The sequence below is a fragment of the Rhinolophus ferrumequinum genome, chromosome 12 (genome assembly GCF_004115265.2).
Source record: "Rhinolophus ferrumequinum isolate MPI-CBG mRhiFer1 chromosome 12, mRhiFer1_v1.p, whole genome shotgun sequence".
Classification (NCBI taxonomy): domain Eukaryota; kingdom Metazoa; phylum Chordata; class Mammalia; order Chiroptera; family Rhinolophidae; genus Rhinolophus; species Rhinolophus ferrumequinum.
In genome coordinates, this window is record NC_046295.1 from 72855799 (window position 1) to 72927887 (window position 72089).

The following is a 72089-nucleotide window of genomic DNA, read 5'->3' on the forward strand; positions in this document are numbered from 1 at the left end:
ACTCCATTGTATAAATGTACCACAGTTTCTTAATCCAGTCATCTACCGATGGGCATTTTGGTTGTTTCCATGTCTTAGCTATTGTGTATAGTGCTGCAATAAACATAGGAGTGCATAGAGATTTTTGAATTGAAGTTCTGGATTTCTCCGGATAGATACCTAGGAGTGGAATTACTGGATCATAAGGTAGTTCCATTTTCAGAATTTTGAGATACCTCCATACTGTTTTCCATAGCGGCTGCACCAGTCTGCAATCCCACCAACAGTGCACAAGCGTTCCCTTTTCTCCACATCTGCGCCAGCACTTGTTGTTTGTTGATTTATTGATGATAGCCATTCTGACTGGGGTGAGGTGGTATCTCATTGTGGTTTTTATTTGCATTTCTCTGATGGTTAGCGAGGTTGAGCATTTCTTCATATGTCTGTTTGCCATCTGTATGTCCTTTTCAGAAAAATGTCTCTTCAAGTCCTCTGCCCATTTTTTAATTGGATCGTTTGTTTTTTTGGAGTTGGGTTGAGTAAGTTTTCCATAGATTTGTGATATTAATCCCTTATCAGATATATCATTGGCAAATATCTTTTCCCATTCAGTAGGATCCCTTCTTGTTTTATTGATGGTTTCCTTTGCTGTGAAAAAACTTTTTAGTTTGATATAATCCCACATGTTTATTCTTTCTCTTAGTTCCCTCGCGCGAGGGTGTATATCAGTAAAAATCTTACTCCGGGTAATGTCTGAGAAGTTTCTTCCTATATTTTCTTCTAGGTATTTTATGGTTTCAGACCTTACATTTAAGTCTTTAAGCCATTTTGAATTTATTTTTGTATATGGTGTAAGGAGGTGGTCCAACTTCATTTTTTTGCATGTGTCTGTCCAGGTTTCCCAGCACCATTTATTGAATAGACTGTCATTACTCCATCGTACATTCTTGCTTCCATTGTCGTAGATTAAATGGCCATATAGGCGTGGATTTATTTCTGGACTCTCTATTCTGTTCCATTGATCTATGTGTCTGTTTTTATGCCAGTACCATGCTGTTTTGATTACTGTAGCCTTGTAGTATAATTTGAAGTCAGGTATTGTTATACCTCCCACTTTGTTCTTATTTCTCAAGATTGCCTTTGCTATTCAGGGTCTTTTATGGTCCCATATAAATTTTAGGATTATATGTTCTATTTCTGTGAAAAACGACGTTGGCAGTTTGATAGGAATTGCATTGAATATGCATATTGCCTTAGGCAGTATGGACATTTTAACTATATTAATTCTTCCTATCCATGAACATGATATGTGTTTCCATCTATTTATATCTTCCTTCATTCCTTTCATCAGTGTCTTATAATTTTCTGAGTATAGATCTTTTACTTCTTTGGTTAAATTTATTCCCAGGTATTTTATAGTCTTTGGAGCGATTGTAAATGGGATTGTTTTTTTAATTTCTCCTTCTGATGTTTTATTATTGGTATATACAAATGCAACTGATTTCTGAATATTAATTTTGTATCCTGCCACTTTACTAAATTCATCTATCAGCTCTAATAGCTTCTTGGTGGAGTCTTTAGGGTTCTCTATATATAGTATCATATCATCTGCATACAATGATAACTTTACTTCCTCCTTACCAATCTGGATGCCTTTTATTTCTTTTTCTTGTCTGATTGCTGTGGCAAGAACTTCCAGAACTATGTTGAATAGAAGCGGAGATAATGGGCATCCTTGCCTTGTTCCTGATCTTAGGGGGAATGGTTTTAGCTTTTCCCCATTGAGTATGATGTTAGCTGTGGGTTTGTCATATATGGCCTTTATTATGTTGAGATATGATCCCTCTATTCCCACTTTCTTAAGGGTTTTTATCATAAATGGCTGTTGGATTTTATCAAATGCTTTTTCTGCATCTATTGATATGATCATGTGATTTTTATTTTTCATTTTGTTAATGTGGTGTATCACATTAATAGATTTGCGGATGTTGAACCACCCCTGCATACCAGGGATGAATCCCACTTGATCGTGGTGAATGATCTTTTTAATGTATTGCTGAATTCTGTTTGCTAATATTTTGTTGAGGATTTTTGCATCTATGTTCATTAAAGATATCGGCCTGTAGTTTTCTTTTTTTGTGGTGTCTTCGTCTAATTTTGGGATCAGGGTGATAGTGGCTTCGTAAAAAGTGTTTGGGAGTCTTCCCTCCTTCTGGATTTTTTGGAAGAGCTTGAGGAGAATTGGTGATAATTCTTTTTTGAACGCTTTGTAAAATTCACCTGTAAAGCCATCTGGTCCAGGGCTTTTGTTTGTTGGGAGACTGTTGATTACTGATTCAATTTCCGTGGTGGTAATCAGTCTATTCAGGTTTTCTGTTTCTTCTTGAGTTAGCCTTGGAAGGTTGTACGCCTCTAGAAAATTGTCCATTTCTTCCAAATTGTCAAATTTGTTGGCATATAGTTGCTCATAGTAACTTCTTAAAACTCTTTGTATTTCTGCAGTGTCCGTTGTCACTTCTCCTCTTTCGTTTCTGATTTTATTAATTTGGGTCCTCTCTCTCTTTTTTTTAATGAGTCTGGCTAAAGGTTTGTCGATTTTGTTTATCTTCTCTAAGAACCAACTCTTGGATTCATTGATCTTTTGTATTGTTTTTCTGGTTTCTATTTCATTTATTTCTGCTCTGATCTTTATTATCTCCTTCCTTGTGTTCCCTTTGGGCTTATTTTGCTGTTCTTTTTCCAAATCCCTTAAATGTGAAGATAAACTGTTGATTAGTGATGTTTCTTGTTTCTTTAGGTAGGCCTGCAAAGCTATGAATTTCCCTCTTAGGACTGCTTTCGCGGCATCCCATAGATTTTGGGTCGTCGTGTTTTCATTTTCATTTATCTCGAAATATCTTTTGATTTCTTCCTTGATCTCCTGCTTCACCCATTCATTATTTAGTAATAAGTTATTCAGCCTCCATGAATTGGTGTGTCTTCCCGTTTTTTTCCTGTAGTTCATTTCTAATTTCATAGCATTGTGATCAGAGAAGACAATTGGTATGATTTCAATTTTCTTAAATTTATCAAGACTTGTTTTGTGGCCTAACATATGATCTATCTTGGAAAATGTTCCATGTGCGCTTGAGAAGAAGGTGTATTTTGCAGCATTGGGGTGAAATGTTCTGAAAATATCGATTAAATCCAAGTGGTCCAATGTATCATTTAAGGCTGTTGTTTCCATATTGATTTTCTGTCTGGAAGACCTGTCCCTTGTGGTCAGAGGTGTGTTGAAGTCCCCGACTATAATAGTGTTACTGTTGATCTCTGCCTTTATGTCAGTCAGTACCTGTTTTATATATTTAGGTGCTCCTATGTTGGGTGCATAGATGTTTACTAGGGTTATGTCCTCTTGTCGGATCGATCCCTTTATTATTATATAGTGCCCATCTTTATCTTTTAGTATGTTCTTCATTTTAAAGTCTATTTTGTCAGAAATAAGTATTGCAACTCCAGCTTTTTTCTCGTTTCCATTTGCATGAAATATCTTACTCCAACCCTTCACTTTCAGCCTGTGTGTGTCTTTTGTTCTGAGGTGAGTCTCTTGTATACAGCATATACAAGGGTCTTGCTGTCTTATCCAGTCAGCCACCCTATGTCTTTTGATTGGAGCATTTAATCCATTTACATTTAAAGTGATTATTGATAGGTACATAGTTATTGCCATTTTTAAATTTGTAGTTAGGTTGTTTTGATCTTTCTTCTATTTACAGAAGTCCTTTTAGTATTTCTTGCAATGCTGGCTTGGTGGTAATAAATTCCTTTAGCTTATTTTTTTCTGGAAAGCTCTTTATCTCTCCATCAACTTTAAATGATAGCCTTGCTGGATAAAGCAATCTAGGTTGTAGGCCTTTGTTTTCCATCACTTTAAGTATCTCCTGCCACTCCCTCCTGGCCTTCAATGTTTCTGTAGAAAAATCATTTGATAGCCTTATGGGAGTTCCCTGGTATGTAACCCTCCGTCTTTCTCTTGCTGCTTTTAGGATTCTCTCTTTGTCTTTAAGCTTTGCCATTTTAACTATAATGTGTCTTGGTGTGGACCTGTTTGGGTTAATCCTGGTTGGAACTCTCTGCACTTCCTGGACTTGTATGTTGGTTTCCTTCATCAGGTTGGGGAAGTTTTCAGACATTATTACTTCAAATATGTTCTCAATCCCTTGCTTGCTCTCTTCACCTTCTGGTATTCCTATGATGCGCATGTTGTTGCGCTTGATGTTATCCCAGAGGTCTCTTAGGCCATCTTCATTGTTTTTTATTCTTTTTTCTTTTTGTTGTTCCGTTTGGGTGATCTCTGCTACCTTGTCTTCTAAGTCGCTGATTCGATCCTCTGCTTCATCTAGCCTGCTGATAATTCCTTCAAGTGAGTTCTTAATTTCGGTAATTGTGTTCTTTAGTTCCAACTGGTTTTTCGTTATGATTTCTACATCCTTCTTTATGTTTTCTCTAAGCTCGTTTGTTATGATTTCTACATCCTTCTTTATGTCTTCTCTAAGCTCCTTAAACATTCTTATCACCAGTGTTCTGAACTCTGTCTCTGAGAGGTTGGTTACGTCTGCTTCATTTGGTTCCAGTTGTGGAAGCTTCTTCTGTTCTTTTATTTGGGACGTGTATCTTTGTTTCCCCATTCTGGCTGACTGTGTTTATTTTGATATATTAGGTAGATCCCCTAGAGTTCTTAGTTCTTGCTAGGTTATCTTATGTAGTATGTGTCCTTTATATTTGACTCGCACCACGTCGTCCTCCTCTGCGTGTGCTCCAAAGGTGAGTCTTGTGTTGTGTACACTGTCCCGTTCAAGAAGATCTTTAATTGCTTCCCGCTAATGAGCAGGTGGGGTCAACTCCTGGGCTGACCTGCCGTGAGACTTGGCTCTGCCCCCCGCAGGCACTCTGCTGCGTGAGGGTTGACCACCCCAATGTGATTTGGCCTCTATGGGCTCCAGAGCCTGCCGAGAACCCCCTCTAGGTGTGTGACCTGCAGGTCAAACCCGGCTGCACTCCGATTTGGTCTGGAGTTGGCCCCCAGATATGCCGAGTCCCGTGCCACCCAAGCTGGGCCCCGGCAGGGAAGTCCCAGAACAAGGCAAATCACCAAGCACAGCAGCAACGACAACAGCAAAGAGAAAAAAAAAAAAAAACAGCCGATAACCCCCGCTCGACACAGGCAAAGATATCAAAGATACAAGACAAAGCAAAACAAAACCAAGCAAAGCAAAACAAAGCAAAACAAAAAGCAGCGACTGTCTCGGCCTGAGCCCACCAAGCAATGACCAGGTTGTCCTCTGCTGTACCAAAGAGCCCCCTGCTTATTGCGCAGGCAGAGCCGGTCACCTGGTGCTCAGAGAGTTTGGGACTGCAGACTTAAAAGCGTGGGCCTGAGGGGTCTGGATGATAGTCTCCACAAAGTGAGTGCAGCTTCTGCCCTTGTCCGCACGTATGCACACCGAGAGGAGCACCACCAGTCCTTTGTCCAGAGCTTGTGAGTCCTAGGGCACTCCTTCAGTGTGTGTGTATGGGTGCGGGCGGGAGATTTCTGATCTGCTGACCGTGCCTCACAAGCTGGGCCCCGGCAGGGCAGTTTCAGAACAAAGCAAATCACCAAGCACAACAACAACAACAACAACAAAGAAAAATATCAAATACATTCACATGCAAAACCACCTGATAACCCCACTCGACAGAGGCAAAGATATCAAAGATATAAAGACAAAGCAAAACAAGACAAAACAAAGCAATACAAAAAGCAGCGACAGTCTCGGCCTAAGCCCACCAAGCAATGTCCAGGTTGTTCTCTGCTGTACCAAGGAGCCCCCTGCTTATTGCGCAGGCAGAGCCGGTCACCTGGTGCCCAGAGAGACTTTGGGACTGCAGACTTAAAAGCGTGGGCCTGAGGGGTCTGGATGATAGTTTTTACAATGTCAGTGCAGTTTCTGCCCTTGCCTGCACAAATGCACACTGAGAGTGGCACCACCAGATACGTGACCAAAACTCTTGAGTCTTAAGGCACCTCTTCAGTGTGTGTGTGTGAGTGCGGGCGGGAGATTTCTGATCTGCTGAAAGCCCAGAGCTGCGCCTGCCTCACTGCTGATCTCCGGGTGTGTCTCGGCAGCTGCACCCACCCCACCCTAGGCAAGCCAGGAAGGGTGGGGGCTGGAGATGGAGGGGTCTTCACTCTCCCAGCCCAGCCGTGCGTCGCCCTCTTCCTGCAGGCCAGAAAAGGTGGTGGCTGGGGGTGGAGGCGTCTCTTCTCTCCTAGCGCAGCCAAAATCACGCACACTGCCCAATCTGCCTGGGTCAGGGCTGCCCGTCAGGCTTCCCAAAGCGTGAGCCTTAGATACCACTCCTCGGTTCAGGGGCCGGTTTAAGTCTCTGGAAGGGCGGGGTAAGATTGGAAGAGCGGGGCGGGTGAGGGGCCTAGGTATGGAGACTGAGCCCCCCCGTCCGCCGCAGGGCGCGCCGCCTTCCCGGCTGGAGAAATCAGCCGTGGGACGGCGTGAGAAATCAGCCGTGGGACGCAGGGAAAGAGCCCGCCTCCCGGTCTCTGCGCTCTCCGCTCCGCCTGGGCTCCCGTGTGCGCCCGGCACAGCGGGGCTGCACCGCAGTTTCCAGTCCCAGTCTCTGGAAGGGCGGGGTAGGATTGGGAGAGCAGGGCGGGGGGGAGGGGCCCAGGTATGGAGACTGCGCCCCCCGTCCGCCACAGGGCGCGCCGCCTTCCCGGCGGGAGAAATCAGCCGTGGGAGCAGGGAAAGAGCCTACCCCCGGTCTCTGCGCTCTCCGCTCCGCCTGGGATCCCGTGCGTGCCCGGCTCCGTGGTTTTCGGTTTTCGCCCCCGCCAGCCGAGGCTCCGTTGGGGGCTGGGCTCTCCTGCCGCTGCCGGCCGGGCGCTCCCACGCCGCCCCTCCTCCTCCTCTCCTTGCTCCGTCCAGTTAGCGTACCCCCAAGAATTTCTTAGCTTCAAGCAATCCACGAATCTCCCCACTATATTGTGTGGTGAGCGAAAATTTCCTCGATGGGTTATAGTTCCCGTTTGCAACAAGATCCGGAGGAGAACTCAGAAAGTGCGCCCTGCTGCCGCCATTCCTATGACGTCACCCTCATCCATTATTTTTTAAAATAATCTTTTAATTACAAAGAGAACACGTTCTAGTAAAAATATGAGTAATGCAAAAGGTGGCACCCACAACTTTTTAACCCAGAGTTACTTCTCAGAAGTAAATACTATTGACCTTTAGCATGTTCTTTACTCATATACAGTGTTCTTACTCATAAAAAAACATTTATGCTTTAATTTTACAAAAATGGAATTATAAGCATATATGTTCTGAAATGTTACCTTTTTAAAAATTATTTTTAAATTAATTATAGTGTTTCCCCGAAAATAAGACCTAGCCAGACAATCAGCTCTAATGCGTCTTTTGGAGCAAAAATTAATATAAGACCCAGTTTTATATTATAGTACATAACATAAGACCCAATATTATATTACATTATATTATATTATATTATATTATATTATATTATATTATATTGGGTCTTATAGCAAAATAAGACAGGGTCTTATATTAATTTTTGCTTCAAAAGACGCATTAGAGCTAACTGTCCGGCTAGGTCTTATTTTTGGGGAAACACGATTTAATTGTTATATATTATATACATTATTTTAATCTAATTTTAATTAAATAAACTACTATTTACTTAATTACATAATTATTCAGTGAAAAAATTATTATTCAGTGCAATTGTAATTATTCAGTGTATACTGATAGGATGTGTACAATCCAGAGCACATGTTTCCATGGCACCTGACATGTTTCATGGGGACAGCTGAAATCATTTGAAGGAGCCTTGGATATCTATCTATCAGATATCTATCTGACAACAATCTATCATTTAACAAATTGTCTGATCCAAACTGTCCTTTCTAATGTGCACAGTTACAAATTCAAGCTTTACCAAACAGAATTACCTAAACCCCAGAATTTTTTTAAAAAATGGGGGTTCAAAATAATATCAACACTGCAATATGTTACTTTTTTGCTATTTAGATTACAATAACATTTATTTCATACAGAATTCCAGACATGGATAGAAGAAACCAGACCTGCATCTATGAGTTTCTTCTCATGGGCCTCTCTGAACACCCAGAGCAGCAGCCTCTCCTATTCGCGCTCTTCCTAGCCATGTACCTCATCACCATGTTGGGGAACCTGCTCATCATCCTGGCCATAGGTTCTGACCAGCACCTCCACACCCCCATGTACCTCTTCCTGGCCAACCTGTCCTTCTCTGACATTGGTTTCATCTCTACAGTAATTCCCAAGATGCTTCATAATATTGGCTCAGGATGTAAATTGATTTCTTATGGGGGGTGCCTTACACAACTCTATTTCTTTGGCCTATTTGCAGACCTAGACAACTTTCTCCTGGCGGTGATGGCACTTGACCGCTATGTGGCCATCAGCCACCCCCTCCATTATGCCATGGCCATGAACTCCCAACGCTGTGTCCTGTTGGTGGCTGGGTCATGGGTGGTCACTACCTTCCATGCCCTAGTGCACACCCTCCTAATGACCAGGCTTTCCTTCTGCGGCCCCAATATCATCCCCCATTTCTTCTGTGATCTGGTCCCACTCCTGAAGCTGGCCTGCTCCAGTACTTATGTCAATGGCCTGATGCTCATCCTGGTGGGAGGAACACTGCTCATTGGACCCTTTGTCTGCATCCTTACATCTTACTGCTACATTGCATTGGCTATCCTAAGAATTGACTCTCCAAAGGGTAAGCAAAGGGCCTTCTCCAACTGCACCTCCCACCTCTCTGTGGTCGCTCTGTTTTACAGCACAGCTATTGGGGTCTATTTATGTCCTCCATCCTCCTCCTCTGGTGGAAAGGACAGAGTCTTCTCAGTGATGTACACCGTGGTGACCCCCATGCTGAATCCTTTCATCTACAGCCTGAGAAACAGGGACATGAAGGGGGCTCTGGGAAAACTACTCAGAAGGAAAACATTCTCTCCCAGCACTTTCAGGACTTGACTCCAAGACTCAGAGCTGAGAGTCGAAAATTGGCCTCCTGAGAGCGCAAGCACTGTAGCTTCCTTGAACCTGAGACCCCTCTTTTTCTTCTGTTTATATTTCAAAGTACAGAATTGACATCTGAGGACAGGGAGGGGACCAGTGATGTCAGTAACCCCCCGTCATCTTTGTGAAGTGCCCACGCTCTGAGTAATTTATGACCCACTGTCACAATGGTTCTTGTTAATGTTAATGAATGCCTATGAAAAGTCCATGGGTGGGGGCTTGTATACATATAAAATGGAAATGAAAGTCCAAATTTTTGTTTAGCTCAAGTTATAAAGGAAGAGATCTCTAAGCCAAGAATACAGGATTCATTATGTCTGGTAGAACGAAATACAAAGGAACTGATCTTATACTTTATACTTAAATAGACAGTGTTCTTTCTATAGAAGAAGAAGAATGGAGCTTTAAGTCCTGCGTTCCAGTGCTGGCTTTGCCATTAATGAACTGTGACAGCTGGATAGTCACTTAATGTCTCTGAGCCTTAGTTTCCCCATTTGTAAATTAAAGTAACTGGATTATGTTCGCCTAAGTTCCCCCTACACATATACCTGAGTTCTAATAATATTTATTGTTATAGTGACTGGATCTCAAGACTTGAGTCACAAGTTACAAGTCAGAATCAAAAATCTACCACGTTCTTACTGTGAAACTTGAGAAACATTCTTTGCCTCTGAGTTCTGGTTTCTTTACCTGTAAAACGTGAAGAACAACTACATCATAGGACTCCTCTGAATAATAAATGTGAACTCACTTGGATCACCTAGTAAGTGCTCAATAAACAACACTTAAGTTATTTCCATAGCTTGGCTATCATGAATAACGCTGCAGTGAACATGGGGGTAATTCTGGTTACCATGAGGATCGAATGACATAAAAGCATTTGAGCACTTTAAGCAGAATGCCTAACATATAGTAAGCACTCAACATATGTAAGGCTATTATTATTGCCAATTATGTGCATTCAATCATGTCTGTGTCCATATATATTTCAGATTTTTGAGTGCTGACTGATATGAGAGCTGATAAGATATGTCACATCTCACTTTCTAGGAAAACGAATGATTTGTGTTCCCAGAATGAACACAGCATAAGTAAAAGAGAAAATACCTATCCAAGTTGGAGAGTTACGAGTCAGATCAAGAAAGAAAACATTAAAATAATATTTTTAACCAAAATATAACCCCTACAAATCAATAATAAAAATACAACAACCACATAGAAAAAATGGGCAAGCATGTAGTTGGAAAATTCAAAGAAGAAAAAAGTAAAATGGTCAAAAAAATTGCCCCCAGCAATTAAGAAAATAAAAAGTGAAACTATCATAAAGTATTGTTTCTTTTTCCCTCATTAGACTGGAAAACAATAAAGAGTTTGCAAAAGGGCCCTTGAAGGGCTTGAAGGGCTTCCCCTGAAGGGCTTGAAGGGCTGTAAAAATTGGTTTAAACTCTTTGGCAGGCAATCTGGTGGTACCAATTGATTTGAAAAATACACATGCACTTCCATCTAGCATTTCCATTTCTAGAAAAAATATATGTACACAAAAATGCCTGTGAAAGGATAGCCATGTAGTGTTGCCTTTGTCATAGTACCCCCTCCAAAAAGAAAAAGGAGATAAGTAAGTGGCATGAGTAGGGAGTTGTTTATATCTTCTGCTACGTCTAACAACCCACAAAATACTTTAAAAGTAACAAAGTAGGTCTGATGGTGACATAGGAGGTCCATGATATATTGATGAGAGGAACGAAGAAAGCTCCAGAACAAGTGATCTCATTTTTGTAAAAACAAAATTGTACATATACATATGTGCATAGGAAAGTGTCTGAATCAGTACATGTCGAAACATTTAAAAAAACATTCACACAATTACCCCTGAAGAGGAATGGGGAAAATGAGAAACAAACTCTCACTTTTCAATGAATACATGTTTCACTGCTAACTATTTTTTAAAAATAAGTGTGTATCACTTAAAAGAAACGTAAAACAAGAAGCTACATCTTCCAGGACTCAGGGCAGGAAGAAACCCCCTTCATGCCTTGACCATATCTAAGTTTTCATGGGCTTTCTTCTCAGAGTCAAATTTTGGAGCACATGACAGAGAACCCCAAGTCCAGGCTGATTTCCCAGGTCCTGGGCACTCTCCTGGGATCAGCTGAGCTGCCAAGCCGCAGCCAGTCACTCATGCTAATATTGAAAGCACCACCTCATGGGCCCCACTCCCAGAGAAGGCAGCAAGTTTGGTCATTGACACATTTGGGAGACTGTGCTAGGGGAAACCATAGAATTCATACAGAAACACATGATAAAACCTCCCAGTACCTTTCCCAGACATGAAGAAGCTCCCTCAGGAGTCTGGCTGCCCTGCCATTCAACCCCTTCCTGATGCCTTTCTTGCTTCTGTGCTGGGCAATTTCCTCTTTCTCCCTTGAGTGGACTGAGCTGTGCTGCTGTCAAAAGAAGACACGATGACACGTGCCAGCTGAGGGAGGATGGAAGTGCCAAGCCCAACCCATTGCAGTCCACTTGGGGGTTCACTGTAAGGTATACACCCACATAGCAGTTCCTGAGCACCTCAGACAAGTGGGACTACATCAAACTAAAAAGCATCTGACAGCAAAAGAAACAATCAACAAAATGAAAAGGCAACTTATGGAATGTGAGAAGATATTTGCAAACCACACATTTGATAAGTGATTACTATCCAAAAGTATAAGGAACTCATACAACTCAATAGCAAAACAAAAACATATAATTCTATTAAAAAATGGGAAAGGACTTCATTACACATATTTCCAAAGAAGACATACAAGTAGCCAGTAAGTACATGAAACAGTGTTCAACATCACTAATAATCAGGGAAATGCAAATCAAAACCACAACGAGATATCACCTCACACCTGTTAGAATGGCTGCTATTAAAAAGACAAGAAGTAACAGGGAGGGCAAGGATGTGGAGAAATTTGAGCCCTTTTTGCACTGTTGGCTGGAATGTAAAATGGCACAGCTGCTATGGAAAACAGTATGGAAGTACCTCAAAAAATTAAAAATAGAACTATCACGAGATCCAGCAATTCCACTTCTATGTATACACCAAAAGAATGAAATTATTGCCTAGAAAAGCTATCTGCACTCCCATGTTCATTGTAGCATTATGCACAATAGTCAAAATACAGTAACAACCTAAGTATCCACGAATGGATAAATAGATTTTTAAAAATGAGATACAGATAAAATGAAATATTATTCATCCTTAAAATAGAAGGATATCATGTCATTTGCGACACCATGAATTAAACTGGAAGACATTGTACTAAGTGAAATAATCCAGACACAGAAAGAAAACAAAACTACATGATATCTCTTCTTTGTGGAATCTAAAAAAGCCAAATATATAAAAGCAGAGAATAGAACAGAGGTTACCAGTGGAAAGGAGTTGTGGGAAATGAGGAGATGTTGGTCAAAGGATACAAAGGATACAAAGTTACAGTTATATAGGATGAATAAATCTAGAGATCTAACGTACAATATGATGACTATAGTTAGCAGTATTGTAGTAAATACTGGAAATTTGCTAAGAGATTAGATTCCAGGTGCTCCTATCACATGCCCAAAAATGGTAACCATGTAAGGAGATGAAATGTTATTTAGCTAGACTATAATAATCATTTCACTATGTATATGTATATCAAATCATTTTGTAACCTTAAATATATAAAATTTTTATTTGAAAAAATTAAAGAAAATGAGAAAATTCTCTGTTATTTCTCCTTTGCTCTTTCATGACCTCAGCATCTGATTCTCTAACTCTCTCCACCACTATTTAGTTACTTTTGGAAATATAAATATCTATATAAATGGTTTACCTGACTAACAACTTGGATTCTCAATTCCTGACCTGTTTAGTGTCAACAATCTTTTACTTCACCCCATTTCAGCCATCTACTCGTATGGTCATATCTTAGACCTGGCCATTACAAATAATTGCACCATTGGTGAAATCTCAGTTTGAAACTTTTCAGTTCCTATCAACGTCTCTTCTTTCACCTTATTTAATTTAGTCCTCCAATACCAATAATTCTCTGAAATTACTGAGCTCTAGTATCTCTTGAATTTGTTTTTCATTATCTATCACCTAATTTATGTCCTTCATTCCCACCTTAACAAGAATACATTTTATGTTCCAGAACTGTAACCACCTTCTTATAAACATCCTTAATCCTTCTGCCCCTTTTGGCTGCCCCGGCAAAGGCCCAGCCCTAGGTAAACGTATCATTTTACTTATTCACGACTGTACTCGATCACCTGAACATTGTTGGAGAATATCGCCCAACCATGTTGATATGACTAATATTAAACCTGTAAATGAAATACCTAAATGGGCACTCAGTGTTGGCAGAGATGAGGCTTTCCATAACATTTCCGAGTACTTCACTTTCCCGTACTCTAGCATATCTCACACAATTTCTTTCTACAATTCTCTAAAACATTCCTGCTCCCAACGCTCTCAGTTGAAGTCTCACCAAGTATATACCATCTTCCCGCCATCAAATTCTCCAGCCCATCTCCATCCACATACTCCGACTTCCTTTTTGATACCGGGGAAGAAGTGGCTCATCTCCTAGATAAAATCATCCCCTTAACAGATGTGCATCCCCTTTCAAGGACTTTATTCTTGCAATTAATTGCTTTCTCTCTTGAATCCTGAATTTTTCATTATGTTCGAGATTATTTCTATCAGCAAAGGAACATGCTTAATGTTACTAGTCCTTACTAAAATTAGAAGAAATTTTCCCTTGACTCCTCAAGTTACACACCACTTTTTGTCTACCCTCTCAAAAAAAAAATTGTACTTGTGAAATATCTATCATCACAGCCTTTACTTATTCTCTTGCAATCTTAGCATAAAATGACTATAATTGTGATTTCCCCCAACACTTCACTTAATTGCCTTATCAAAGTTTCCAATAATCTATATCTTGTCAAATCTAATAGTCAATTATTTGTTCTCATTAACAACTTCTCAGCTTCATGTGAGAGAGTGACCACTCTTACATTCTGGAAACGACTCTTTTCTAGGATTCTGACATACCAATCTTACCTGCTTTCTTCCTACTAATGGCCACTTCTGTTTTCTCTGCTATCTCCTCTCCTAGACCTCTGAATGGTGGTGTGCGCAACCATCTCGGGGCACTGTTCACAATTCTCTTTTCTTTATTGTCTTACTAGGTGATTTTACAAAGCCCCATGGCTTTAAATATTATCTACATTTTGTTGTGACATTTCTATCTCAAGACAAGATCTCTCCATGAGCCTGAAGAATTATGTATTTAACTGCCTGTGAAATATCTCCACTTGGAGAGAGAGCACAAAATTAACATGGCCACACCGAGTTGTCGATTTTGCTCCCCCAGCACATCTGCCCTCCAGTTACACAGAGCCTTCCACAGAGAAATAATGAATCCACCAATTTGAACAGTCCGTCCTTGATTCTTCCTTTCCCCTCACATATTGCATCTGGTCTCTCAGTGTGTCTACACAGCTCTACTTACCCTGTGTCCCCAATCTGACCACCTCCTCCTGGCGTTAAAGCCACTCTGAAGACTCCTCCAGTCTCTATTATTAGTAACCTACTCTGTCTTTTGTGTAGTGACACAAAAGTTCAGATGGAATAATTCAGTCACTATCAGTATGAACTGTTGCTTGTTACTGTGAGAATGACAGGACACCATGCGATTTTATACTTTTGAGAGGTTTAGACTCCTGTATGGTTTACTCAAAAACCACTCTGTATAATGTAACTCACTTTGACTTATCTCTGGGAAACAGTACATGACACACGATCGCACAAATGATCAAATCTCTGTAGGCCAAACTGATCAGTAATAATTTGGTTTAGTCATCCCCCAGGACCCAAATTAGATCTGAAAGATGTGAGGTTCAAGTTTGGTGATTTAAAAATATCTTTTCAGTTCCGATGCGATGAGATTCGAGGTCAGTCAATGGGGACCAGAACTATTTATTCAAAAACTCACTTCTTCCCAAATCCAAATAAGAAAGAGCCAACAAGAGAGATTATTCCGCAAGAATGTGAACCACACCAGTTAGTAGGCGTGTACACCGTCCATTTGAGGCATTTTCAAGTTAGAGCTTCACTCCTTGGGCTCAGGAGATGTGCTGTCATTCCTGGTTGGCCTGGGGGCCAGGCTGGGATTTTCCTGAGATGTGGAGTTTCCTGAGAAGCCTTCGCAGGGCTCCGTTAACCTCCCGGTTCCTCAGGCTGTAGATCAGCGGGTTTAGCATAGGGGTAACGACTGTGTAAAAGATGGCGACCTGGCGATCCCGCTCCAAGTCATAGCCGGAGGAGGGCCGGAGGTACATGCGGGCCACAGAGCCGTACAGGAGCAGCACAACGAGGATATGGGAGCTGCACGTGGACAGAGCTTTGCGCAGGGCAGCCACTGAGTGCAACCGGGCGATGGCAACACCGATGCGGGCATAGGAACCCAAGATGAAGAAGAAGGGGCTGATCACCACAGCTACACCCTCAGTGAATATCAGCATTTCATTGACCATGGGGCGGGTGCAGGAGAGCTTCAGCAGGGGTGTGATGTCACAGAAGAAGTGGGTGACCTGGTTGCCACAGAAGGTTAAACGGGCAACCAACACACTGTAAAGGAGGCTGTTGAGGCTGACAATCACCCATGAGGTCAAGGTTATGCGTAGACAAAAGCAGCGGCTGATGATGGCAGAGTATCTCAAGGGGTCGCAGATGGCAACATAGCGGTCATAGGCCATGGCAGCCAACAAGTGGCCTTCCATGCTGCCCACAGCCATGAAAAAGAACAGCTGGGTCATGCACTGGTTAAAGGAGATGGTTTTACTCACAGATAGTGTGTGGACCAGCATCTGGGGAATAGTAGTGGTTGTGAGAAATATGTCAATAAAAGAAAGCTGGCAGAGCAGGAAATACATGGAGGTCTGAAGCTTGGGGTCTGAGAGGGCAACAATTACTAAGAGGGCATTGCCTATAACTGCCACCAGGTACATGGCAAGGACAACCCCAAAAATAACTGGCTGTATCTCTGGCCAGCTGGACAGACCCAATAAGACAAATTCAGTTACTTCTGTCCTGTTTCTAGGGGCCATCGACACATCATCTACAAAGAGCAAGTGTTAACATCAAATAATGCTGACATTTACTCTGGGATCACTTCTAGGAAACATCTTTTCTTTCATGGATGCCCCTAATTTCCAAACAAGATTTTTTTTCTCCTTTACTTCCCTTGCCATTGTCTTTCTATCCATATACTCACTCATTCACTCTTTAGTTTAACCCAGGTTCATTTATTGATCACTTACAATCTTTCAGTTTGACAGATACTACGGACAGCAGGATACATCACATATGGTCCCTGCTTTTATGAAATTCACTGTATGACAAGGAAGACATCACTATACACAGAATTTCTTTGGTGCTTGCTATGCACTGACGAGCATACTAAATATCACACATTGATCCTCATAACAAACCCATATGGTAGAAACTATAGCACTTTCAGTCCCATATTACAGATGAGACAACTAACGCAAAGTGACTACTCTGTTGAAGGTCTGATGGGATCTGAGTGACAACATTTGGACTTAACCCTGTATAGTTCTCTTGGACTTACGCAGCACAGTTCTCTGGTTGTCAGAGTTGGAAAGGGAAGGGAAGAGTGCCAAGGTCCAGCCAGGTGCCCGAGTCACTATATCTTTGATGGAGCACTGGAGTGAAGATCTGGGCTTAAATTTCTATGTCCAGAAGCTGGACATATTGTTCTTTTGGTAGGAAGTTCTTGTTCCATGAAGTCAACTGAACTTACCTGGGATGAGAGTAAAAGTGATTAATATAATCATTGATTTTATTAATCATCAATTTTCAATGAGTAATAAAAATCTGCTAGTGGATGGGATTCTCATGTCTTTTCAGCTCAGGTTGTCCCCACAGGTAGATCTACATGGTATGACAAAAAGATAACTTTTTAAGGCTGCTGTATGGATAAGGATATTTTAATGAAATACTGTATTTCTTCATGAATGTGAGAAAAATAATTTAAAAGAGTATAACAGAACACATAATAAAAAGCAGAGGTCTCTTAGACCAAGTTTGCCCACCTCCAAGTTTAGTTTTAGCTCTTTGTTGGTTCATACCTCTATGCCTCTAAATAATATGCTGCTTGCTTATGTATCTATGTACCAGTTTTATCAGTTTCAGACAATCTTTCGGCTCTCTCCTATGAAATATGAAGTTTTATCTTGTTTGCATTACCCCGCTTTTCTCCTCCTTTCCCCAAGTTTTTGATGATTATTTTAGTTTTCCAATTAATTGTTTTCCTGTTTTTAGATGGTATCCTCAAATCTATATTTCTTATTTCATCAGCTTCAGATTCCACTTATCTTCTTCACCCCTGAGACCGCCCAAAATTTGGAAAGCTGTACCTTCATTTGTTTATTGCCAAGATTGAAAACATATGAGTTGTAACCATAGTTAAGTCTTCCAGGTAGAAGCTGATAATCAGTAGACAACATTTATATTAGTATAACTATGTAAATATTTTTTACAACAGAAACAAATGATGTGTTATGGTTGCATTTATTCTTTGATGAGGTCAGTGTTCCCCCTACTAAAAGAGAATATTCCTAACACTGAGATTAAAGAAGCAAAACTATTTTAAGGACATCTCTCTCGGTGCTTTCTTTACTCTGAAGATCATACATTAAGCAGGAGCTTATAAGACAAAGAAAACTTACATTTTACAATGGCTGTTCTTTTTGTCTTTATTTCTTCCTGTATCCTTCTCTGTGTCAGTGGATATAGCTCAAGCTATGTACTCTTGTGACTCCATTATTCATTCAAGGCAGTGGCCACACAGAGATGTCTATATGGAGATATAGATGAAGGTGAAAAGGAAGAAGAGATGAGAAGAAAGAGAGATGGAATAAGTCCCATGGGGAAAGGGAGATAAAATGGTCTACAAGGGGAAAAAGTGTAGCAAAGAGTGTAGATTTATCCATTAGGAGGATAAGAATGTAGTAACATAGAAAGTCCATTTTCTTTCAAGTACCGCAAATCTGCCTTTTATCCTAGTTATCTGCAATAAGAGTAATAAGCAACAGTCGTGCTCTTGTTGTCTGACTTCTTCAAGCCTCAGCTCTTTATCTTTTCTATTTTCCAATATCTCAACATGACTTCCATTAGAGCCTGAGCTCTGTGGATCCCATTAAGGCAACTTTGAGAAATCAAGGATGCTGATGGGAGAGAGGGGAGTAATTTGTTTAGAAGAGAAATGAAGATAAACACATATACAGATTTGAACACCTCGAGACAGTAACCTACACTGAAATCTGGGAGAACAAAAACAAAAGGAAGAATCACTGAAATGAGACCAAAAAGCATCTCAGGTTTCCCATTTCCCACCTGGTACTTCAGGGACATCTAGAGTCATGGAGAAGGGTGAGCTCTGCAGTGATAAACCCTGATCCTACTTATTCTTGCCTTTCTTTTTTGATGAAAGCATCAAGGGACATCTTCACTGTTTCATCAATGTCTAAATGTTAGGAATATACTCTATTTAATGTCTTCTTGGTCTAAATTCTACTTCTAGTTGTTCCCTGTGTTGATGAATCACAAATGTTGAATTTGAGATACATAAATCAGAACCTCTTTTCCTGTCTCAAGAATATATCATCCAAATTCTCGCACAATAGATTAGGTCCTCTTGTCACACATTTCTTGTACGTGGGAACTGAAATGTCTCTCCATACCTTCCCGTGATCGCATGACTCTATACCTAAATCTTCATATCTTCACTCAAAAACCTATCTTTCCATGTTATTATTGAAAATTCTTCCATCCCACTGCCTCCTTCAACTATAATATTTGCATCTCATTCTATGTATTGGTCTTCTTGGTACAAATGTCACACTATTTTCTACAAAAGGATTACAAGTTCTTATTTTCTATCCCCCTTCTACTTACTATGAGGGCAGAATGTAACCTTATTCTCATCTTCTCTGTACCTGACATCATACACACAAGTTAGAAAGTCTGGGTTGAGCTCTTTGCCACATTCTCACAAAATTAGGGTTCCCTTTTTGTCCTTTTCCATAAAAGCCTTCTGTAAGGCAACTTATCGCAGTGAAACAGCCTTACTTACATGTGCTCATTCTGGGACTCCGCCAACCCCAGAAGCCTCCAATTGTGTTCAGATGAAATATTAATTAGAATGGGCTGAGCACTTTGACTTTTCTTTATAAACTGGGACTAGCTCAGGAGTTTGCTCTTTCCTTATATGTAGATCTTACTGAGGCAAAATCCATAGAGCTTCTAAAAACAACTGTGCCCGTAGGGAAGGTTTACCCTGTTGGGAACTTCATGGTCTTGCATAATGTCAGCAGTTAAGCAAGAAGAAACCCCAAGGGGAAATCGAGTCCTATTTCATCATCTCAAGAAACCATCTTTCCTACCTATCTTTTCCATAATTATTCAGTGTTTGTTATGAATCCAAGTATCTTAGCTGACGTAGTTATGAGGCACGACGCTTTATGAGACTGCAGGCCAATTCTAACCACTGTTATGTTTCCATTCTGCTCTCCAATGACTATCTCATTTCCTGCCCTCACCCAATTGGAGTCATGTCCTGGATTTCATCTAGCCATTTTGCTTATCTGTTTTAGAACTATTGTTAAACAACTATTAAACAAATAGTTGTTTAAATCAACTATTTAAATCAAATAGTTGATTTAAACAAGTCTTTGAGTATAAAAGAAACAGCAGGAGGTGGAGCTGTTGAAAAATCTGAGATTATATGCAAATTGGAGAGATTCTTGGTCTCATTTTAAAATATAGTAATAATGATATATAGCTTATTGATATAGGTTATGTATTGTGGAATTGATCACAAATTGAATATGTGCCAGTAGTTTCCATCACTGACCTGCACAGAAGAAACTCAGTCACATGCCAGAAAACCAAACTATTAATTGGTAAATATGATCAAAATTCAGTGGAAACAGAAAGAGAGTCTAATCAATCAAAATATAATCAATTTCTTCAAAAAAATGTACTACACTTATTCTTGTTTGCAGAGGATCTATTTGACTTTTCTAACAGCCCTACTTGCTTTGGGGAAGTGACTTCCTCCCCAGTGGTTACAGGTTGATGGCATTGTCAAATGCTCTCCTACCCCAGAATTTGAGGGAGGAGATAAAGGGACTGAAAATGGTTGGATGTGATTCATTTCAACCAGTCTCATTCTAAGCAGGCAGTCCTGGATTTTAGACTGGTTTTTTTCCCTCCACCTGACTCCTTACCCCTGTCCATACACCTACACCTCTGCTTTAACTACTGCTCTAATGAATAGATCTAGACATTGAACAGCAATAGCTGCTAATGGCACCAAAAAAGTTACATAACGAGACAGTATGTCTCTTACTGATGGAAGAACACACCACCCCCTATGAAGTAGGCTACCCTTTCCAAAAGTCAGACATTAATCTTATCGAGCTTCTACATTCAACTTCAAATTTATGGAAAACACACAGTACAGAGGAACTTGTTAAACTACAATTAGTGATAAAATCAGACAAATCCGACTGTAGGGAATTCCACAGGAAAATTACACAATGTCTTCCACAAATAAACTGTTATAGCTAATAAATGAATCGAGCTAATAAGCTTTAGAAGTTGCATAATAAAAGACCAACAAGAAAAATAAGCTATATTTTATATATATTAGCAATGAATAATCTGCAAGGGAATTTAGAAAGTAATTTCATTTACAACAGTATCAAAAATAATAAAATACTGTAGAATAAAGTTAGAGAGGCAGAAGACCTGCATACACTGAAAACTATAAAACATGGCTGAAAGAAATTAAAGAATACCTAGCTAAATGGAAATATAGACCAAGTAATGAATTGGGAGACTTAATATTGTTAAAATGGGAAGTCTCCACAAATTGATCTACAGATTCAGTGCAATCTCTATCAAAATCCAAATGGACTATTCTGTAGAAATAGAAAAGGCAATCCTAACATTCATACGGAATTGCAAGGAACTATGAGTACCCAAAATAATCCTGGGGGAAAAAAAGAAAAACAATGGTGGAGGACTCATGCTCCCATATTTCAAAACTTATTACAAAACTGCAACCAAAGAATGGGGAATTTGCAAAAAGATAGACACATAGATCAATGGAATATAACTGAGAGTCCAGAAATAAACCCATTTATCTTTGTCAATTTGATTTTGACAGGAGAATGAAGAATACTCAATGAGGAAATTATAGTCTCTTCAAAAAATAGTGCTGGAAAAATTGGATAACCATATATTAAAAATGAAATTGAACTTATATCTTATACCATATACAAAAATTAGCTCGAAATGGATTAAAGACAAACATAGACCTGATACTATAAAACTCCTAGAAGAAAACATAAGAGCTCCTTGACATTGGTCTGGGCAATGAATTTTTGTACATAACACTAAAAGCACAACCAACAAAAGCCAAAAATCAAGTAGGACTACTTCAAACTAAGAAGCTTCTACATAGCAAAAGAAAATAAAAAGGCGACCTATGGACTTGGTAGTAATACAATGGAAGGTTTTTCAGCCATGAAAAAGGAGGAAATCCTTCCATTTGAGAAAACATGGATGGACCTTGAGGGCATTATGCTAAGTGAGATAAGTCAGACAGAGGAAGATAAATACTGTATGATATCATTTCCATGTGGAATCTAAAAGAGTTGAACTCATAGCAGCAGAGAGAAGAATGGTGGTTACCAGGGGCTGGAGTTTGGGGGAATTGGAAAGATGGTTTAAGGGTACAACTGTGCAACTATAGATAAATAAGTCCTAGAGATCTAACGCACAGCATAGTGATTATAGACAACACTACTGTATTATCAACTTCAAACTTGCTAAAAGACTAGATCTTAATTTTTCCCACCATATAAGAGAAATGATAATATACTCGTATGAAGTGATAAAGGTGTTAACTTTAGGTGGTAACCATATTACAATATATAAATGTATCAAATCAACACATTGTATACCTTAAACTTACGCACTATTATATGTCAATTATATCTCAATAAATATTTCAAAAATTATCAGTGTAAATCTCTTAAGAGCTAACAAGATAGAGACCAAAGTCCAGCTCCCAAAAGCTAAGAACAGTCAATTCGTTTTCTCTCTTCTTAAAATGGTTCACTGATCCTTGTTTTATGCAATAAAGTATTTAGTTTGCAGTTTTCTATATATTTTACTTGAAATTTTTTAATTAAAAGATATAAAATAAAATTCATACCTCAGAATAAGATGCTTACATGCTGAGAGGTCCAAGAAAACTGTGGCTAACATATGGAATAGCAGAATCATGGCCACCATTTCATACAGGCTTCTGGGCATATATTTGCTCACTGAATGGAGCAGGTATGAAATTGCCCTCCCCACTTACCTAAACTGTTCTCTTCTGCTAACTTTCCGATGTAGACCAACACACTTCCCACAAGCAAGCACACTAAACTAAATGTGACTATAAGTAACTCTACCATCTCTGCTTTAGTTCAGAATTTCCCAATGATATTTTCATAGTTCTTCAAAACTCTGGAATTAAACAACCCAGGCCCGGTGACTAATTGGATAACTGAAGATAAACGGCCTCAGGGAGGGGCCCCAGAGACAGGCTGATGAGGCAGCCCTGAGCAGATATAGCATCAGTGTGGAACGTTCTCAGCTCTGTCAGCGCACTACATCAGCAAGAACTGAGTCTAGACTTCCTAAGTTGTGGGAGCCACCCTCCCTCTTCTCTCTCCCAAACCATCCATACTCAAAGCTGCCCTCTTCTTTCCTGCCTAACCAATATGGCTCTGAAGCAGGCTAATGAGGAGTCCACCCTCCTCCATCCAAGCCGCCGGCAGAGACCATGCTTGACATCCTTGCTGCAGAAGCTGCGCACAAAAGGGCCGGCCAAAGGCATGACGGCAGTGTACGTTACAGCAGCCACCATGCCCTGATCGGAGACTTCTGGGAAGGAGGTGGAAGTAGCCCCAAATGATGGTGTCACAGAGGAAGCCAGCTGTGGTGAGGTGGGATCCACAGCTGGAGACCAGACAGCAGTGACCAGCAGCTGAAGGCCAACGTAGGATGGTGGCCCCAGGGTGGACACAGGACAGTACAGTGAGGGCACGGGGGTCTGGTATGAGGAAGCCACTCTCGAGGAATATGGCCAGCTCATTGGAATGTATGTCAGAGCAAGAGGCTCACAGGAGAGGTCGGTCGTCACAGAAGAAGTGGGGAAGGTTAGTGCTGCCCTCGGCATCCCCAGATCAGTAAAGAGGCAAGAAGAGCCCCACGGGCAGCATGGGGGGGGCGCTACGGACACCGCTCAGCTCAAGGCCAGCAAGTGGGCACAGAGTTGGTGATTCATCACTGAATGGTAGTGCAGAGGGTCACAGATGGCCAGGGAGCAAGCCAGAGCCATAAGAGACCTAACAAGTGTATCTGTAACTCCAAACGCATAGAAGAAAAAGAAGTGGGCCAAGCAGCAGGCAGCAGGAATGGCTGCGTAATTAGAGACCATACGGGCCAGCACCGGGCAGAGTGACTGGACATCCTTACGTCACGGAGAGACCGCGAGTGGGCAGTACATAGGGGAGTAGAGCCTGGAAGCCCAGGGTGAGCAGCACCAGAGTCATGGCCCCCAGCATGATGGTCAGGTAAACAGCCAGGAACACGAGAAAGAAGAGACTGGGGGAGACTCTAGCTCTTGAGAAGCCAACGAGCAAGAAAACTGGAGAACGTGAAGCATTAGGGGCACAGCCCATGATGAGTGACAGTAGGCCTGTAAGGATTAAAATTTTACATATAAAGTGCTGAGTGTAGGGCCTGGGATGCAGCAAAAGGCTCAAATGACAATTGCTGTTGCTGCTGCCACTGCTACTGCTACGGTCATTGTAGGTATTACAATCAAAGCGAATTCAGGTTTCTCAGACGTTGCTAGGACGCAGTGTTTGTATATAGCCCAGTTCCTCCATTTGACAATGTGCTCCTGGAAGGAAGGGGCAGAAAGAGGTGATGATCTCAGCTCTGTATCCAACGCCCTAACATGATGCCCGGCAGAAAGCAAGCTCTCAAGAGTGGCTGGATGAATGGCCAGTGAGTGACCGTCCTCCTCTCAGTAACTCTAATTTCCTGACACGACTGAACTGCCCTGTCTTGCCTATCATTCTCCAAGTCAACATTCTGGCTTACCAAGAGTAAATATTTATGGGATTAATACATTATTTTCTCCCTGTTTCCTTTGTTTTCACAATCAATTAGCTAATCCCTGCTCTCATCTCTCAACGAGGCTAATTATACATCTCTAATCTGGGGATCACTTTATTATTAATGTTTTTTATAACAATAAAATGTACTCCCATGAACGTATATGGTGCCTGAATCTTGGGAATACACGTGACACGGAACAGACAGGATACAGCTTAGCCAAGGAAGGAAGGGGGTGGCAAGGACTCAGGCCCAGCTCTGGCAGCAGGGACTTCTTCACGTTGTGGTGGCTGATTCATGTTTAGAAACCTAATTAACAAATTTACAAGGCCTCATTTGTAATTTTTGGAGAAAGACCCAGAAAAGTAGAAAAACATTTTAAACCAAAGACTTCGTTTTGAGTTTTGTTACATAGCCAACAGTGAACAAAAAATGCACTTTACGATCATCTCCTTTCCTAGTCATGTTTCATGGCTTTCTACAATTATCTAAAACCAATTTTCACCTTAGGTGAGTGATAGAAAAACAATTTGAGAGCAACAGAATTTTATCCTAGCATTAAGTGGAAGGAAAATGCAACAAAGGAAAACTACATTTATGATAAGCTTATTTAAGTTTAAATTACACTGAGACCCTCATTCCCATACGATTACATAGTTACCAAAAGGTCTTTGTTTAGTTTTGTGTTGTTTGCTTTTTTTCTATCATAGACTAAGATATTTTACAGACCAATGTCTGTAAAAAATGGTTAGGTTCAAATGATAAGCTTCATAATCTCCCTTTGATTAGAGCCAATTATCTCCCTACAGGAAAATTCTTCTGAGTTCACTTTTTCATTCTGAAAGAGTATTAGCACGTTTCCACATATTTCCTTTGATATTTTATTTTGTCTTAATATGACTGATCAAATTGCAGTCATTAAGAATTTTTGTGTACTGTTTTCCACTCTTCCTTTAGAACTCTGACAGATACGAATTCTGTCGCAGTATTTATTCTTCCTGATGTATTTTCCCTTTTATCAATACATAATGTCTTTATTTCCTGTAACAATTTTTTTACTTTGTCTTTTCTGATATTAGCACAGCCACCTCAGCTATCTTTTGGTTACTATTTTCACTTCATTACTATATCTTTTCCAGTCTTTCACTTTTTCAAAAATTGAGGTTACTGTGGTTTATAACATGATATAAGTTTCAGGTACACAATATAATTTGACGTTTGTGTACACTAGAGTATATCACCATGGAAGGTCTAGCTTCCATCTGTCACCATACAATTGACCCCCCTTTACCCATTTCACCCTCCCCCTTCCTCTCTGGTAACCACGAATCTTCTCTGTATCTATGAGTTTGTTTTGTTTAGTCAGTTATATATATATATATATATATATATTCCACATGAATGAAATCATATGGTATTTATCTTTCTCCATTTGACTTATTTCACTTAGCATAATACCCTCAAGTTCCTTCCATGTTGCCACAAGTGGCAAGATTTCATCTTTTTTATGGCTAAGTAGCATTCTACTGTATACAGACACCACATCTTCTTTGTCCATTTATCCATGAATGGACACTGAGGTTGTTTCTGTGTCTTGGCTATTGTAAACAATACAGCTGTGAACATGGGAAAGTATGTATCTTTTCGAATTAATGTTTTCACATTCTTCTGATAAGTGCCTAGAAGTGGAACAGTTGGATCATTTGGTAATTCTATTCTTCATTTTTTGAGGAATCTTCATACTGTCTTTTATAGTAGTTACACCAACTTACAGTCTCACCAAAAGTGTGTGAGGATTCCTTTTTCTTTACATCCTCGCCAGCACTTGTTATATCTTGTATTTTTTATAATAATCATTCTAATGGGTGTCAGGTGATATTGCATTGTAGTTTTTATTTGCATTTCCCTAATAATTAGTGATGTTTAACATCTTTTCATGTGCCTGTTAGCCAACTGTATGACTTCTTTGGGAAAATGTCTATTCAGATCCTTTGCCCATTTCTTAATCAGATTGTTCAGGGTTGGCTTTTTGGTTGTTGTTGTTTTTTTGTCATTGTTGCCGTTGAAATGTATGAGTTCCTTATATTTTTGGTATATTCCCCCTTATCATGTGTATGATTTGCAAATATGTTTTCCTATTATGAAGGTTGCCTTTCCTTTTGTTGTTGGTTTCCTTTGCTGTGCAGTAGCGTTTTACTTTGATGTAGTCCCAGTTGTTCATTTTCGTTTTGTTCCCCTTGCTACTGGAATCAAATTCACAAAAACATCACCAAGACTGATGTCAAAAAGCTTAATGCCTATTTTTTTTCCTATACATTTTATGGTCTCAGGTCTTACATTCAAGTTTTTAATCCATTTTCAGTTAATTTTTGGGTATGGTGTAATACAACTAGTCTAGTTTCATTCTTTTGCATGTGGCTGTCCAGTTTTCCCAACACCATTTATTGAAGAGACTTTCTTTTGTCTATTGTATGTTCATGGCTCCTTTATTGTAAATTATCTGTCCACATAGGTGTGGATTTATTTCTGAGTTCTCCATTCTGTTCCATTGGTCTGTGTGTCTGTTTTTCTGCCACATCATGCTGTTTTAATACTATAGCTTTGCAGTATAGTTTGACATCAGGGAGTGTGATACCTTTGACTTTGTTCTTTTTTCTCAGGATTGCTTTGGCTAGTCAGGGTCTTTTGTGGTTCCATACAAAGAATTGAATATGTTCAGTACCATAATATATATATGATATATATACTAGTGGTTACTCTGGGGATTACTAACATCTTATACTTATTACAATCTAATTTGAATTAATACCAATATCCCACTATTTAGAACTATTCAATGACAACAGTAATTAGAAAACAGCACATTATTTTGATGATAGTTAAACCTACTTCTTCCATTGTAGTCGGTGTTTTCTGCTCTAGAATAACAACATATTTTCTTTAGAATTAAAGCCTACAAATTATACCTTCTAATTAGATTTCTCGGGTGAAACAGTGACTAGCAGAATAATGTTAATTATAATGACTTGGTGGTTGTTATTTAGCAGGTCTCTCCTTTAACAGAAATAAGAGGATAAAAATGAATGTCTTACTTTTTTATATATTCCAGTATCACAAAAATAAGTATTGACTGATTAAAAAAAAGAGAGAGAGGACCCAAATTAATAAAATCAGAAATGAAAGAGGAGAAGTGACCACAGACACCGCAGAAAGACAAAAAATTTTAAGAAATTACTATGAGCAACTATATGCCAACAAATTTGACAATCTGGAAGAAATGGACAATTTTCTAGAGGCGTACAACCTTCCAAGGCTAACTCAAGAAGAAACAGAAAACCTGAATAGACTGATTACCACCAGGGAAATTGAATCAGTAATCAACAATCTCCCAACAAACAAAAGCCCTGGACCAGATGGCTTTACAGGTGAATTTTACAAAACGTTCAAAAAAGAATTATCACCTATTCTCCTCAAGCTCTTCCAAAAAAATCCAGAAGGAGGGAAGACTCCCAAACACTTTTTACAAAGCCACTATCACCCTGATCCCAAAATCAGACAAAGACACCACAAAAAAAGAAAACTACAGCCCGATATCTCTAATGATCAACAAAATATTAGCGAACGGAATTCAGCAATACATTAAAAAGATCATACACCATGATCAAGTGGGATTCACCCCTAGTATGCAAGGGTGGTTCAACATCCGCAAATCAATTAATGTGATACACCACATTAACAAACTGAAAAATAAAAATCACATGATCATATCAATAGATGCAGAAAAAGCATTTGATAAAATCCAACAGCCATTTATGATAAAAACCCTTAAGAAAGTGGGAATAGAGGGATCATATCTCAATATAATAAAGGCCATATATGACAAACCCACAGCTAACATCATACTCAATGGGGAAAAGCTAAAACCATTCCCCCTAAGATCAGGAACAAGACAATGTTGCCCACTATCTCCGCTTCTATTCAACATAGTGCTGGAAGTTCTAGCCACAGTAATCAGACAAGAAAAAGAAATAAAAGGCATCCAGATTGGTAAGGAGGAAGTAAAATTATCATTATATGCAGATGATATGATACTATATATAGAGAACCCTAAAGACTCCACCAAGAAGCTATTAGAGCTGATAGATGAATTTAGTAAAGTAGCAGGATACAAAGTTAATATTCAGAAATCAGTTGCATTTGTATATACCAATAATAAAACATCAGAAGGAGAAATTTAAAAAAAAATCCCATTTACAATTGCTCCAAAGACTATAAAATACCTGGGAATAAATTTAACAAAGAAGTAAAAGATCTGTACTCAGAAAATTATAAGACACTGAAGAAAGAAAGAAGATATAAATAGATGGAAACACAGATCATGTTCATGGATAGGAAGAATTAATATAGTTAAAATGTCCATACTGCCTAAGGCAATACACATATTCAACGCAATTCCTATCAAACTACCAACAACGTTTTTCACAGAAATACAACATATAATCCTAAAATTTATATGGGACCATAAAAGACCCCGTATAGCCTCAGCAATCTTGAGAAATAAGAACAAAGTGGGAGATATAACAATACCTGACTTCAAATTATACTACAAGGCTACAGTAATCAAAACAGCATGGTACTGGCATAAAAACAGACACATAGACCAATGGAACAGAATAGAGAGTCCAGAAATAAATCCATGCCTATATGGCCATTTAATCTACGACAATGGAAGCAAGAATGTACGGTGGGGTAAAGACAGTCTATTCAATAAATGGTGCTGGGAAAACTGGACAGACACATGCAAAAAAATGAAGCTGGACCACCTCCTTACACCATATACAATAATAAATTCAAAATGGCTTAAAGACTTAAATGTAAGATCTGAGACCATAAAATACCTAGAAGAAAATATAGGAAGAAACTTCACTGACATTACCCGGAGTAAGATTTTTACTGATATATCCCCTCGCACGAGGGAAGTAAGAGAAAAAATAAACATATGGGATTATATCAAACTAAAAAGTTTTTTCACAGCAAAGGAAACCCTGAATAAAACAAAAAGGGATCCTACTGAATGGGAAAAGATATTTGCCAATGATATATCTGATAAGGGATTAATATCACAAATCTATAAAAAACTCGCTCAACTCAACTCCAAAAAAACAAACGATCCAATTAAAAAATGGGCAGAGGACTTGAAGAGACATTTTTCTAAAGAGGACATACAGATGGCAAACAGACATATGAAGAAATGCTCAGCGGACCCTCGGAGGGCGGCGGCGGCGGTCGTTTTCTTTTGAGGCGTGAAACGCTCACCGTGCCTCGACTTCAGGGTCTCTCCTCCGGAACTCTAAAGTTCAGAAAACATGTCTCAAAGATATGACTCTAGGACCACTATATTTTCTCCAGAAGGTCGCTTGTACCAAGTTGAATATGCAATGGAGGCGACTGGACATGCAGGCACCTGTTTGGGAATCTTAGCAAACGATGGTGTTTTGCTTGCAGCAGAGAGACGCAACATCCACAAGCTTCTGGATGAAGTCTTTTTTTCTGAAAAAATTTATAAGCTCAATGAGGACATGGCTTGCAGTGTGGCGGGCATTACTTCTGATGCTAACGTGCTGACTAATGAACTGCGGCTTATTGCCCAGAGGTACTTACTACAGTATCAGGAGCCAATTCCTTGTGAGCAGTTGGTTACCGCGCTGTGTGATATCAAACAAGCTTATACACAGTTTGGAGGGAAACGTCCCTTTGGTGTCTCACTGCTGTATATCGGCTGGGATAAGCACTACGGCTTTCAGCTCTACCAGAGCGACCCGAGCGGGAATTATGGAGGATGGAAAGCCACATGCATTGGCAATAACAGCGCTGCAGCTGTGTCAATGTTAAAACAAGACTACAAAGAAGGAGAAATGACTCTGAAGTCAGCACTTGCTTTAGCTGTCAAAGTCCTCAATAAGACCATGGATGTTAGCAAACTCTCTGCTGAAAAAGTGGAAATCGCCACACTGACCAGAGAGAGTGGAAAGACTGTCATCAGAGTTCTCAAACAAAAGGAAGTGGAACAGTTGATCAAAAAACATGAGGAAGAAGAAGCTAAGGCTGAGCGTGAGAAGAAAGAAAAAGAACAAAAAGAAAAGGATAAATAGAAGACAAAATCAGGGATTCTGTAACTCATTTGGGACACCATTTCAGTGTAAAAGCAAGCTGTCCTCATCTACATGGAGAAAACGACCGTTTTTAGCTCGTGTAGTGGGAACATAGGACGGTGCCAACTGAACTGGGTCCTCGATATTTCTTTCCATTTGAGTATTGTCATGATGATTCCTCTTTGTGGACATCTTAGTCCCTTTACCCCCTTTTGGGAATAAAACTTGGAAAAAATGGGAAAAAAAAAAAAAAAGAAATGTTCAACCTCACTAACCATCAGAGCAATACAAATAAAAACCACAATGAGATACCACCTCACCCCAGTCAAAATGGCTATCATCAATAAATCAACAAACAACAAGTGCTGGTGCGGATGTGGAGAAAAGGGAACCCTTGTGCACTGTTGGTGGGATTGCAGATTGGTGCAGCCACTAGTGAAAACAGTATGGAGGTATCTCAAAAATCTGAAAATGGAACTACCCTATGATCCAGTAATTCCACTCCTAGGTACCTATCCGGAGAAATCCAAAACTCCAATTCAAAAATCTTATGCACTCCTATGTTTATTGCAGCACTATACACAATAGCCAAGACATGGAAACAACCTAAATGCCCATCGGTAGATGACTGGATTAAATAACTGTGGTACATTTACACAATGGAGTATTACACAGCTATAAAGAAGAAAGAAATCTTACCATTTGCAACAACATGGATGGAGCTAGAGAACATTATGTTAAGTGAAATAAGTCAGACAGAGAAAGATAAGTACCATATGATCTCACTTATATGCGGAATCTAAAGAAAAGAATAAGTGAATGAACTAATCAGAAACAGTTTTGGAGACAAAGAGGAAAAACTGAGGGTTGCTAGATGGGTGGGGGGGTGGGGGAAAAGGGGAAGGTGAGGAGATTAGAAAACAATCAGTAACCACAAGATGGCCACGGGGTTTTGAAAATTAATCTGGGGAACGTAATCAATAATGTTGTAAGGATTTTGTAGGGTATCCGATAGACACGTGTCCCATTTAGGAGACCATCTCAGGGAAGATGTAGATGCCTGATCACTGCACTGTACACCTGAAGCTGAACAATAATGAATGCCAACTATAATATTATATATATATATATGTATATATAGATATGTATACATTTACAAGAGGCAGAGTACAGCATTGGGAGTGGAGATAGTGGAAATGGGATGGCTCGGTGCGATGTCAGAGAGATAGTGGATGGGGGGAGGGGGATCCATAGTGTGAGGGATATAAATGATAAACGTCTAAGAAAAAACAAACAAACAAACAAAAAACTCATAGACACAGACAATAGTTTAGTGGTTACCAGAGGGTAAGGGGGGTGGGGGGTGGGAGATGAGGGTAAGGGGGATCAAATATATGGTGATGGAAGGAGAACTGACTCTGGGTGGTGAACACATAATGTAATTTATAGATGATGTGATACAGAATTGTACACCTGAAATCTATGTAATTTTACTAACAATTGTCACCCCAATAAATTTAATAAAAAAAAAAAACTTCTATGCATAAACATAAAAAAAAAGTATTGAATTTCAGGATGGAAATTAACTAAATAAAAAATAGATGAAATAACTTTAGAACCAAAGAACTAAGGGAATGATAATTACTGTCTTCTAACATTTTTAAATACATTGCTTAGGCAGTTAGCTTAACCAATGTGTAGGTCAACTTCATAAATATTAAGCAACTTCTGCACTAAATGCTGGGTGTGAGGTGCTATGGGATCCTAACCTGTAAGCCACAAAGAGCAAAACGATGTGTCTTTTCTTCAGTGCTATACATCAACAGTGAATGACAGAGTGTAGTTCATGGTAAACATATAACAAATATTATGGACTGGCTGGGACAAACATAGATGAACTGAACATTAGTCTCTACTTCAGTGACTCCAAGTTATTGTATTTAATTTAAAATTCCGTCAATTAATAGAGACAGTGGAAATGTAATGGCTGTGTGCGATATCAGAGGGGTAGTAGATGGGGGTAGGGGGGTTACCACTGTGTGAGGGATATAAATGATAAATGTCTAACTATTACATTGTTTTTGTACACCTAAAACTAATAAAAAATAAAAAATAAACAATAAAATTTTTTAAAAAAATTAAATTCCATCAATTGTAAGATGCATTATTTTAATGCACCATTAAGAAAATAATGCTGCCATTGTTTGTGATATGCCATAGATTTAAATGCATCTCACTATAAGAGATGTTAAAATATGGAAAAATATGAGTCTCAGAATCAATAAAATATGGTAGCTGGATCATAGAAAAAATAGAGCATAGTTTTTGGAATCAGGCCTGGATTTGAATCAGTGCTCCAAAGAAAAGCAGTTCTTGTGCTAAAAGTATATGCTTTCAAGTTTAATCTGGCAAAGAAAAAAGTAAGGCAAAATTTTGGCTCCATTAGTCATTTGAAAGTTGTTCCTTAGCATAAAATTTTAACTTTGTCAGAACAAAACAGAGAGGTCTTTTAGTGTAGTGGTTCAACTACATGGTTTGGCTTCATACTGCCTTTGGTTCAAGTTATGTTTTTCCAGTTACCTTATTTTTCTAAGTCACTATAAAAATGAAGACAATAAGAACATATGTTATGAGGTGGTTGTGTGGCTTTACGTGAAAAAAATAGCTTATAAATCACTGAGTACATAAATGTTAGTTGCTTTCCTTTAAGTGAGAAATTACGTGACAATGAATATGATTTGTGTTTAATGGCAATTCATATAGTAAGGAAGCAGAGAAGACAGATACTTCATTCCATTAGGTCATCAAAGAATGCTTCTTATAAGAAGCTGCATTTGAGCATGGAGACCAAAGTGAAGGGAGAAGTATAAGAAAGCCGGGTGGGTTAATTGTAAAATGGGATCAGAAATCACCAAGTGCCAGGAAATGGGCAGCATGTATTTGGCAGGCAAGTTGGGACCCTGATGTATGGATTCTGTGTGCTTTCAGGAATTGAGAAGAATAAAAGATGTGAAGCTGGTGCCTTTCCCTAGCTGTAACAACAACAAATAGTAATCAAATATCTGAGTAGCAGCCTTGGGGATTGGCTAACAAGGAGAGGGTGACCTAAGGTTGGGTTCAAATATTATAACACTCCCTTTTGTTAGAGAAGGAAGTCATAAAGCCGTAGCTACTCAGCTAGCAGATGTATCTAAACTTGGGAGGGAAGGAACAGAAGGTACCCAACATTGGGGTACTCTGAGCAGTTGTCCTTCAGAGAAATGGAGGCACTAAGGGGGAGGCCTAATCACAGCTTTAGAGGTTCAAAGGGGAAACGGGACTCTGGTGGCCTGCCTTGTGTTCTGTCCTCAGTGCTATATGGGATGACATCTTCCATGTAAGCCCTCAGAAAGGTTGGAAGAGCCAAGGGACAGAAAATTACCATCCACCTCCAACACCTACGCCAGGCTAAGCAGATATTGTACTAAACCCAGAGGGTCAAGGAGAGGGGTGTGGGGCCACCTGGGGAGGGAGAACACTTCTAATTCCTCTGGATCCCTGGGGATAACCCTTCACTGAGTTAATAATGTTTGTTTTCTGATTCTCTCCCTGCCAAACACCAGAGTTTAGTGACATGGTCTCAGAGGATACTCCCATAAGGGAAGCCGGGGATGTATCTACACCGTGTGAAGGATAAGAATCCAAGGAAAGGAGCATTCATATTCAAGAAGCATCAGGAGATTTTCATCAGGTATCTTTTATGCGCTGTCTCTTGGCACAGTTTTGTCTTCTTTTTGACTAATCATTCCAAAGAGTATAAATAAGGGGAGTGGAATGAATACATGAGGCAAGACCTCAATGTCCTTTCCAGGTAAGAAGTCAACTTTCAGAATGGCTGGTGAGAAAGTGGGGACTATGTGATCTCAGAGAGATAATTAGTCCTCACTGGACAATAAATAAGAGTGCTAACTGATGTTCATGTTAAATGTTGATTTTTTTGCATCTATACTCTAAAGTTGAATCTTCCTTAACCCCAGTTCACTTGTGAGTCTCAGATCCCTGATATCAGAATATAAATTATCAGCTAAAGAGCAGGGAAGTCTCGGAGAGAATTCTGTCGCACAAGTTCATTTCCTCTCTCTCACTTTCCCTTCCTCCATCTTTCTTTTCCCTGTAACTGTTTATATTCAATTCAATGTTCTTTAAATGACTTTCTTACTTCCACTGTAAATGATGTGGAAAGAAGCATCTAGACTTTAAAAAGATGGTTATTCATCAACTACAAGCTTGGTGAGATAGCTACCTCATAATTATTTAGATGTGGTTTAGCCATTGATAATCCTTAATCAGAAGCTGAACTGAACCTGATTCAAAGACTACATCTATGGTTCCTGTGAAAATCAAGCTCTCCATCTTTATTCTCTCATATTCTCTCTCTCTCTCTCTCTCTCTCTCTCTCTCTCTCTCTCTCTCTCTCTCTCTCTCTCTTTCTCTCTGTCTCTTTCTTTCTCTCCCTCCCTCTTCCCCCACTCCTTGTATCTGTTTCTTTAGATCTCTATCTCAAAGATTTAAAAATAACAAGTTAAAGCCACGTTTGGCTCTGAGTTTTCCATATTCAGGAAGAAAAACATTGGAGTAAATGCTCTATTAATAACTTCTCAGTATAAGAACCAGATGGAAAGATGCATGTCCCAGATGACATAAGAACAATTAATTGAGTGTTGTTTATCGCGTAGGTGCATACAAGTCCATGGAAATGTGCAACCTGACAAGACTTCCTGAGTTCATCCTCTTGGGACTCTCCCCTCGTCCTGAGGACCAGAAGCCACTCTTTGTCCTCTTTCTTATCATGTACCTGGTCACCTTGACAGGAAATCTTCTCATCATCTTGGCTATCCGCTCTGATTCTCAACTCCAAAACCCTATGTATTTCTTCCTGAGCATCTTGTCTTTTGCTGATATTTGCTATACAACAGTCATAGTCCCCAAGATGTTAGTGAACTTCTTATCAGAGACAAAGACCATCTCCTATGGTGAATGTCTAGCACAGATGTATTTCTTCCTGGTCTTTGGAAACATAGACAGTTATCTCCTGGCAGCTATGGCCATTGACCGCTATGTAGCCATTTGTAACCCTTTCCATTATGTCACTGTTATGGACCACAGGCGCTGTATGTTGCTACTGGCCTTCTCTACAGCTTTCCCTTGTCTCCACTCCCTTCTATATGTCCTTCTGGTGAATCGACTCACCTTTTGTGCATCAAATGTTATCCATCACTTTTTTTGTGATGTCAACCCTGTCCTGAAATTGGCCTGCTCTTCTACCTTTGTCAATGAAGTTGTGGCCATGACAGAAGGGCTGGCCTCTGTGATGGCCCCTTTTGCCTGCATCATCATCTCGTACCTAAGGATCCTCATTGCCATCCTCAACATTCCCTCAGCTGCTGGAAAACGCAAAGCCTTCTCCACCTGCAGCTCCCATCTCACTGTGGTGACTCTGTTTTATGGGAGTATTAGCTATGTCTACTTCCAGCCGTTGTCCAGCTACACTGTCAAGGACCGAATAGCAACAATCATCTACACCGTACTGACATCAATGTTGAACCCAGTGATCTACAGTTTAAGAAACAAAGACATGAAACGGGGCTTAGAGAAATTGATAAGCAGGATTAAGTCTGAAATGGATAGGCTTTCTACTGCAAAAAACAACAAAATCTGTGGCTCCTGATTGCAAAGTATGGGTGTGGGTGTGTTTGCATGCATGCACACTCGTGTATGGACACACACAAACACACTCACCAGCACCTGAGGCAAGTCTTTGGTGGAGAAATACTCTTTCATCATTGTAGCTACACCCTGTAGTTTTCCACTTGCGGTTTCTATCATGCTGTGGTTGGACCCATGTCTTGGTACATGTGCTATCATTGTAGACTCACCCCAGAATCTCTCTCCATTCCAGAAAAATCATATTCCCTTTATTTCTTCCACATTTATTTGGAACCTCCCATATTTCCCTTATTTCTATAATTCAGCCCAGTATTGTCACTGAATTTCCAGAAAAATTTTGTAACCATCTATATAGAAATCTATATATGTACAGAGATGTTTATGTATACATAACCAATCTATTCTGTTAGATTTTTTTTTGCAGGGGTGTGTGTGTGTGTGTGTGTGTGTGTGTGTGTGTGTGAGAGAGAGAGAGAGAGAGAGAGAGAGAGAGAGAGAGAGAGAGACACCTATTAGAATACAAGCTTCCCCCAAAAAAGAGCAGTTCAGTGTGATTCTCTCTCTCTCCTGGTATTTGTATTTTAATAGATGGAAACATCTAAGTCAAATAAATTAATCTCTCATGGTATTTTAGACAAGGCATAGATGGATGACCTTAAAGTTTCCAAATGATACAATAAGGAGTGTTTAAACTCCTTTGATTTTGCCTCAATCATTCCTAACCTAGGGTGAGGCAGAGTCTGGGTGAGTATATGAGTATATTGCTCAATTTCATTCCTTTATTACATGTATGGGCCAATTAGTTTTCACTTCCATGCCTACTCTGATCAATTGATAAGGACTTCCTTGCACTGCTATAATGGAAAAACTTGTCCCCACTTCTGGGCCAAATGAAGAAGGATGAATATTGATTGATTGCAATGTCTGCTATGGGCATGGGAGCAAGAAGTACTGGTACACATAACAAGGGACTTTTTCAGTCACCATAAACCTCAAGAATTGAATAATTACTCAAAAAATTTTGTTAAAAGGAAAAAAAGAATTGGACATGCAAAAATGCAACTTTATTTCTGTAACTTCATTTCTATAGTTTAATTTTATTCTGAGAACTCGGTCTACCTAATTGTAACTCAATTCTGACTTTTCTCAACCCAATCCACTAATTTCTCAGTGACTTTTAATTTGTAATTCAGCCCTATTCATTCATATCCCACCCCTCGTGGTTATCACAGCTTCTTCCAAGTCCTGTTTCTAACTCTAAGGGTTTATGCAACTTCTCTCTGGTGTGTGCAAAGACAGAGCAGTTCTTTTCTAGACTAGTCTGTATTTTGGTCCTATACTAGAACCTGTTGTTTACATCTGACCTCCTTCCACTCATTTGTCACCATGGATGATGGCTTGGGCTTGCCTTTGAGATCGGAGACTGGCTTTTGCTGCTTCTCTCACTCTGTACTAATGATCCAGTAGAGACGTCATCCTCAGCCACCACGAGGTGGTTCTTGCCATACCCCTTTGATGTTAGTCTCCTCTCTTCTTCCCATCAACCTGGCTTTTATCTCTGTTCATCTAATTTGAGTGAGCCACCCTAGGCCGATGGAAAACCTCTGAATTGCCTCCAGGAAAATACTGAGGGCAATCTCCAGCCCTCTGGTGTCTACAAATCCAATGCCACTCTTTTCTGTTGCTCTTTCTAATCCCAGTAGAGTAAGGAGCACCAGTACACCCTCATACTGGGCGCAGGGCACACATCCAATCTACTCTCAGATTCACTTACTTAACAGTCCTTCCAAGAGCCTCTCTAGCATTACCTAAATTGGTTCCTTTGATTTCTCTTTCGAGTCTTCCCTGGGTGATCTGTGGATCCCAAGCAACGTCTCCTACAATATGAGAATTTGTTGTCTAACACATTGGTGTAAGACTGAATTGTGGCCCCTTCTCCCCTCCCCCCGAAAAATTTCATAATTGAAGTCCTAAATCCCCAGTATCTCAGAATATGACTTATTTGAATATAGGTTCTTTAAAGGGGTGATTAAGTTAAAATGATTTCATTAGTGTGGGCCCTAATCCAATATGACCAGTGTCCTTATAAAAGAAGAGATTAGGAAACAGATCCACAGAAAAAAACACCATGTGAAGACACAAGGAGAAGATGGTAAGCCAAAGAGAGAAGCCTCAGAAGAAACCAATCCTGCCAAAACTTTGGTCTCAGACTTCCAGTGTCCAGTACTGTGAGAAAATAAATTTCTGTTGTTTAAGCCACCATTGTGTAGTACTCTGTTCTGGCAGCCCTAGCAAGCTAACACAACATCTTGGATAATTTTGAAACTCAAAAGTAAATAGTGCTTCATGTCTCAGATTTTTAATCCACAAAATGTCTTCCATTCTGGCTATACAATCAGTTTTGAAAACCTGAAAGCCTCTGATTCATAGATTATTTAAGGAAATATAAAACTGGTAACTTTATCATAATCTCTAGCTTGCCTAGAAATAAGACCTAGAACTCACTTAGTGAGAGACTGGGATGCAAAGGTCAACATTAGAACAGAAAGAAAAGAGAAACTTGGTTTAAACTGAAGCCTCAAGTAGGTAAAGGATTTCTGTGACCCCAGGACCTTTGAAGATGTCTGTGCCATCAGTCTCATGAGTTATGTGAAAAACATGAAAGGGTCTTTCTTAGACCTTCCTGTCAAGCTCTGTAAGGGCAGAAGCTGTGACAGCTCCTTATCCTGCCTTCTTCTAATACAGGTGAGGTAAAGGCTGAGTACCAAGTCTCTCCTCGGTAACCTTTTACTTGACCTGACTTGAATTTAACTAAATTGCTTTTGCATTTCTTTCTAACATTTGTAATTAGTCCACCACCTAAGAGAGCCTATTTTTTAAGCTGTTACTCAAAGAAAAATAGATAGATAAGAACCTCAGATGCACTGCCAGGTCGGACAAAAAGAAGGGGAACCAAGCAAGTACAACCAAGACTGAAAAAGCAATTTGGAAATAACAAATTATTCTGGATCCATTTGGCTACAACAGCTGGCTTGTTGGCCACTGGTGAACCTCTGTACTTGGGTCATACCTCGGGTCACTAAAGGGGAATCCTGGTGCTGTGCTTGAGTATCTGCATTGGGTTTTTCTCTCTGCCGGGAATTTCAGCAAGGTCATTCTGTGAGTGTCTCAGGGGCCCAAATTCATACCCAGTGTATTCTTGATGAATTTTAAAGGAAAAGGAGTCATGGGATAAACTGAGACTGGGCACTATAAGGATGAAGGTACCCATGGAAGGTTCTCCTGTGGTGTATTGGCCAAAATGCACCTGTTAACAAGACTTCCAGTGGGCAGTGTCCTGTTGTGCCAGAATGGCAACTAAGCTCCAAAGCCAAGGATAAAGGTCCTATTCCCTACAGTCTAAAGGATGCTTTAGCACTTAGAATCTAGCACCCGCCCCTTGGAGCTCTTGGGAAGGTGCTGGCATAGCTCTGCTACCACCAACCACCATTCAACCCCCTGCTTCCCCAATCAATGTATGAAGTGGGACAAGTGGGGAGAAGGGCAACGGCCTTGCAGAGTGGGAGGGATTGTTTGCCCTCCCCAACCAAGAAGGAATGCTTCATAAATATCATGTGAGAGATTAAGGATGAATGCAAGATGGCATTTAACTCCTCAGTTGAATGGCTTCTCGTTACGAAACTTACAGATTTGCCTGCTGGCAATTTCCACCCAATAATATAGTACTCCAAAGCCACAAGTGACAAATATAATTATACATAATGAATATTACCCCAGAAAACGCAAAGAAATGTGTAAAAAGCATGCATCTTTAGGGAAGCTTGGCAGGGAACTAAGGAATGAGTACTATTTGAGGAACAAATGAAAGGGCATGAGGGCAGATTCAAAGAAGAGGTCTCAGGTCCCACTGCACACCAGTCTGGTGGAGTGTGGTGTGGACCGGCTAACAGTCAGTTAGCTGGTTGACATCACATGTTGATCGTCACTGTTTCATCTATAATAGGCTGTGTGGAGTCAAAGGATTCTCTTGAGGACCAGCAGCAAGTCTTCCTTAACCTGGTTCTGTCCTGCCCATCAGCTAGTCCATGCCCCACTCCTCGTCTTTATTCCTTAGACTGTAGGTAAATGGGTTCACTATGGAGGCCAAAATGGCATAGATCACTGTCACAACCCCATTCCCAGTGGGGAGGCTGAACAGTAACTGCAAATGGACATAACTGATACTCCCACAGAACATCTTACGGTTGTGAGATGGGAGTCATAGGTGAAGAAAGCTTTATATTTTCCTACAGCGAAAGAGATCTTGAGAAGAGCAATGAGGATTCACAGATAAGAGATGACATGCAGGCAAAGGGGGTCATCACAGCAGCCTGAACCTATGTCATTCCCACAATTTCACAGACAAAGATGGAAGAGTAGGACAACATCAGCAGTGGGTTAACACCCCATAAAAAATGATAACTGATACTGGAAGTGCAGAAGATAAACCAATCCACCAGAAAGAATTGCAGGAAGGTATGGCGCTGAGAGATGGGGCAAGAGCTGGCCCAGTAGAAGGAAGCACTGATGGTAGATTGTAATGGTGGTATGTGGAAAAACTCACCTATGGCCACATTGCAGTCAATGGCCACTGCTGTCAGGGAGTAACTGTTACCAAGAGCCAAGAAGAAATAATATCTATGTTAAATGCTCATCATAGGAAATGAATGATCTTTGTCTCCAATAAGTTTACCAGCCTCTTGGGGGTGATGGCCATCATAGTATATATAGCAAATGACTGGATGCTCAAGAAGAAATACATGGGGGTCTGGAGTTCAGAGTCAGAGGGAATGGCCAGAAAGATTAACAGGTTCCCTTCTGAAGCAATGAGGTATATAATGAGCAAGAGGGCAAAGAGAGGCTTCTGGTCCTCAGACCAAAAAGAGGGTCTCTGGAAGATGAATTCAAAGTAGATGTTTAAGTTTCTCCTTCCCATTGGCTTAAATTCACTTGTCGGTAAGTCAATAATTTTAATAAATGCTTCCAGATTAGGTTTTTAGCAATTTGCACTCCCAAGGAAAACATATAAGACTACACATTTCTCTATATCCCTACCATCACTGTATATTACTAATCTTTGTAATCTCAGTCAGTCTGACATTGGACAGAGACGCCTTAGTGCATTTCTCCCGACTGATGCAATAAAGCATCTTTTACTATCTTTATTGGCCATTTGCATCTCTTCTCCCTTAAATTGCTTATTACTTTGCCCCTTTGGGGGAATTGTTGTCATTTTAAATTGTAGAATCTCTTAAATTCAGGATATTAACCATAGGTTTGCTATAGGTATTTGTAAATATTTTCTCCAAATAAACTATTTGCCTGTAGCTTTAATTATAAAATCAGCATTTTTAACTTTCTACATAGTCTAATTTGTTCACCTTTTCTTTCATATTCTGAGTAAAAGGTATATGTTGTTTAAAGAATATTAAAATTCTATTCTAGTATTTCATTATTTTTAGGACTATATTTTTAATCAATCTAGAACATATTTATATATAATACTTATATATCCATCTTCCAGATGCCAGGATTATTTATTTAATAAAATACACCTTTCCCACTGAATTAAAAAGTCACCAGGAACATATAATGAGTTCCAATATATACTTGAATCTATTTCTGGACTCCTTGTTCTGTTCTACTTATTTGACTGTCTCTATTTGTGTCAAATCATAATTGCCATAGCTTCTTTAAAATACATACTAAAATAATAGTAATAATAACAATCAAGCAATTCTTTCTTTCAATTTTACTTTTCAAAACTATTATTGACAATTCTCACACATTTATTTCTTCATGTGAACTTTCAAAAAGTGAGAAACTATGTATTTTTTTTCTTTTTATCAATCATTCTCATGTGTGGTACCACATATGAATTACAGGGTTAAATGGACTGTGCATAAAGTGCTTAGACCAGAACATGGCTCAAAATAAGCATTCGGTAAATCCTGTTGTTGTTTTTGTTGTTACTGTCAATCTATTCCTTTCATAATGCATAATGTGATAAAATGGAAAACTTGGATTTGATCACAAGAAGATCAGAGTTGCCTCATCCAGAGCTTACTTTGTTTAAAGCTGTTTAAGCATAACTAGTTCAGAAACAGAAAGAATCTTCCGTTGGCTCTCCCAAGTTCTCTGCATTTGGATTTGGAGCCCAAAGTCCAGATGACACAGAAGTGTCACTCTGCTTCCCCTTTGCCATTTTTCTGTGGACAGTATTTCCCTTAGTAACCTCATAGAAAGAGGTTACTGCATCTTAGAGCAGGATCCAAATTTTCTTGAGTTCCCTGGACATAACGCACTCTCATAATTTCCATCATGTGGTAAGTTAGCACATACCATTGTCCCCGGTATCTGGGGGGGAATGGTTCCGGGACCTCCGTGAGTACCAAAATCTACAGATCCTCAAGTCCCTGTATAAAATGGTGTAGTATTTGCATATAACCTATGCGCATCCTCTCATGTACTTTAAATCATCTCCAGATTACTGATAATACCTAATACAATGTAAATGCTATGTAAATGTTGTTATACTGTATTGTTTAGGGAATAACAAGAAAAAGAGTGTGTATATGTTTGGTACACACACAACCATCGTAGGCTTAACTATATAGCACACATCAACAACAAGGCAATTTTTTAAAATATTTTCCATCCACAATTGGTTGATTCTGCAGATATAGAACCCGCCAATACGGACGGCTGACTGCACTTTTTACCACACATTTTTAATAAATTTAAAGATGCCAACACATGTATACTAGGTTATCATGGTAATGGAAAGGCAACTAGCACCAGTTAATCACCTACAATTCTGACTGATGGGATTAATGACCTGATTTTAGCAATGAGGAAACTAAAGTCCAAAGTTCAGCTATTCCATGCCCCACTCCTTGTTTTTATTCCTCAGACTGTAGGTAAATGGATTCAATATGGAGGCCAAAATGACATAGACCATTTTGGAGGTCTGGAAACTTATCCAGAGTCTCCAGCAGGTAAGTAATAAACAGAATTCAAACTTAGAATTGACTAACTCTAAATCCCAAGTGCCTATCCAAACACAGTGGGGACAAATGGGACATATCTCAGGCCATATCTTAACTTGTGTGAGGATATCACCAAGGACAGTTGTAATCTTTCCCAGAGTGCCTTCTTGGCTCCTATTTCAGAATTCTGAACCAGATGAGCCACTGTTCTTCTGATCAGGATATTACCATTTTTGCTCTCAAGGTAGTGAGAATGGGTGACTAGGCAGTAGAATGGGTGCGCCTGAGTCGTCTGTCTCCGACCAGGGACTCTATTGGGATCGGTTGGGGCCATGGTTACATTGAGACTAACTTGATGAGTCAAGAGACTCAAGGCTTAATTTACAATCAACCATTTACAAGGAGAAACCAAACTTTTACCCCTGGACTCTAATTAGGCTGTAACAGCTGCCCAGAGTGGTTAATTATCATCCAAGTAAAGGAGCCTGGAGGTTCACCAGCAAGATGTCCCCAGAGCCTCATTAAGAAAGCTGAGATAGGACCTCATCCCTTTGAGGAAGCTTCTGCAGTGACACTGGCTCAGAAAGTTTTCTGACAGGCTGTCATTAGTGAGGTCCCCTAGTTTCCCCTGTGGGCTGGTCGCAAAGGGCCACATTCTACTTTAATTCTAGAAAGGAGGGAGAGGATGCCATAGCTCAGAAGCTTTCCTTCCTATCATCTGAGGCCAATCCTCCAAGGGCAACATCAGAGGGGGCTACTGAGTAACCAGTTTTAGAGGGAGGGGATTTCTAAACCCATTCTAGCCAGAGACTTTTTCCCTCGTATTCTTCTTCGAATAACATCCTTGAGGCATACAAATCAATTCCCCCATTCCTTTCCGTCTCCTCATTCAAAACCTTTGTGGTCCTGTCTACTTTATCTAAAACAGTGGTTCTGGCCTCCTCCACACATTTAGCATATACACAAACAAACCCAGCCCACCCCAACCAGGGTCCCATTCAATTTAACAAACATTTACTGAGCACCTACTGTGAGTTATATACATGGTGTTAGGCACTGAAGATGCACATATGAATTCACAGGAAACAGTCCCCACCCTCAAAAGGGCTCAACCTGGAGGGGCGCCTCCACCCACAAGGTGGGACAAAGAGACAATCACAATGCAGACAGAGAGTAAGCAAAGCGTTGTGGGAGGCTAAAGGCAACATTTCCTTACTTTTACCCAAGGAGTCCAGGAAAGCTTTACAAAAAAAGATGATAACTAAACTAGGTCTTAAAAAATGAAGCAGAAATTTTCAAAATAGAAGAAAGTTTGAGAAGTATACATTTTATTTGGCATGTGTCGTCTGAGGTCCAGGCAACATTCTGGGGAGAGTGCAGATGGATGTGCTCACCTAGAGCTTAGGAAATAGCTCCTATGCAGGTACCCTACAGTGCCTGTCACCATAGGCACACACAATAGTTCTCAAGATGCATCAGAGCCTAATCAACTAACTGTCGAGCTGAACACGGTGCGGTAAGCAATGAGGGTGGGCAAGAAGGTGGACAGTGAATGGCACAAGGACATGCACACCATCATCATGATCATTAACATGCACTGAGTGATAACTATGTGCCAGGCAGGACTGGCTACCTAATTTTCAGGGTCCAGGGCAAAATGAAAATTCAAGGCCCCTTGCTCAAAAGTATGCTGATGTTAAGACAGCCACAGGAGAGCGTTAAACCAAGCACAGAGACCTGAGCACAAGCAGCACACTCATGAAGTTAGCCTTGGTGCCAGGCAACATAACTACTGTAAAATTAAAATCTTAACTGATACGATCATGAGGTCAGGATTACTATTATCCCTAATTTATAAATAAGGAAACTGAGGCACAGAGCTGCCTAGTAATTTGTCCAATGTCATACAACTGGTCAGCAGTAGGGCAGGGATTTGAAATCAGGCATTAACTCCAAAGCTCATGTTCTTATAAACTGACTTCCTTCACTTCACCCCAGGTCCCTGCTCCTCTAACAAACTCCAAATTCCATGTCTTCAGTGCCTCCACCAATTGTCACACCAAAGTCAAGACCATTTCTATGAACCTAGAGGTTAAGGAACTCGCCCACGGTCACACAGTTAGTGACTGGTAGAGCTAGGATATAAAGTGAGATGATGTGTCTCCAGAGCTTACCTCTTAACCTCTATGCCATAGCCCACTGCCAGAGTCAGATCCTGACTTATAACTTATCTGCATCTTTTAACCTAACTCTTATTTTTAATCTTTTTTTACAAGAAGTAAAAATTGAGACTTACCCAGATGTAGACCCACATAAATACAGTCAACTGATCACTGAAAAAGAACATAGACAATATAATGAAGTAAAGATAGTCTTTTACAAAAATGGTGTTGGAACAACTGGATATCCACATGCAAAAAATTGAATGCAGACACAGATCTCACACCCTTCACAAAAATTAACTCAAAATGAATCATACACATGTGAAATGCAAAACTATAAAACTCTTAGAAGATAACACAGGAGAACACCTAGATGACCTTGGATATAGGGATGACTTTTTAAATACAACACCAAAGGCATGATCCATGAAGAAAAGTAATTGATCAGCTGGACTTCATTAAAATTAAAAACTTCTGCTCTGCAAAAGATGCTGTCAAGAGAATGATAAAGCAAGCCTTGGACTGGAGAAAATATTTGCAAAAGACTTGTCTGATAAAGGATTATTGTCTAAAACACACAAAAAACTCTTAAAACTCAACAATAAGAAAACAACCTGATTTAAAAATGGGCAAAAGATCTGAACAGACACCTCACCAAAGAAAATATACAGATGGTAAATAAGTATATGAAAAGATGCTCCACATCATATGTCATCAAGGAAAGGCAAATTAAAACCATGAGACACCACTACGCACCTATTGGAAGAGTCAAAATCTAGAACACTGACAACCCTAAATGCTGAAAAGGATGAGGAACAACAGGAACTCTCATCCATTGCTGGTGGCAGTTTCTTACAAAACTAAACCTACTCTTATCATACAGTACAGCAATCACACTCCTTGGCATTTACCAATAGCAGTTGCAAATTTATGTTCACACAAAAAGCTGCACATTGAGGCTTAAAGAAACTTTATTCATAATTGCCAAAACTTGGAAGCACCCAAGATGTCCTTTAGTAGGGGAATGGATAAACAAAATGTAGTATATCCAGATGGTAGAATATTATACAGCACTAAAAAGAAATAAACTGTGCTCACTTCAGCAGCACATATACTAAAATTGGAATGATACAGAGAAGATTAGCATGGCCCCTGTGCAAATATAACAAGCAAATTCTTGAAGTGTTCCATATTTTTGCAGAAAGTGTTAAATGGGTTTCTTTAAGCAGAAGAAAGATGAAAACAATCTAACTAATGAAGACCAGAAATACAAATAACAAAATGGCAATAACTTTAAATGTAAATGGATTAAATGCTCCAGTCAAAAGATATATGGTGGCTGAGTGGATAAGAAAACAGAGCCTTGCATATGCGGTATACAAGAGACTCACCTCAGATTAAAAGACACACACAGGCTGGAAGTAAAGGGATGCAGTAAGATATTTCATGCAAATGGAAATGAGGAAAAACTGAAGTAGCAATACTTATATCTGACCAAATAGACTTTAAAATGAAGAATATAATAAAAGACAAAGAAAGGCACTACATAATAATAAAGGCATAGATCCAACAAGAGGACATAACCCTACTAAACATCTATGTACCCAACATAGAAGCACCTAGTTATATAAAACAAATATTGACCAACATAAAGACAGAGATCAACAGTAACACTATCATAGTAGAGGACTTCAACACACCACTGGCAACAAGGGACAGATCCTCCAAACAGAAAATCAACATGGAAACAGTGGCCTTAAACGACACATTAGACCAGTTGGATTTAATCGATATTTTCAGAGCATTTCACCCCAAAGTTGTAGAATATACATTCTTCTCGAGCATACATGGAACATTTTTCAAGACAGACCACATGTTAGGCCACAACACAAGTCTCAATAAGTTTAAGAAAACTGAAATCATATCAAGCGTCTTCTCTGACCACAGTGCTATGAAATTAGAAATCAATTACAAGAAAAAAACTGGAAAATACACAAATACATGGAGGCTGAATAACATGCTACTAAATAATGAATGGGTCATCAATGAGATCAAGGTAGAAATCAAAAGATACCTTGAGACAAATGAAAATGAAAACACAATGACCCAAAATCCATGGGATGCAGCAAAAGCAGTCCTCAGAGGGAAATTCATAGCAATGCAGGCCTACCTAAAGAAACAAGAAAAATCTCAAATCAACAGTTTATCCTTACATCTAAGGGAACTGGAAAAAGAACAGCAAAGTAAGCCTATAGGAGTACAAGGAAGGAGATAATAAAGATCAGAGTGGAAATAAATGAAATAGAAACAAAAAAAAAAAAAAAATGCAAATGATCAATGAAACCAAGAGCTGGTTTTTTGAGAAGATAAACAAATTTGACAAGGCTTTAGCCAGACTCATCGAGAGAGAGAGAGAGAGAGAGAGAGGACCCAAATTAATAAAATCAGAAATGAAAGTGGAGAAGTGACAACAGACACCAATGACATACAAAAAATTTTAAGAAAATACTATGAGCAACTATATGCCAACAAATTAGACAGTCTGGAAGAAATGGATAATTTTCTAGAGGTGTACAACCTTCCAAGGCTAACTCAAGAAGAAACGGAAAATCTGAATAGACTGATTGCTATCAGTGAAATTGAAACAGTAACTAACAAGCTCCCAACAAACAAAAGCCCTGGACCAGATGGCTTTACAGGTGTATTTTACCAAACATTAAAAAAAAAAAAAAAAATTATCACCTATTCTCCTCAAATTATTCCAAAAAATCCAGAAGGAGGAAAGTCTCCCAAACACTTTTTATGAGGCCACTATCACCCTGATCCAAAAATCAGATAGAGACATTGCAAAAAAAGAAAACTACAGGCTAATATCCCTAGTGAACATAGAAGTAAAAATCCTCAACAAAATATCAGCAAACAGAACTGAGCAATATATTAAGAAGCTCATGCACTATGATCACATGGGATTCATTCCTAGTATGATATGAAGGTTGGTTCAATATCTGCAAATCAATTAATGTGATACATTAACAAAATGAAAAATAAAAATCATATGGTAATATCAATAGATGCAGAAAAAGCATTTGACAAAATTCAGCAACCATTTATGATAAAAACTCTTAGCAAAGCTGGAATAGAGGGATCATATTTCAACATAATAAAGGCCATATATGATAAACCCACAGCTAACATCATACTCAATGGGGGAAAGCTAAAACCATTTCCCTTAAGATCAGGAACAAGACAAGGTTGCCCATTTTCTCCACTTTTATCCCACATAGTTCTGGAAGTTCTAGCCACAGCAATCAGACAAGAAAAAGAAATAAAATGCATCCAAATTGGTAAGGAGGAAGTAAAATTGTCATTATATGCAGATGACATGATACTATATAGAGAGAACCTCAAAGACTCCACCAAAAATCTATTACAATTGATAAATGAATTTAGTAAAGTAGCAGGATACAAAATTAATATTCAGAAATCAGTTGCATTTGTATATACCAATAATAAACTATCAGAAGGAGAAATTAAGAAAACAGTTCCATCCGGAGAAATCCAGAACTTCAATTCAAAAATCTCTATGCACTCCTATGTTTATTGCAGCACTATACACAATAGCTAAGACATGGAAACAACCAAAATGCCCATCGGTAGATGACTGGATTAAGAAACTGTGGTACATTTATACAATGGAGTATTATGCAGCCATAAGGAAGAAAGAAATCTTACCATTTGCAACAACATGGATGGATCTAGAGAACATTATGTTAAGTGAAATAAGTCAGACAGAGAAAGATAAGTTCCATATGATCTCACTTATTTGCGGATTCTAAAGAAAAGAATAAGTGAATGAACTAATCAGAAACTGTTTGGGAGACAATGAGGAAAAACTGAGGGTTGCTAGATGGGCGGGGGGAGTGGGGGGTGGGGGGGAGGGTGAGGGGATTGGAGGGCAGTCGGTGACCACAGGATGGCCACGGGGTTTGAAAATTAATCTGGGGAACGTAATTTGGTGGTTACCAGAGCGTAAGGGGGTTGGGGGGTGGGGGATGAGGGTGAGGGGGATCAAATGTATGGTGATGGAAGGGGAGCTGACTCTGGGTGGTGAACACACAGTGTGATTTATGGATGATGTGATTCAGAATTGCACAACTGAAATCTATGTAATTCTACTAACAATTGTCACCCCAATAAATTAAAAAAAAAAAAAAGAATGTATTCTCCAATGGAGTATATAGATGTCGTATCATAAAGTTGTATACCTGAAATTTATGTAATGTAAAATTAAATAAATTTAATTTTAAAAAAAAAAAAAAAAAAGAAAAAAGAAAAAAAAAAAGAAAACAGTTCCATTTACAATTGCTTCAAAAACTATAAAATAGTTCGGAATAAACTTAACCAAAGAAGTGAAAGACCTGTACTCAGAAAATTAAAAGACACTGAAGAGAGAAGTTAAAGAAGATACAAATAAATGGAAACACATACCATTCTCATGGATAGGAAGAATGAATATAGTTAAAATGTCCATACTGCCTAAGGCAATATGTAGATTCAACGCAATTCCTATCAAACTACCAAGGACATTTTTCGCAGAAATAGAACAAATAATCCTAAAATGTACATGGAACCATAAAAGACAATAAGTAACCATGGCAATCTTGAGAAATAAGAACAAAGTGGGAAGTATCACAATACCTGACATCAAATCATACTACAAGGCTTTAGCAATTAAAACAGCATGGTACTGGGGCTGACGGGTGGCTCAGTTGGTTAGAGCGTGAGCTCTGGGTAACAGGGCTGCTGGTTCAATTCCCACATGGGGCAGGGAGCTGCACCCTCTGCAACTAGAATGAAGTCAATGAGGTGCCTCTCAGCTTCTGGATGGCCAGATGTCTCAGTTGGTTGGAGTGCGGGCTCTCAACCACAAGGTTGCTGGTTCGACTCCTTGACTCCCACAAGGGATGGTGGAGGCACCCCCTGTGACTAAGATTGAACATGGCACCTTGAGCTGAGCTGCCACTGAGCTCCTGGATGGCTCAGTTGGTTGGAGCATATCCTCTCAACCACAGGTTGCCAGTTCGACTCCCGCAAGGGATGGTGGCCTGCACCCCCTGCAACTAACAATGACAACTGGACCTGGAGCTGAGCTGTACCCTCCACAACTAAGATTGAAAGGACAACAACTTGACTTTGAAAAGTCCCAGAAGTACACACTGTTCCCCAATAAAGTCCCGTTCCCCTTCCCCAATAAAATCTTTAAAAAACAACAACAGCACGGTACTGGCATAAAAACAGACACACAGATCAACGGGAACAGAATAGAGAGCTCAGAAGTAAATCCATATCTAGATGGTCATTTAATTTATGACAATGGAAGCAAGAATTTACATTGGATAAAGACAGTCTATTCAATAAGTGGTGCTGGGAAATCTGGACAGACACATTCCAAAAAGTGAAGCTGGACCACCTCTTTACACCATATACAAGAATAAATTCAAAATGGATAAAGACTTAAATGTAAGATCTTCACAGACAATAGTGTAGTGGTTACCAGAGGGTAAGGGGGGAGGGGAGTGGTAGGTGAGGGTAAAGGGGATCAAATATGTGGTGATGGAAGGAGAACTGACTCTGGGTGGTGAACACACAATGGGATTTATAGATGATGTGATACAGAATTCTACACCGGAAATCTATGTAACTTTACTAAAAATTGTCACCCCGATAAACTTTAACTAAAAAATAATAATAAAAAAAAATAAATGTAAGATCTTAAACCATAAAACTCCTAGACGAAACCATAGGAAGAAAGTTTGCAGATGTTACTCTTCGTAATATTTTTCTGATCTATCCCCTCAGGCAAGGGAAGCAAGAGGAAAAATAAACATATGGGATTACATCAAACTAAAAAGTTTTTTCACAGCAAAGAAAAGCATCAATAAAACAAAAAGGCATCCTACTGAATGGGAGAACATATTTGTCAATGATACATCCAATAAAGGGTTAATATCCAAAATTTATTAAACCCTCATTCAACTCAACACCAAAAAAACAAACAACCCAATTAAAAAATGGGCAGAGGTTATGAAGAGACATTTTTCTAAAGAGGACATACAGATGGCCAACAGACATACGATCAACCTCACTAATCATTAAAGAAATGCCAATAAAAACCACAATGAGATACCACGTCGCCCCAGTCAGAACGGCTATCATCAGTAAATCAACAAAGAAGTGCTGGTGAGGATGTGGAGAAAAGGCAACCCTCGTGCACTGTTGGTGGGATTGCAGATTGGTGCAGCCACTATGGAAATCAGTGTGGAGATATCTGAAAAACTGAAAATGGAACTACCTTACGACCCAGCAATTCCACTCTTAAGTATCTATCCAGAGAAATCCAAAACACTAATTCGAAAAAATATACACACCTCTATGTTTATTGCAGCACTATACACAAAGGCCAAGACATGGAAACAACCAAAATGCCCATCAGTAGATGACTGGATTAAGAAATTGTGGTACCTTTATACAACGCAGTATTACTCGGCCATAAAGAAGAATGAAATCTTATCATTTGCAACGATATAGCTAGACCTAGAGAACATTATGCTAAGTGAAACAAGTCAGATGGAGAAAGACAAATACCATATGATCTCACTTATACGTGGAAGCTAAAGAATAGAATGAATGAACAAACTAATCAGAAAACAGTCTCAGAGATATAGAGGAAAAACTGAGGGTTGCTAGATGGAGGTGGGTAGGGATGAGGAAGATGAGCGGATTAGAAAGCACAAATTGGTAGCCACAATATTGCTATGGGGATACAAAAGACAGTTGGAGAATATAATCAATAATGTTGTAAAGATTTGGTAGGGTATCCAATGGACACTTGTCTTATTAGGGAGACCACTTCATGGACGTTGTAGGTGCCTGACCACTGCAGTGTACACCTGAAGCTGAAGCTGAATAATAATGAATGTCAACTATAATATAATATAATATATATATATATAGTCACGGGACATGGAGTACAGCATAAGGAATAGAGTCAGTGGAATTGTAACAGTTATACCCAAATGTCAGAGGGGTAGTAGATTAGGGGCGGGGGGTGATCACATTGTGAGGGATGAAATCTCTAACTAGTACATTGTTTTGTACACCTGAAACTAATAAAAAATTTTAAAGAAAGAAAGAAACTACCAAGCCATGAAAACACATGGGGGAAACTTAAATGTATATTATTACTAAGTGAAACAAGCCAATCTGAAAAGGCTACATGCTATATGATTCCCACGATAAGACATTCTAGAAAGGGCAAAACTATGGCTATAGTAAAAAGATCAGTGGTTGCCAGGGTTTAAAGGGAAGGAAGGGATGAAGACTCAGAGGGTCTTTAGTTGTGCTGTCATGGCTGCCACGATGTCCTGAATCATTTTGACTTTAGGAAGAGCCAGAAGTTGAATGGTGCCAGATCTGGTGAAAAAGGTGGATGAGGACACACCATAATGTTTTTATTTGACAGAAATTGCCATATACCAAAGCGATGTGTGACAAAGAGTGTTGTCATGATGGAGGATGAAGTAAAGACACTCACAAAAGAGGACTTCCAGAACTGCTTCAGAAAGTAGCAAGAATGATGGGATGAGTGTGTTCGAAGCAAAGGGGAGTATTTTGAGGGGGTTAATGGCAACGTGTCTTTCACTCTAATAACATTTTTAAATGTACACATTCACCGTATCTTTTGATCATACCTGTATACACAGTTCACGTACATGTGCATGAACCAGCTCCACACCTGCTGCTATGTGGCCCTAAGTCCCTTCCTGGGTATGAGACGCTCCACCTCTGGAGCCTAGGTTCCCCACAGGCTCCTGGACACATAGCTCAGTGAGGGCCTCAGTACCGTTCTCCTCTCCTGGGAAGGCCGCAGGGCCAATCTCCCCAGGCATGCTGGGAGGACAGGCCCCTGGGGCTCCCTTCTTAATCATCAATTCCCACAGTAGGCAGAGAGAAACAGCAGCACATTTCTGAAGCTAGGTCAGCACCTCAAGCAGCCTCCTTCCTCAGAGATTCAGAGCCTGATCTTAACCACCTGGAAGGCTCCAACCCTGGTCAGGACCCTGAATCTCCTGTCAGCCCACAGGTAGGCAGGCTGAGGGGTCTGTGGGACCAGAGATTGTGGGGCCAACATGTTCATGAGATCTTCCTCCATTTTCCTAATCCTCTCTTCTTCTCTCCTCCATCTCAAAAGCCAGGAAACATTGCCTCTCCCTCCATTCCTCCCACCCCACCCCTTTGATCCTATGTCACATAATTTTGGGAGAACCTACTCTGTGCAAGGCACTGGCCCCTGCCCTTCAAGGGCACAGCCCACATCCTGCAACCCCAGGGCCACAGAGCTATCGCCTCCAGGAAACTGGGTCAGCCCGCGAATAAGTGAACAAGACGGTTAGGATAATGCAGGGGGTCAGGGCATGCATCCTGAAGCTGGACTCCACCCCTATCTAGCCGTGTGGCCTTAGGCAAGTCCCTTCAACTCCCTGTACCTCACTTTCATTCTATAGACAATGCGGTGCTGTAAAGACGAAATGGCCTAATGTATGTAAAGTCCTTAGAGCAGTGTCTGGCATGTGTAAGCCCATGTAATTGCTAGTTATGATCGTGATTGAGGATATACAGGCAAGGGGCTGCAATGACGTGAGCGTCTCCAATAGGAGACGTCTCGGGGAGGCATTGCCTGCTCAGCAGAGGAACACAAGCGACTGGCTCCAGCAGAAGTCCCACATTAAGCACCTCTGGTTGATCAGATGGCGACCAAAGCTACGTTGACATAGAAGGAACACAGTTTTTCACAAAAGAATTCTAATGAGCATATTTTAAATGTCCGCTTGCCTTGGAATGCAGAATTGAATAGCTGGAAAGGGTGAGGTAAATCTCTAATCTGCTATAGGAGTGAACACTAGGCAGAAAGGAGAGATTTCAGAGAGCTGAAAAGAGAAGGACCTCGCCTGAAAAGGGCCCTGCAGAATCCCTAAGCAGGATGTACCTGTTCCAGGAAGCCATATGCCTGTTTGTGTTACAGTAGAAGTGGGACGAGGGTAGCCACGGAGAAGCTAGGTTTCCAAAAGTCTGGAGCCAGGAGAGATTCTAAGGTCAGATACTGATGCTGCCAAAGCACAGAGTTGCTATTGTCTCAGACTCTGACAGAGCCGAGGCCCAAAACCCCCCACAACCTTTCTGTTGAAGGCAAGGAAGAAAGCAGAATATAAGGCTTTGTGGAACGGGAGGCAGAAAGGCGTGCAGGAAGGAAGGAAGGAAATGGAAAGGATCCCAAAGTGTGGGAGCACAGGATGAAATAGCAGGAGGACTTTCACTCGCCCAGGACATACCCACTTAGTTCTCGACCACGTGTACATGGTTCAAGGAAGAGGTATAATAGAGGGGATTAACACACACCATTTGCAATCAGACATCCCTGAGTTTGAGTCTTAGATATGCCACTTGCAGCTATGTGACTCTCTGATGCTTCACTCTCTTTATCCATAAAGCGGTATAATCATGCTATAATATCATAGTGCTGCTTTAAAGAGTAAATGAGACCAGTGCTAAGCACAGAACCTGTCCACTAAACGTTAGCTGAATTTTTTCCAGTGTAGTCACTTCTCAACTATCCTTGCTAATTCAGGCACCAAGTATATGTATGATGGATAGCTTTCCACCAGTGTGTTACCCACCAGACATTTTTATGTCCTGCTTAAGTGCACTCTGTGCTCCAAGTTTGCATTCCCTGGTTTCATGTGGGCTGGTGCCGAGGAGAAGGGAGGAACATTCCAAGTAAGTGGAATGTCCACAATGACAAATGTCCACAAAGTGGAATTTCAAATAGAGAGAGTTGAAAAGTATAGAAATAGTCCCTATTTCCTTTCTATCAAGGAAAGGAATAACTACCTTTTAAGGTGGGATGGTGTGATTTAAAAGGCTTGGAAAGGCTCCCAGTCACTGCTGGTTTTTTCCCAACCACAAACGGATGACAAGCCCCATCATTAAACGTCATTTCTCTAGCTTATTGTATGAGAAAAATAATACTAACCATCTGTAGAAAGCAAACTCTTTCACTCAACAGTAATTTTTTTTTCCCAGTGACACAAAATGTTTTTTTACTAACCATAATAATTTGCATTTACATAGTGCTATACCATGTAAGTGTGTTTGCATACATTATGCTATTTAAATAATCGGAAGGTGGTGAAAATATAATAATAAGCTTTAGAAGGTACATAATCCAATCAGGTTATGATTGTGCTTTTGAAAGAAATGAAAAGTGCCTCCATTTTCACTTTTAAATTGACTGTGATTCAACATCTCATGCTTCTTAATCATCACAAAGACTCGAGAAAGCCTCATCCTACCTCCACCTTCTGCAGGTTGTGCAAAACCAAAACAACTAGCAATGGGAAAGAATGGCTAACCATTTGGGGAGGGAGCACAGGTACTTCCTTTCTGAATTCCAGTACTCTCACTTATTAAGATTGCATAGTTCACATCAGAATCACAGGATAAGCAGGATATGGAATTGTCTGGCATCAGATAACACACTATGCCTCCTATTTCTGGGCTCTGGGAGCAACAAGGTATTGCAAGTAAGTAAGTGGAATTGACTTTCGCCTATGAGACCCCTTGACCATTTGCATTCAAAATCATTTCATTCTTTTCAGTACATTGAAAAGTATTCTGGGATAACTATATGGGCAGGGTCCTCTTATCACTATCTATGTAGATTAAGTCTGCAAATATTCCAGGCTTTGTAATGTTGCTTCTTTTATTTTATATATATATATATATATATCATTGAGGTATGGTTGCTATACAAGAAAACTGCCCTTATTTCATGCATACAACTTGATGTGGTAGGGTATCACAGCTATATGCATATGTCAACTGTTATCTGCATCTCCAAAGACAGGAGAAGGTGGGGCAGAAAGTAGAGCCCCCTCCACCTTATCCATGGGTACACTAAGGTGAAATGACTTGCCCAAGGCAGGAGGGAATATACAATGTTATCTGATTCGGCTAATGGAAAGGGGGTAACTACTGCCCCTGAGAAATACGACACAGATCTGGGGAATTCCAGGTTCAAACCCAAACAGGATCAGATAGCCCTTCACCACCAGGGAAAACAATGTCCCAGAAATGAGGCTGAAAGACACAGTGAAAGAAATGGGAAAAAAGGCCAGCGAGTCAAATGAATACATTGTCCAGAAGGGTAGTTGTTTCTGATTGGGATTATCTATTAAAATTTTCAATGTTCATTAACTCCAACTCAGCATTCCATATCTCAAAGAGTATTAAATACCACAGAAACTCTCTTGTAAGTGCAAAAAATATACATACAAAAATATCCATTGTAACACTACCTATGGGGGACAAAAAGCATTTGGATTACAGGAGGCATATGCTTGTTACTTGATGCCAGATAATTGCATATCTTGCTTATCCTGCAACTTTGAGTGAAAAATGCAATGCTAATGACCTCATTGTGAATACAAATTGTATATATCTATGCAGAGAAAAAAAAACTTTAAAATATGCACACAACCCTAGCTCTCTGGGAAGTGGAATTATAGGGAAATTTCAGCTCTTTGATTATAAAATCAATTTAAATTGACTTTATATCCACTGATTTTATATCCATTATTTTCAAATACAAACAATAAAACAAGTTAAAGATGGAAGGAACTTTTCACTCCAAACCTTCAATTTTACATCACAAGGAAGCCATGCACACATAAGTACACATACCACAATAAACAACATAGAAAAGAGATATTTTTCTTTACAAATGTAGGATTTTCTATATGCATTGTTCTGCAATGTGCTGTCGTCACTTAACAAAATATCAGGCACTAGTGTAACAGTGATGACATAGCTTAGCAATGAACAGCTTCCTCTGGGCCTGCAGACGGCCTGAATTAAAATCCCAACTCCACCACTTCCACACTGTGGGATCTGGTAAGTTATTTAACTTTGTTAATTCTATTTATTTCCCTGTAATATAGGACTAATAACGCTGTCTCTCTATTAGGATTTGGGTGAAATAAAATGATAAAAGACATGCAAAGCACTTAGCTCAGTGCGGCCTATACTGAGTGTTAACAAATGATGGCTAATACCAGCCACCTTATTTCTTTAGAAACTGCGTGATATTGAATACTGAGAAAGCACTGCAAATTGCTTAATAATTCACCTATTTGTGGATATTTAGGTTGTTTCCTCTGTGGGATAATTTGTTCGTTTTGAATTATTTTGTTTGGTATTATAAGCAATGTTACAATAAAAATATGTGTATATCTCTCTGTGCTACACATATACGACTACTTTTAAAGGACAGATTTCTATAAAAGGGTTTTTTGGATAAAGAGATACAGATTTTTCAATTCTGATAGAGACAGCTAAAAAGCCTATACTGATTACCTTCTCATTACCAGTGTATGTGAGGATCATTTTCCCTATAAATATTGTCCAAAGAATTTGTTGACATTCTTATGGGTGAAAATTGTATTTCAGTCTAATTATGTTTTCTGATTACCAGTGAGGTTGAACATCTTCTTATATATTTTGTTTGGTAAATGTGTTACATTTTTTTTTTTTTTTGCGTCAATAGTTTATATTTCAGCTTTACATATGGTCTCTTTTGGTGTAATTTTCACATTTTTAGTACATAATTTTGTCACTTTTGCCTCTTCATTTTATTTTTTGCTTGGATCCAGAGACCATTCAAATAAGCTCCTCCATTTTTTTGCTAAAACTTAGTTTATAGCTTGGAATTTTTACTTTTTTTAAATTAAATTTACTGAGTGACATTGATTAATAAAATTATACAGGTCTCAAGTATACAATTTTATAATGTATCATTTATATATTTCACTGTGTTTAGCACCCAAAGTCAAATATATGGTGATGGAACAAATTTTTACTTTTAGATTGTTCATCCACATGGGTTTTAGTTTTACGTGAGGGTTAGATGTAAATCTAGACTTATTTTTTCCAAAGATAGAGCCAATTGTCATAAATACCACTTATTTAAGAGTCCATTCTGAGTACATTACTATGAAATAAATATTATATATTAAGTTCCATATAGTTTCAGATCTACATAAATGTATAAATATTGATATACAAAATTCATGTTGGTCTGTTGATTTGTTTTTTTCTGTGTATACCATATCTTATCGTTTTTCACTATTACACACTTCAATTTTTAGGTTAGAAAAGTTGTCCGTCATTATTCTAAACTTTTTCAAATTTATTTTTCTTTCCTTAGACATTTACTCCTGTAGATGAATTTTAGAATGACCTCAGGTCATATTAAAAATTCCTTTGGAGTGTTACCACAGGTGCACTGAATTTTGTAATTTGGGAAAATTTGACTTTTTCCCCAGCTTTATTGAGATTTAATTGACATATCACATTATAAAATTTAAGGTGTAAACATGATAATCTGATACACTTATATACTGAAAATGATTACCACAACAGAGTCGTTATTACCCCCATCACCTTACATAAATACCATTGCTTTTAAGAGATAAGAACCTTTAAGATTTACTCTCTTAAATAGAATAGTGGTTACCAGTACTGGGGGGTAGAGGAAATGAGGAGATGTTGTTTTGAGGTACAAACTTCTAACTAGTAGATAAATAAGTCCTGTAGATCTAATATACAGCATAATGATTATAGACAATACTATAAACTTCAAAGTTGCAAAGAGACTAGATCTTAATTGTTCCCACCACAAAAACAATGATAATTATGTTACATGATATATGTGTTAGTTAATACTACACTTGTAATCATATAATATATAAATGTATCAAATCAGCATGTTATATGCATTAAACTTACAGTGTTATAAATCAATTATATCTCAATAAAAATAAATACATATCTATTCTCTTAGCAAACGTCAAGTATATAATACAGTATTGTTAACTTTACTCACCATGCACTACATTAGATCTCCAGACCTTTTTCATCTTATAACTGGAATATTGTACCTTTTGACCAACATCTCCCAATTTCACCCACCTCCCAGTCCCTGGCAACTACTGTTCTACAATCTGTTTTCTTTAGGTTCAGTCATGAGAAAGAAAGAAATCCTGCCATTTATAACAACATGGATGGACTATGAGGGCATTATGCTAAGTGAAATAAATCAGACAGAAAAAGACAACTACTCTATGATATCACTTGTAGGTATAATCTCTAAATTGACATTTTAAAATATTGACTCCTCCATTTTTAGGGGTAGAATATCTCCATTTATTCTAATCATTATTTTTGTAGTCTGTTATAGTTTCTTCAAATAGGTCTTTCACACTTCTTTTACTTTCCCTCTTAGCTTTATTCCTAAGCACTTTTTGGAAATTCTTGCCATGATCATGGAAGCTTTTTCTCTATTACATTTTTCTAATTAAAGTATTAACATTTGTATATTTATCTTATATCTGGCCACTTTGGTGAAATCTTCATATGTTTAAAGTTTTCAGATGTGTATTTGCATTTTTCTAGATAGAAAAGTCACTTTAAAATGATGACAATTTTATTCTAATGTTTATGCTTCCTTTTTCTCTAATTTTGCCTTTCTTTGGCTTTGTCTACTGTCTGAGCAAAGTAGCTCAATAATGCTGACAGAGACGATCCTGCCTTGTCTTTTCCATGACATTGCTGGCAGGGGGACTTTCATATTCTCGTATTTGAATGTTTAGAATGAGGACTTCATAGTTTTTTAATTGAAAAAGCCTCTTGTGTTTAAATGCTAATCTCAGTAACATAGGCTCTTTCTGGTAGCATTACCATTTGAGTGGCATCCAGGCCCAAAACTTGTAATTTAAGTATCTAGATTATATGAGCCAAAAACAAATGTTTAAATATACAGAAAGCAGGTTTCGCTCTGAAGACTTAAATACTCTCATCTGACATCTGTGCAAGCCAAAGACTGCTGATTAATCTGATGCTCATTTTTATCCTATCCTCACTACCACGACCTCTGGAAGTATGAGTAGGAAAGAATCCTAATGAGAGGACCTAATTCACCAAGACCCATTCTATGAAAGCATCCCAACTAAAGGGGGGACCCAGCAGCCTCTTCCTGGGGGAGAAAAAAAAAAAAAAGAGGCAAAGGAGTTGGTTAGGAAACAACCTAAAAAGACTCTTTCAAAAAAGAATTGGGAAGAACTCAGACAAATTAGGCTACTGTGAAGGTCCTACCTTGTTTCCCTGAAAATAAGACCTAGCAGGACAATCAGCTCTAATGCGTCTTTTGGAACAAAAATTAATATAAAACCCAGTATTATATTATTATATTATATTACATTACATTATATTATATAAGACCCAGTCTTATATTTATAGTACAATAAGACCGGATCTTATATTAATTTTTGCTCCAAAAGATGTATGAGAACTGATTATCTGGCTAGGTCTTATTTTCAGGGAAACACGGTATAAACACATGGGAAACCTTTAGTTTCTCATTTAGGAAGCAGCTGGGAATTTTTAACAGTTCCCTTGTTGGATTTTACTACCTGTTTCTCTGTAGTTTGTTGACGCAAATGTTCTTGAAAATCCTAAGAAATAGAGGTGGACTTTTTTCTAAGACTGGAGGTTACAGAAGAAACTGTCTTGATCAAATTGTCCTTAATATCGCTCCCACTGCTTCTCCAAACCCAGTCCATGAAGGCAAGAGACATGGAGATAAAGAACTACAGCAGCAGCGACTCAGGCTTTCTCCTCCTGGGCCTCTCTTCCAACCCTCAGCTGCAGACACCCCTCTTTGCCAACTTCCTCATCATGTACGTAATCACCGTGGTGGGAAATGTACTCATCATCCTGGCCATCTGCTCTGACTCCCGGCTCCATACACCTATGTACTTTTTTCTCAGCAACCTATCCTTCACAGATATCTGCTTCACCACAGTCATTGTGCCAAACATGCTGGTGAATTTACTGTCAGAGGTAAAATCTATCTCCTACGTGGGCTGCCTGGTCCAGATGTACTTTTTCATGGCCTTTGGGAACACGGACAGCTACCTGCTAGCCTCTATGGCCATAGACCGGCTGGTCGCCATCTGCAACCCCTTCCATTATGATGTGGTAATGAACCCACGGCGCTGCCTCCTCATGCTGCTGGCTTCTTGCACCATCTCCCACCTGCACTCCATGTTCCGTGTGCTTCTCATGTCCCGCCTGTCTTTCTGTGCCTCCCATGTCATCAAGCACTTTTTTTGTGATACCCAGCCTGTGCTAAAGCTGTCCTGCTCTGACATATCCTCCAGCCAGACAGTGATCATGACTGAGACCTTGGCTGTCATTGTGACCCCCTTCCTGTGCATTCTCTTCTCCTACCTGCGAATCATCGTCACTGTGCTCAGAATCCCCTCTGTAGCCGGGAAGTGGAAGGCCTTCTCTACCTGTGGCTCCCACCTGACTGTAGTAATCTTATTCTACGGCAGCATCACCTATGTCTATTTTAGGCCCCTGTCCATGTACTCGGTGGTGAAGGACCGGGTAGCCACACTCATGTACACAGTAGTGACCCCCATGCTGAACCCTTTCATCTACAGCCTGAGGAACACAGATATGAAGAGGGGTTTGAGGAAATTAAGGGACAGAATTCATTCATAGAAGCAACAACATGGGATGTTATAATTGGGAGATGACCTAAGAGGTGACAGGTGATCCTCCTTCCTAACTACTTTTCACATGGCAGACAAAGAGGTCACGATGTGTGGTGTTGAATGGCAGTTAGAACCTGCTCTGAAAGCTAAAACACGTGGTTTCTCACAGTCACCTTGACCACATATATGTTCAATCCAGAGGCGGGGTCCTGCTAGGAATCCAGACTTCAGGAAAACAGTTTCTGCCACACATAGAGTGGAAGAATGCTATCTCCAATAATTCTTCTATAAGTTTGACATCAGCTAGTTCTCAAGCAATTATAAAGTTCCATTAGCTTTTAGAATAAAAAATTACATGAGTTTGGTAGGGAATTGGTCAACACTCCTCGAGGAATGACCTAAAACTGGCCATAAGAATGGGTTGACTTTTGAAAAATGAAAGTTCATTACACAAGGACATAGGCAGAATGTTTCAAATAGAAGAAACCACCCAAGCAGGAAGAGGCAATAGGCAGTGGATTCTGTTTGAGCGACAGTGATGATACCTGTGAGGCTTGTTCAGTTTGAGAGCACAAAGAATAACACGGAAAAAATAGAAAACTCTACAAGCAGAGGTACACCCCCACCCCCAACACCAAAGTTCATCACAGTGTGAATACTCAGCCTCCACTCCCTTCCCTTCCTCTTCAGTCTTCCTTTCTCCACATAGTCAGAATCCTCAGTGAAATGCCCTGTATATTCTGGGAAAATCAATGTGTATCAGTCAGGATAGGCTAGGCTACACCGTGGAAACAAACAATTTCAAATATCTTTGGCTATTAAAGCCAAAGGCTTATTTCTTATTTACACTGCATGTCCACCATAAAAAAGTATAAGGGTGATGCTGGTTTTGTACACTCACGAGGGGACCAAAGCCGATGGGGCAGGCACCACTGTGAATACTAATCATCACGCTGCCGGGAGCTGAGAAAGGCTCTTGAAGATTTTGCTTTGACAATTAAATACTCTGGCCCGGAAGTGACTCACACCATTCGGACCACTACTCACTGTCCACAACTAATCACATGACCCACCCACCCAAACAAAATGGAGCCCAAGGCACATTCCAACTATGCATCTGTACAATGGAGAGCCAGAAGTATTTGGGAAAGAGCATTAATGACCATTACAGGATTCTAACACACAAATACATAAGTATTTGTTGCTTTATCAATCCTTCCCTGATTATGTCATTGTCAATAACAATAGAAATGTAAGATACATACTCTCTCTGGAGTCCTTTTGCCTCAATTATTTCATCAAGTTTCTACCACCACCACCACCTTTTCTGGGTCCTAAGTTTGTGGATGGCAGGACCTAAATTTGAATACAAATCTTTTGGCCGTAACAATGTAACAGGAGGTTTATAGCAACCTAATGGAACCAGGGACACCTAGGGCCCAACATCAATGTCACTGACATTGCTATCACAATGTTCTCTTCTAGTTATCAGCAAGCAATCAGTTATCCAGGAAACAAACTCAATTTACAATGGCCTACACATTAGCACAGGAACACCTGGCTTTCACCACTATCTGCCGCCAATCACTTGGCTTCGGGGATGCTGGCCTAGAAGATCTGTGCCCTTCCCACTTCCTCTATTTATGTGCCATAGTTTTCTCATGCTTAATCAAGTACAATACACCACTTCACAATGTGAAGAAAGCCTGGCATATATTAAATAAATATAAATTCATTAATTACAGCTTCTGGTAACATAGAATGCTAATTAAGTCCTTTGGTCCCAGGAAACATATTTTTTAGGGTTGACCTCACTCTGCCATCAGCCGCAGTCTTCTGTTTCTTAGCAACAAACAGTCACTAAAAAATGAAGATCTTTTATGTATAAGCCTACAGATATTCCTAAAAGTTAAGACCAAAGAGAATTCTAGATAAAAAGACCATGTGATAAGATGTTATGTAAAGAAATTACCAGTCTGGCCCTCAGATTAGTCTTAACCATCTTAGTCAGAGCTAGAATTTTGTTTCTCTCAGAATATGAGACAATTCCCCAATGAAATTCTATCACCCTTCAGAAGCAGTGAGCTGATGTAGGCAGAAATAACTGGGGATATTAATAAAAGTTTTGCTATCTAAACCAGGGTGCCCAGAGTTAACTTGGGAAAATGCTAATAAGTCTTGGTAAGGATGAAATAAATCCCTTCTGAAAGTTGATATAATCAGAGGACAGGTCTAAGCAGACCTTCTGTAGACCTTGCCAGGTTGGCTTCTGCACAGCCCTTGGGAGTAAACCAGGAACCTCTTTGACAGCCTCTCTTCCCACCATATAAATACCTGGGAGGCTGGTTGAAAACAATAGTAGGATCATTTTATAGGCATGTCCTTTGATGAGAAAATTGTGAAGGGAAATGTATTGGGTTTTTCTATTGTGAGTTCATTATGTATATCTAAATGTTGGAGATTTTGCTCCATACTAAACTAATATAAATGTAGTTCAATTTGAGAGCAGGGAGGAATAACACTGGAAAAACAGAAGAATCTACAAGCAGAGGTACACCTCACAACACCAAAGAGTCATCAGAGTGTCAATATACAGTACTCCACTCCTTTTCTCTCCCGTCTTAAGTCTTCCTTTCTCCACATAGCCAGAATGTGGAGAAACATATTTGAACATATTTTGTCTGTCTGAGTGAGTGACATAAACTAGGAAGGGTGTGAAACATGAAAGCTGAGGCGGGCCTCGGGAAGACTGCTTAGTATTTCTGACAAGTACTTAAGAATTGGATGAAGATGGAAGGTGAAGTCATAGGAATAGCGGCAGCAGGGCGCACTTTCTGAGTTCTCCTCCGGATCTTGTTGCAAACGGGAACTATAACCCATCGAGGAAATTTTCGCTCACCACACAATATAGTGGGGATATTCGTGGATTGCTTGAAGCTAAGAAATTCTTGGGGGTGCGCTGGCTGGACGGAGCAAGGAGAGGAGGAGGAGGGGCGGCGTGGGAGCGCCGGCCGGCAGCGGCGGGAGAGCCCAGCCCCCAGCGGAGCCTCGGCTGGCGGGGGCGAAAACCGAAAACCACTGTGCCGGCACGCATGGGATCCCAGGCGGAGCGGAGAGCGCAGAGACCGGGGGTAGGCTCTTTCCCTGCTCCCACGGCTGATTTCTCCCGCCGGGAAGGCGGCGCGCCCTGCGGCGGTCGGGGGGCGCAGTCTCCATACCTGGGCCCCTCCCCCCCGCCTGCTCTCCCAATCCTACCCCGCCCTTCCAGAGACTGGGACTGGAAACCGCGGTGGAGCCCCGCTGTGCCGGGCGCGCACAGGAGCCCAAGGCGGAGCAGAGAGCGCAGAGACCAGGGGTGGGCTCTTTCCCTGCGTCCCACGGCTGATTTCTCACGCCGTCCCACGGCTGATTTCTCCCGCCGGGAAGGCGGCGCGCCCTGCGGCGGTCGGGGGGCGCAGTCTCCATACCTAGGCCCCTCCCCCGCCTCGCTCTTCCAATCTTACCCCGCCCTTCCAGAGACTTAAACCGGCCCCTGAACCGAGGAGTGGTATCTAAGGCTCACGCTTTGGGAAGCCTGACGGGCAGCCCTGACCCAGGCAGATTGGGCAGTGTGCGTGATTTTGGCTGCGCTAGGAGAGAAGAGACGCCTCCACCCCCAGCCACCACCTTTTCTGGCCTGCGGGAAGAGGGCGACGCACGGCTGGGCTGGGAGAGTGAAGACCCCTCCATCTCCAGCCCCCACCCTTCCTGGCTTGCCTAGGGTGGGGTGGGTGCAGCGGCCGAGACACACCCGGAGATCAGCAGTGAGGCAGGCGCAGCTCTGGGCTTTCAGCAGATCAGAAATCTCCCGCCCGCACTCACACACACACACTGAAGAGGTGCCTTAAGACTCAAAAGTTTTGGTCACGTATCTGGTGGTGCCACTCTCAGTGTGCATTTGTGCAGGCAAGGGCAGAAACTGCATTGACATTGTAAAAACTATCATCCAGACCCCTCAGGCCCACGCTTTTAAGTCTGCAGTCCCAAAGTCTCTCTGGGCACCAGGTGACCGGCTCTGCCTGCGCAATAAGCAGGGGGCTCCTTGGTACAGCAGAGAACAACCTAGACATTGCTTGGTGGGCTTAGGCCGAGACTGTCGCTGCTTTTTGTATTGCTTTGTTTTGTCTTGTTTTGCTTTGTCTTTATATCTTTGATATCTTTGCCTCTGTCGAGTGGGGTTATCAGGTGGTTTTGCATGTGAACGTATTTGATATTTTTCTTTGTTGTTGTTGTTGCTGTTGTGCTTGGTGATTTGCTTTGTTCTGAAACTGCCCTGCCGGGGCCCAGCTTGTGAGGCACGGTCAGCAGATCAGAAATATCCCGCCCGCACCCATACACACACACTGAAGGAGTGCCCTAGGACTCACGAGCTCTGGACAAAGGACTGGTGGTGCTCCTCTCGGTGTGCATACGTGCGGACAAGGGCAGAAGCTGCACTGACTTTGTGGAGACTATCATCCAGACCCCTCAGGCCCACGCTTTTAAGTCTGCAGTCCCAAAGTCTCTCTGAGCACCAGGTGACCGGCTCTGCCTGCGCAATAAGCAGGGGGCTCTTTGGTACAGCAGAGGACAACCTGGTCTTTGCTTGGTGGGCTCAGGCCGAGACGGTCGCTGCTTTTTGTTTTGCTTTGTTTTGCTTTGCTTGGTTTTGTTTTGCTTTGTCTTGTATCTTTGATATCTTTGCCTGTGTCGAGCGGGGGTTATCGGCTGTTTGTTTTTTTTTTTTTTTTTTCTCTTTGCTGTTGTCGTTGCTGCTGTGCTTGGTGATTTGCCTTGTTCTGGGACTTCCCTGCCGGGGCCCAGCTTGGGTGGCACGGAACTCGGCATATCCGGGGGCCAACTCCAGACCAAATCGGAGTGCAGCCGGGTTTGACCTGCAGGTCACACACCTAGAGGGTTTCTCAGCAGGCTCTGGAGCCCATAGAGGCCAAATCACATTGGGGTGGTAAACCCTCACACAGCAGAGTGCCCTGCGGGGGGCAGAGCCAAGTCTCACGGCAGGTCAGCCCAGGAGGTGACCCCACCTGCTCATTAGCGGGAAGCAATTAAAGATCTTCTTGAACGGGACAGTGTACACAACACTAGACTCACCTTTGGAGCACACGCAGAGGAGGACGACGTGGTGCGAGTCAAATATAAAGGACACATACTACATAAGATAACCTAGCAAGAACTAAGAACTCTAGGGGATCTACCTAATATATCAAAATAAACACAGTCAGCCACAATGGGGAAACAAAGATACACGTCCCAAATAAAAGAACAGAAGAAGCTTCCACAACTGGAACCAAATGAAGCAGACGTAACCAACCTCTCAGAGACAGAGTTCAGAACACTGGTGATAAGAATGTTTAAGGAGCTTAGAGAAGACATAAAGAAGGATGTAGAAATCATAACAAACGAGCTTAGAGAAAACATAAAGAAGGATGTAGAAATCATAACGAAAAACCAGTTGGAACTAAAGAACACAATTACCGAAATTAAGAACTCACTTGAAGGAATTACCAGCAGGCTAGATGAAGCAGAGGATCGAATCAGCGACTTAGAAGACAAGGTAGCAGAGATCACCCAAACGGAACAACAAAAAGAAAAAAGAATAAAAAACAATGAAGATGGCCTAAGAGACCTCTGGGATAACATCAAGCGCAACAACATGCGCATCATAGGAATACCAGAAGGTGAAGAGAGCAAGCAAGGGATTGAGAACATATTTGAAGTAATAATGTCTGAAAACTTCCCCAACCTGATGAAGGAAACCAACATACAAGTCCAGGAAGTGCAGAGAGTTCCAACCAGGATTAACCCAAACAGGTCCACACCAAGACACATTATAGTTAAAATGGCAAAGCTTAAAGACAAAGAGAGAATCCTAAAAGCAGCAAGAGAAAGACGGAGGGTTACATACAAGAGAACTCCCATAAGACTATCAAATGATTTTTCTACAGAAACATTGAAGGCCAGGAGGGAGTGGCAGGAGATACTTAAAGTGATGGAAAACAAAGGCCTACAACCTAGATTGCTTTATCCAGCAAGGCTATCATTTAAAGTTGATGGAGAGATAAAGAGCTTTCCAGAAAAAAATAAGCTAAAGGAATTTATTACCACCAAGCCAGCATTGCAAGAAATACTAAAAGGACTTCTGTAAATAGAAGAAAGATCAAAACAACCTAACTACAAATTTAAAAATGGCAATATCTATGTACCTATCAATAATCACTTTAAATGTAAATGGATTAAATGCTCCAATCAAAAGACATAGGGTGGCTGAGTGGATAAGACAGCAAGACCCTTGTATATGCTGTATACAAGAGACTCACCTCAGAACAAAAGACACACACAGGCTGAAAGTGAAGGGTTGGAGTAAGATATTTCATGCAAATGGAAACGAGAAAAAAGCTGGAGTTGCAATACTTATTTTTGACAAAATAGACTTTAAAATGAAGAACATACTAAAAGATAAAGATGGGCACTATATAATAATAAAGGGATCGATCCGACAAGAGGACATAACCCTAGTAAACATCTATGCACCCAACATAGGAGCACCTAAATATATAAAACAGGTACTGACTGACATAAAGGCAGAGATCAACAGTAACACTATTATAGTCGGGGACTTCAACACACCTCTGACCACAAGGGACAGGTCTTCCAGACAGAAAATCAATATGGAAACAACAGCCTTAAATGATACATTGGACCACTTGGATTTAATCGATATTTTCAGAACATTTCACCCCAATGCTGCAAAATACACCTTCTTCTCAAGCGCACATGGAACATTTTCCAAGATAGATCATATGTTAGGCCACAAAACAAGTCTTGATAAATTTAAGAAAATTGAAATCATACCAATTGTCTTCTCTGATCACAATGCTATGAAATTAGAAATGAACTACAGGAAAAAAACGGGAAGACACACCAATTCATGGAGGCTGAATAACTTATTACTAAATAATGAATGGGTCAAGCAGGAGATCAAGGAAGAAATCAAAAGATATTTCGAGATAAATGAAAATGAAAACACGACGACCCAAAATCTATGGGATGCCGCGAAAGCAGTCCTAAGAGGGAAATTCATAGCTTTGCAGGCCTACCTAAAGAAACAAGAAACATCACTAATCAACAGTTTATCTTCACATCTAAGGGATTTGGAAAAAGAACAGCAAAATAAGCCCAAAGGGAACACAAGGAAGGAGATAATAAAGATCAGAGCAGAAATAAATGAAATAGAAACCAGAAAAACAATACAAAAGATCAATGAATCCAAGAGTTGGTTCTTAGAGAAGATAAACAAAATCGACAAACCTTTAGCCAGACTCATTAAAAAAAAGAGAGAGAGGACCCAAATTAATAAAATCAGAAACGAAAGAGGAGAAGTGACAACGGACACTGCAGAAATACAAAGAGTTTTAAGAAGTTACTATGAGCAACTATATGCCAACAAATTTGACAATTTGGAAGAAATGGACAATTTTCTAGAGGCGTACAACCTTCCAAGGCTAACTCAAGAAGAAACAGAAAACCTGAATAGATTGATTACCACCACGGAAATTGAATCAGTAATCAACAGTCTCCCAACAAACAAAAGCCCTGGACCAGATGGCTTTACAGGTGAATTTTACAAAGCGTTCAAAAAAGAATTATCACCAATTCTCCTCAAGCTCTTCCAAAAAATCCAGAAGGAGGGAAGACTCCCAAACACTTTTTACGAAGCCACTATCACCCTGATCCCAAAATCAGACAAAGACACCACAAAAAAAGAAAACTACAGGCCGATATCTTTAATGAACATAGATGCAAAAATCCTCAACAAAATATTAGCAAACAGAATTCAGCAATACATTAAAAAGATCATTCACCACGATCAACTGGGATTCATCTCTGGTATGCAGGGGTGGTTCAACATCCGCAAATCTATTAATGTGATACACCACATTAACAAAATGAAAAATAAAAATCACATGATCATATCAATAGATGCAGAAAAAGCATTTGATAAAATCCAACAGCCATTTATGATAAAAACCCTTAAGAAAGTGGGAATAGAGGGATCTTATCTCAACATAATAAAGGCCATATATGACAAACCCACAGCTAACATCATACTCAATGGGGAAAAGCTAAAACCATTCCCCCTAAGATCAGGAACAAGGCAAGGATGCCCACTATCTCCGCTTCTATTCAACATAGTTCTGGAAGTTCTTGCCACAGCAATCAGACAAGAAAAAGAAATAAAAGGCATCCTGATTGGTAAGGAGGAAGTAAAGTTATCATTGTATGCAGATGATATGATACTATATATAGAGAACCCTAAAGACTCCACCAAGAAGCTATTAGAGCTGATAGATGAATTTAGTAAAGTGGCAGGATACAAAATTAATATTCAGAAATCAGTTGCATTTGTATATACCAATAATAAAACATCAGAAGGAGAAATTAAAAAAACAATCCCATTTACAATCGCTCCAAAGACTATAAAATACCTGGGAATAAATTTAACCAAAGAAGTAAAAGATCTATACTCAGAAAATTATAAGACACTGATGAAAGGAATGAAGGAAGATATAAATAGATGGAAACACATATCATGTTCATGGATAGGAAGAATTAATATAGTTAAAATGTCCATACTGCCTAAGGCAATATACATATTCAATGCAATTCCTATCAAACTGCCAACGTCGTTTTTCACAGAAATAGAACATATAATCCTAAAATTTATATGGGACCGTAAAAGACCCCGAATAGCAAAGGCAATCTTGAGAAATAAGAACAAAGTGGGAGGTATAACAATACCTGACTTCAAATTATACTACAAGGCTACAGTAATCAAAACAGCATGGTACTGGCATAAAAACAGACACATAGATCAATGGAACAGAATAGAGAGTCCAGAAATAAATCCACGCCTATATGGCCATTTAATCTACGACAATGGAAGCAAGAATGTACGATGGAGTAATGACAGTCTATTCAATAAATGGTGCTGGGAAACCTGGACAGACACATGCAAAAAAATGAAGTTGGACCACCTCCTTACACCATATACAAAAATAAATTCAAAATGGCTTAAAGACTTAAATGTAAGGTCTGAAACCATAAAATACCTAGAAGAAAATATAGGAAGAAACTTCTCAGACATTACCCGGAGTAAGATTTTTACTGATATACACCCTCGCGCGAGGGAACTAAGAGAAAGAATAAACATGTGGGATTATATCAAACTAAAAAGTTTTTTCACAGCAAAGGAAACCATCAATAAAACAAGAAGGGATCCTACTGAATGGGAAAAGATATTTGCCAATGATATATCTGATAAGGGATTAATATCACAAATCTATGGAAAACTTACTCAACCCAACTCCAAAAAAACAAACGATCCAATTAAAAAATGGGCAGAGGACTTGAAGAGACATTTCTCTGAAAAGGACATACAGATGGCAAATAGACATATGAAGAAATGCTCAACCTCACTAACCATCAGAGAAATGCAAATAAAAACCACAATGAGATACCACCTCACCCCAGTCAGAATGGCTATCATCAATAAATCAACAAACAACAAGTGCTGGCGCGGATGTGGAGAAAAGGGAACGCTTGTGCACTGTTGGTGGGATTGCAGACTGGTGCAGCCGCTATGGAAAACAGTATGGAGGTATCTCAAAATTCTGAAAATGGAACTACCTTATGATCCAGTAATTCCACTCCTAGGTATCTATCCGGAGAAATCCAGAACTTCAATTCAAAAATCTCTGTGCACTCCTATGTTTATTGCAGCACTATACACAATAGCTAAGACATGGAAACAACCAAAATGCCCATCGGTAGATGACTGGATTAAGAAACTGTGGTACATTCATACAATGGAGTATTATACAGCCATAAGGAAGAAAGAAATCTTACCATTTGCAACAACAT

At 39.9% G+C, this 72089-nt stretch overlaps 6 protein-coding genes and 1 non-coding gene across 7 annotated transcripts; 5 read left to right on the plus strand and 2 right to left on the minus strand.

Annotated features, from left to right (window-relative positions):
* The first annotated feature begins 8099 nt into the window (after window positions 1–8099).
* LOC117031570 (olfactory receptor 1361-like) lies at window positions 8100–9053 on the plus strand. Its single transcript, XM_033122048.1, has one exon. It carries the CDS (start codon window positions 8100–8102, stop codon window positions 9051–9053), a length of 954 nt encoding a protein of 317 aa, XP_032977939.1.
* Window positions 9054–15272: 6219 nt separating this feature from the next.
* On the minus strand, window positions 15273–16241 carry LOC117031571 (olfactory receptor 1361-like). The gene has a single exon (XM_033122049.1). It carries the CDS (start codon window positions 16239–16241, stop codon window positions 15273–15275), a length of 969 nt encoding a protein of 322 aa, XP_032977940.1.
* Window positions 16242–22966: 6725 nt separating this feature from the next.
* LOC117031572 (olfactory receptor 1B1) lies at window positions 22967–23963 on the minus strand. Its single transcript, XM_033122050.1, is given in 4 exon segments — window positions 22967–23174; window positions 23176–23510; window positions 23513–23816; window positions 23818–23963. Coding segments are annotated over 4 exon segments (993 nt in total).
* Window positions 23964–24190: 227 nt separating this feature from the next.
* On the plus strand, window positions 24191–36542 carry LOC117031646 (olfactory receptor 1L3). The gene is made up of 3 exons (XM_033122155.1): window positions 24191–24294; window positions 34160–34287; window positions 35273–36542. Exon 3 carries the CDS (start codon window positions 35287–35289, stop codon window positions 36262–36264), a length of 978 nt encoding a protein of 325 aa, XP_032978046.1. The 5' UTR covers window positions 24191–24294; window positions 34160–34287; window positions 35273–35286; the 3' UTR covers window positions 36265–36542.
* LOC117031647 (proteasome subunit alpha type-4-like) lies at window positions 29668–30639 on the plus strand. Its single transcript, XM_033122156.1, has one exon. It carries the CDS (start codon window positions 29772–29774, stop codon window positions 30555–30557), a length of 786 nt encoding a protein of 261 aa, XP_032978047.1. The 5' UTR covers window positions 29668–29771; the 3' UTR covers window positions 30558–30639.
* A 10001-nt stretch (window positions 36543–46543) lies between the features above and the next one.
* LOC117032581 (U6 spliceosomal RNA) lies at window positions 46544–46650 on the plus strand. The gene has a single exon (XR_004424764.1). It is a non-coding gene; the product is annotated as a U6 spliceosomal RNA (small nuclear RNA).
* Window positions 46651–61098: 14448 nt separating this feature from the next.
* On the plus strand, window positions 61099–62136 carry LOC117032353 (olfactory receptor 1L6). Its single transcript, XM_033123794.1, has one exon. It carries the CDS (start codon window positions 61186–61188, stop codon window positions 62134–62136), a length of 951 nt encoding a protein of 316 aa, XP_032979685.1. The 5' UTR covers window positions 61099–61185.
* Window positions 62137–72089: the final 9953 nt, after the last annotated feature.

Bases quoted from the DNA above. Each gene is read 5' to 3' on its own strand.
- LOC117031570 (XM_033122048.1), top strand. From the start codon at position 8,100: ATGGATAGAAGAAACCAGACCTGCATCTATGAGTTTCTTCTCATGGGC.
- LOC117031571 (XM_033122049.1), bottom strand. From the start codon at position 16,241: ATGGCCCCTAGAAACAGGACAGAAGTAACTGAATTTGTCTTATTGGGT.
- LOC117031647 (XM_033122156.1), top strand. From the start codon at position 29,772: ATGTCTCAAAGATATGACTCTAGGACCACTATATTTTCTCCAGAAGGT.
- LOC117031646 (XM_033122155.1), top strand. From the start codon at position 35,287: ATGGAAATGTGCAACCTGACAAGACTTCCTGAGTTCATCCTCTTGGGA.
- LOC117032353 (XM_033123794.1), top strand. From the start codon at position 61,186: ATGAAGGCAAGAGACATGGAGATAAAGAACTACAGCAGCAGCGACTCA.